The sequence below is a fragment of the Marmota marmota genome, unplaced genomic scaffold (assembly GCF_001458135.2).
Source record: "Marmota marmota marmota unplaced genomic scaffold, marMar, whole genome shotgun sequence".
In the NCBI taxonomy this organism is placed as follows: domain Eukaryota; kingdom Metazoa; phylum Chordata; class Mammalia; order Rodentia; family Sciuridae; genus Marmota; species Marmota marmota.
In genome coordinates, this window is record NW_026000019.1 from 22,180,187 (window position 1) to 22,251,514 (window position 71,328).

A 71,328-nucleotide genomic window follows, 5' to 3' on the forward strand; every position below is an offset into this window, starting at 1 on the left:
AGTGGGGGGTGCATGCAGCTATGGAGGGAAGAGCTCTCCAGGCTGGCAGGGCACAGCAGGTGCACAGGCCTGGGGCAGGCAGTGTCTGGTGCCCTCAAGACACAGTCAAGACGTCCACCGCAGCTGGTCTGTGGAGAAGCAGGGTAGACGACGAAGACAGGGAGAAGCAGGAAGCATCCAGACCCCGACCACCAAGACTCACCCTTTACTCAGTGGGAAATGAGGTCGGCGGAGCAGGGTGCGAGCAGGTACAGCGCAAGCTGACCAGGCTGCCATAGGCCAGTCTGGCTGTCGTGCTGCCAACGGACACAGGGAGACCAGTGGGGAGGCTCCTGGGGGAGAGGGTGGTGGGTTGGACCAGCACGGTGACAGTACGGAGAGCAGCCTCAAATGTCAGCTGTATTTCAGAGGCAGGGCTGACATGATCTGCTGACCGTTTGAGAGGAGCAAAGAGTGACAGCTTAGGATGTGGCCCTGCAAGAACAGTCCTGCTGTTAACTGGGGGACATGGAGGAGTAACTGGCTTGGGGAGAATACTGGGAGCTCGGTGCTGGACATGGTAAGCTTGATATGCTTAGCAGAGGACCAAATGGACACGTGAGGTGACAGATACACAGTTCAGGAGTTCAGAGGAAGCTTTAACCTGGAAATAGTCATTTGAGTCATCAGAATACACGTGGCATTAAAAACCACAGTGACGGGTGAAGCACAGAGGTGATAAGAGTGACAGAAAGAGGTCCAAGGAGGGACCTGGGGAAGTTCCAGAAACTGGGAAAAGATGGAGGAGGACAGCAAGGAAATGGAGCAGTCGGTGAAGAGGGTTCGAGAAGGGCTGGGAGAAGGTGTGGAGAGAGCCAGTGTAGACAGAGAAGGTCTGGGAGAAGGTGTGGACACAGCCAGTGTAGACAGAGAAGGTCTGGGAGAAGGTGTGGAGAGAGCCAGTGTAGACAGAGAAGGTCTGGGAGAAGGTGTGGACACAGCCAGTGTAGATAGAGAAGGTCTGGGAGGAGGTGTGGACATAGCCAGTGTAGACAGCAAAGGTCTAGAGAAGGTGTGCAGACAGCCAGTGTAGACAGAGAAGGTCTGGGAGAAGGTATGGACATAGCCAGTGTAGACAGCAAAGGTCTAGAGAAGGTGTGGAGAGAGCCAGTGTAGACAGAGAAGGTCTGGGAGAAGGTGTGGAGACAGCCAGTGTAGACAGAGAAGGCTGGGAGGAGGTGTGGAGAGAGCCAGTGTAGACAGTGAAGGTCGGGAGGAGGTGTGGAGACAGCCAGTGTAGACAGAGAAGGCTGGGAGGAGGTGTTGAGACAGCCAGTTAGACAGCAAAGGTCTGGGAGGAGGTGTGGAGACAGCCAGTGTAGACAGAGAAGGTCTGGGAGGAGGTGTGGAGACAGCCAGTGTAGACAGCGAAGGCTGGGAGGAGGTGTGGAGACAGCCAGTGTAGACAGCGAAGGCTGGGAGGAGGTGTGGAGAGAGCCAGTGTAGACAGAGAAGGCTGGGAGGAGGTGTGGAGAGAGCCAGTGTAGACAGCGAAGGCTGGGAGGAGGTGTGGAGACAGCCAGTGTAGACAGAGAAGGCTGGGAGGAGGTGTGGCTTCCCAGGAGCCACTGGGAAGTTTAACAATTAGGATAATGTCCAGTGTGTTGACCGTGTCCACTGCTGTCCTCCTAACAGTTTGAATCCACAAAGGCACGGCTCTCAGAAACTGACTCTCTGTGCTCCCAACTTTATGACTTCCCCCAGGGACTGACCATATTAGTCATTGGTTTGTGGTTACACAGTTCCTGGTATGAGTAAGGGGAAGAAATGATAACTAATATCTTAGTGTCCATAATAATCAGACTTTCCCAGTAAAAGTGCGATTTCATTAAAAGTGCTTTTTATAAGTAGAAATAAAACATAAATTAGCTACACTGCTGTTTTAACAATATAAAAATCCACTATTGATCTAAAATTGAAAGGAAACTCATCCCCAGGCTGAGTTCTCCCCGCCTCCTTCAGCTACTACGGATGAGCATCTGGTTTAACTCTGGGTATTTATTCGAAGGTCTCCTAAGAGTCCCGCGTCCATGGAGCGTAGTCCACTAAGGGGATGAGGGCACTGGCTTTGAGATGATTTAATAGATGCAGCTTCCCACAGAGCAGCCCCTGCCACCGACTGGAGCACTGTCCCCGCTGCCTGTTCCCTTATCAGTCCTGTGGTTTCCTGCCCGGCTGCAGCTTCACTTCATGATCAAGCGCCCTCGACCCTCCTTCCTGTGGCTTCAGCCCCTGCTGGAGCCAGGGTGATGAAGGCTGCTGGCAGGCCCTGCCCTTCCCCCTCCCCCCCCCAGCCCTGCGCCCGCCTCCCCTCTGCCTGCCACTGCGGAGGTAGCTGAAGCCCCCTGGTTGTCCCCGGAGGCTCTCCAGCTCCTTCCCGCGCCAGGTGCCTGCGCTGTGCCGGGAGCCAGTTTGAGGTCTTCAGGGTGTATATCATCCACCCTCCGGCATTTGATTTTCTTGTTAATAGTTAAGCATCTTGAAGAGAATAAAGAATAGCTTTAGACTGTTGTTGCCTCCAAGGGTCATTTGGTATTTGATGGGGAAAATCCTTTCTCTCTGTTTCTGTTACAGTATCTACCCACGCACACACACAGGTTTCCACGTGCTGGGTGCTGGAGCGCAGCAAGTCTAGCCTAAAATTGATGCCGGCTTTGGCTAAGCTCCTCCTCTGGTGTGCCAGCTCTGGCGAGCATTCGGCACAGAGTGTCTTGTTCTCTGGCTACTCCTGACCAAGGGAAGGACTGGCGAAGGTGAAGACGCCTGCCAAGCTGGGCAGCGGATGAGTGGTTAGGAACGCAAACCCTAGCACGGGGACTCCAGCACCCACACACCAGGCCACTCGGCCAGGAGAGTCATCTTGCAGGAAAACGCATAAGGCCAGTGCTCCCCCATGGTGCCACCAAGGCTCCAGAGGAGGTCTTGTGGGAAGAGAGCTACCGGACGGGGCACAACAGCTCCTCCAAGTGTCGGGGTTTATCTTAAAGACTGACGAGCATTGTGCATTCTGCTCTCATGTTATGGATATAGTGTGTCCACATTGCTTTAATATAAAATGGATATCTATTAGAGGGCACAAAAGACAAGTATTTATGAAACAGATGACACACAGTGTAACAATGTCAATTTTCTCCAAATTAATCTAGTATTCAAATTCCGATAGGAATCTCCCAAGAATTTTGGGAAGAAATTTTCTGAACTAATTTTTAAATGTGTTTGTCTCAAAGATATTCACTGATCACTCATGCAATTTCAGAAAATGAAAATATGGAAAATTTGCCCTATTAAATATTAAAATGAATGACAAAGCTGTAGTAATAAAAATGCCACTGTCCTGATTTAGGGAAGAACAAGAGAGCAACAGAAAGCTCAGAATCACAGAAAAAGGACATGGAGGGATAAGACGGTCGGACGGAAGGAGAATGAAAGAAAGGAAGGAGAATGTCTTTGTGACTGGAGTGGGGAAAGGGACTATAACATATAACCCCAAGAATGACTCATTTGAAAACTCTGAGGGGCAGCAGTGGTGAGCTCTGGCCTGGTGTTCAGCAGGCCCTGGCTCAGTCTCCAGCTCCACCAGAGAGAGAGTCTGATCTGATTCACTATTCCAGAGCTACAGAGAAACCACGCTCTGCCCCTCTCTCACTGCCCTGTTCCTTCCACCCAGTGTTTTTCATAAAGTGGCTTTTCACTTTCGAGAAACTTCTTGTCTACTCTTCTGATTGTTGTTCTTTAGGAAGATACTCAGGAAGTTCTGCTCGACCAGGCAGGTCAGAGCCATGTGTGCATGCTGCAGGCTCAGCCCCTGAATCGCGTCTGGCACAACAGGCAGGCATTGACTTGGGGGTTCTGAAAATCCTCCAGAGGCTCTTCAGGGCCCTGGGTCTCGTAGGTCCTGCTGTGTTCTACAGTCCCTTACTGTCCTTCTAGCTCTGCTGAACCTGCAACGGTAGCCCCAAAGGCGTCCACGAGACTGCTGTGAAGGGGAACGTCACAGTTTCCACCAGCCAGAAGCCCTGATTGAATTCCAGGGGGATTATTTTGACTGTGTCTCTTGAAGGCCCTTAGGATAGAATCAAATCCAAAGAGTTGAAAACGTGGGGAAGCAGATTTCCCCTTAACACTATAAATATCACCAGGCACAATGGCACACGCCTGTAATCCCAGCGACTCAGGAGGCTGAGGCAGGAGGATGGCAAGTTCCAGAAAGGCAGCCTCAACAACTTAGAGAGACCCCAACTCAGGATGAAAAATAAGAAGGACCAAGGAGGCAGCCCAACAGTAAGCACCCCAGGTTCAATTCCATGACTGATGGCCGACTTGAGCTGCGGAAAGCCTGTCTTCCAGGACGAGTCTGGGAGTGTGCAGGACGAGGAGCTGGGGGAGAGGAAGGTGGGCGCAGGGCCTCCCGGCTCCCTCCAGCCCTGTGCGCGCTCTTCCTTCATCCTGCCAGGAACCACCATGGCAGCGGCGGGAGACCGCGGTGGGCATGAACGCTGTCACCCGTCATTCTCTCCAAGTTTGAGGCACGACCCCAGAACTGCGAGGCAGCAGGTAAGTCAGCCCTACCAGGTGTAGAACCCAAAGACGTCGAGTCAGGGACATGGCCTGACTCCGTGTGCCCCCTGCCCACCCTTGCAGGAGGAGAGCCCAGGCGATCCATGCACACACCCGTAACCAAACGCACAGCCCAGTCTCGGGCCACAGAGGCTTGGCCATGCACGAATTCACAGGACAGTCTTGCTCTGGCTTGGCTCTGTGAGAGGGGCTCTGCCCCCGGCTTCCCCACCCCCCCCCCGTAAGGACCCATGAGAGTGGCCTTAGATTTAGGGGGAAGTACTGAGCGTGGGCATAACAAGCTCAGGAGTTCCTACAGTCCTGCCCCTGTGCCAACAGCACCTAGAGACGGCTGGAAGCTGGGTCCACTCACCTCCTCTCCCACCGGCTGGAGACCCTGACCCCATCCTTCCAGCCCCTACTCGCCCTACCTGCCTTCTCATCCCGTACCCAGTGTTCACTGAGGAGCCCCGAGAGGGTCTGAGCACCTCAGCCCGCCCATCTCCCCTCCCTACCCCACCACCTGCCCAGTCCCCTGGCTGGCAGCCTGGTGATGCTCACATGGGGGGACACACAGAGCCCAGTTTCAGGGGCATCCACACCCCTTACTCCTCCCAGGAACCTTGACAGGGAAGACAGAGGAGGTCATAACCAGGGTGGCAGGGGGCCAGGAGGTGCTGCTATCCAGGGGGGACAACCCCAGAGGAGTGGTCATCCAGGCCCAGGAGCCCTGCAACAAGGACAGCCACCGGGGTTCTCAGAAAGTCTCAAGAGAGGGGAACCCCGAGGCTGGGTTCAGGAAGAGCCCTCCCCTGGGCATGCGTCACCTTCCTGCTGAGCACCCTCTGAGACCAATGGCTGGCCTCCAGGGACATGGCACTCACAAGCACAGAGCTCTGCCCAGATGTTCAGCTGCCCCACCGCCTGGGGCTGGAGTAAAGCTGCTATCAAAGTGAAAGTGGCCCTTGTCACGCTCTCTGCTGCTGGGTGCCACATGAAAGTGCAAGTCAGCATCCACAGTGCCACACCTGACCCAGACGGAGAAACGGGGTAGAGCAGTCGGCTGGGTAGAGCAGCCTCAGCTACCTGGGGTTGTCCATCTTCAGAGGAAACACGCCCTCTCAGGTATGAGAGTCCCTTCTCAGCCGGCCCTCAGCTCCTCCAGACATCCTGTTCCTTGTTCCCTTTTATATGTACTTCCCCAGCCGTCTGCGTGCCTGGCACAAGACATCCTTGATCACACAAGGACGGAACCCACCATCGCAGCTGACTGGATGTGATGGGCACAGAGGAAGTGTGGTGAACTGGAGGGGACCGGGGAGGTGGCCTGCAGCGGGTGCTCAGCCCACACGGGCCGAGCCTCGGCCTCCTCACCCACCCCTGAGGACCCTGGAAGGCTCCGGATGTTCCTGACGCCAGGTCTGAAGCCCTCCCTGCAGCTCACAGAAACTTGGGCAGAGCACAGAGGCCTGGTGCTCAGCCTGGGTGAGGCCACTGGTCCGACTCCCCACCACGCTGGTTGTGGACCTTGTCCACTCACACAGGAGGAAGGGCCCTGGGGATCTGGTCATGGCTAATGCCCACTTACTGGCTCACACTTCAGCTGAGGAAAAGTAAACATGGTAACTGTGTCCCTCTTTATATATATTTTCTTTTAAAAGAAAATATTTGCAATTTAGTAAAGAGTACAGAGAATAAATACTCATATCCATGGGCTCCCTACTCAGAACAGAGCAAAGAATCCTGCAGGAGTCAGGGAGCAGGGAGGGACAACAGCCTGGGGCCCGCAGGCCCCTTCTAACTTCTCCATGCCCCCTCCACATACTGCCTCCAGGTACAGCCTGTGATGCGTGGCCTTTGGAGACACCATGCGTATTCAACCTCTGCAGGGAGATAGCATGGAAGGGAAGCAGGGCTGACCTAACTGCAGTCACTGCCACATCCACCAGTCCCTCCCAACAGCCAGATCACACTCCTCCTTTGGCCCCATGTCCTAGAGGCCCCTTGTCCCTCTGACACCCAGGTCCAGGTTAAAGCCTCGAACTCCACAGCCTTTGTCATTTTAAAACTCTCTCTTTGGCTTCTGCAAATTCCCAGAGACAGTCCCCAGGTCCGCTCCACCCCAGGGATGACACTGTCCCAAGTCCTTTCCATACAAGGGCTGACAAGACACTCAGCTCCTCTGATTTCAGGACAAACTCCATCCTGTGGAGAACTGGGAGGTCTCTGGGGCATCAGGGAGGAGGGGCCGGTGGCCCACAGTCTCGGAGGTCACTCCTGCGCCTTCTCTTGGGCACTTCTCCACCTCAGAGCCCAGGGCTCCACCACTGATCTCGGGAGAAGTCAGAGCCAGCCCTGAGGTGTCACCCGTCAACCCAGGCAATCTGTCAAGGCAAACAGCACTTATCTAGAGGCAATCTTCTTCGTCACGTTTGGGGCTGATTTGGAGACAAGTGTAGGGGTCAGTGGAAGTGTCCTTGCTGGACAGAGAGAAACACCACCTCTGGTTCACAGCTTCTTGGAATTGGCTTCCACTTTCTCCAGATGTTAACATGGAGATTTCCCGTATCATTTTTATGGAAATTAGGAAGGAGAATGCTTTTTTTAAAAAAAATTTAATATTTATTTAAGTTTTCCGCGGACACAACATCTTTTTGAAGACTATTTTAAGCAAATACTGAAATGGTTTCCAGGCCCCTGAATGTCCTGTCCCACCTCTCAGCATCATTCACCCACCCCCTACATGAAGGCCCCGCCCAGAGGGTGCCTGAAAGGTCATGGAAGAGAACAGGGGGCGTTGGGGACAGCTTGGTGGCATTTGCTAGGGGCCTGAAGGCTGGGACTGAGGAGATTAAAATAGAAGAGTTTGGGTGGGTGACAAGGAGCCTGCAGAGTGACAGTGGTGTCCTTGTTCTTTCCCCCGGGGCGACATCTACTCACACAGGCAAGTATTCGTCACACCCAGGGCTGGCTGCTGCGAAGCCACAGAGCCCTAGAGCAGCCCTGCTGCCCTCCTGCCTGGGGGGCCCCCCCCGAGGTGGGGAAGGAGGAGCCTCCCCCGGGGCCTGGCCACAGCAGGAGGAGGGAGCCCTCCTCGCTTTCCAGACACCCCCACAGATTCCCACTTTCCCCACTCCGAGAGCCCGGGGGTCACCACACCTGCTCTGCCCAAGGAACAGAAACCGAAACTGAGCCAGCACAGGAAGCCACAGCTCTGTGTGTTCCTGGGTCCACGCTGGCTGCTGGAGGGTTCTGAGCTAACTTCACAGCTGAGCCAGGTCTCCTGTGTGTTGAGATGAGGAGCCGATGGGGAGAGCAGGCGACAGTGGAGAAGTCTGGCTCCACACACTGCTGACGGCCCTCTTCCCGCTAGTGCCTTCCATCCGCTGGGTCCTCTGTGCACCCTGTGACTCGCTGTGGCACAAGGGGTCACTGGGAAAGGGGGTTGATGCTTGGTGCGTCACCAGCAGTAGCCTGGAACCGCTTTCTGAGTAGAAATAAGGCTATGAACTAGACGGGCAGCTCGGGGGAGAGAAGGAAGGGCCGTGGCCAGAACCGGGAGTGAGCCCTGAGTCCTGGAGCAGCACAGGGCGCCTGGCGCTGGCCCTCCCGGTCTCCCACCAGGGCCAGCAGACCAGTGGGGAGGACAAGCAGTCCAATAAGAGGGTCCGGTGCTGTGGCTGTCCCTTCTTCTGACTCTAAAACATAAATTTTTAAGGAATAATTGAGATCTCAAGAACCGGGTTCCAGCTTTGAAAGCTGCGGGGAGGAGGAAGGGGTGACAGGTGCCGGCTCACAGCCTTTTTCTGATTCTCAGCGTCTCCACCAGTCAGACAAAGGAAGGCGAAACAGAAGTTTTAAATTTTGATCGAAAGGATCTAAGAATTAATTTGAGTTTTGACTTGCAAATTTTTGAATTGTTGATCCATGTCAAATTTGGTCAATCCTTTCTCTACAATAAATTAAAACCTCAAAAATACTTTCAGGACTCTCCCAAACATTATTCAGACTTAAACTATTATTTCTAGCAATTGAAAGAAAGGACTTCCAAAATGTCACCGCTGCTTTTATGAGCAAGAGAAGCTGTTAATGATACATTAGCAATTAAGCCTCACAAAACAGACTAGCAATAGTTATACGTGCAGCCGCCAGGCCCCCAAAGTCTACATTCTAAGCCTCACTGTTAACTGCCCACTACCTGCTACATAAAGGCAAACAGGAGTCATAATGTTGCCACAAGAACCTTGAGAGTGTGTCTTCTTAGTTCCTGTCAGCCAGCTTTCCGCACCATGATGCTGTCCCTATTCCCCAGCAACAGCTTCCGACACCATTTTTAAAGACTTGGGAGACCATAGCAAGAGCAGCCAAGGTCTGGATGTCGATGGTCAGCGGCACAGGGTTAAGTCCCAGCTGTCCCTGTTGGAATCACTGCCAAATTCCCTGACCATCTTAACCTCCTAGGCCCGATTTCCCGATGGCAGATGACACTAGAACCCACTGCACAAGACGCTCAGACAGGGTGTAGGACAGCTGGGCCCTCTAGCATGGAGGAGTTGTGTGCCAGTGGACAGGGCAGCCTCCGTTTCCTCAGCCATGAAGTAAGGACTGGGAGGAGGTGAAGGAGTTCGCCGTGACTCCTGGATCCTAGGAGCCCAGCAGCAGGGGCTTCCCTCACACTGGGCTCCCCGCCAAAGGCTGTCCCACGGCTGATATCCCTCACACTGTGAGACAAAGACGTGGTTCCCAAGGACTGAGAAATCAGTGCACTGGGGGAGAGTGGACACCACCACTCTGGGCAGATCTCAGACCATTTCTGATTGAGATTCCCCCTCTGTAAAAAAGAAATAATAATCTCCACTGTATACCCCACTGTTCCATGGAAAGGAGTGAAACATCATTTTGTCTGTGGTCTTTGTGACTGACCACTGTGGACCAGCCATTGCTCGTTGCCATCTCTGTGAGTCTCCTCCTCGCACCCCATGCTCGCTGCACCGCCCATCATGGGCACTGTCCACCACTGTCTGCCAGCTGCTGTGAGGCTGGGGTCTGTGGCCACTCCCCACCCACCCACCAGTTACCTCAGCCCGTGGACACTTATTTCATTCACACACTCCTTCACCTAATGGTCACTAAAGCTGCCCAGGGTATGAGACACATCAGTGAAGGGGGACATAGGACCTGGCTTTTGTGGACAGATGAGTGTGGAATGGCGTCACCATAGCAGTAAGTCACCGGAAGGAAAATCTCAGCTGCTGACGGGTGGGGACCTCTGTATACTGAGTTATGAGAGGGGACATAACATCCAGAGGAAAGTCCCACTCGGTACACTGAAGCCTCCCCCACAAGGTCTGCAGGTTACTTGGTCTGTGGCTTGAGTCACTTTTCACGTGTGTGGTTCCTCCGTGACCTTGGCGTGATCAGACCTCCCAACAAATCATGACAGGCTGAGGCCAGCTCCCCCAGCCTCACCCTGCACCATACTCACAGTTCCTCCTGGCACCGCACAGCCTGCTGCAGGGGACAGTCACCAGCTCCCAGACAGTCCCGTCACACCCCAGACTGCTCCTGCTGCTCAGCCCACCCGCCCCAACTCTCCACACCCCACGGAGGTGAGACTGGCCCTTGGCCCTGGGCGTCCCTTCTCACCCCCACACTGCCCTGGTCCATTCCCAAGCTCGTGCAGATATCTGATGAGAAAGTGACCTTGCCTTCCCGTGCAGGGGACTGTCTGGACTGATTGAGGTGATGAGGTCCTAACCCCACCCAGCCCTCTCTCGTCGTAGATTTTGGACATCTGTCTCTTTCCTCACCAGCAGGATAGAGGGCAGGCCTGGGGACGGGGGCCCAGCAGGCCACATGAGGTCACATGGTGGCCCTGCTGTAGAGGTCAGCCCTCTCTCAGCCCTGCAGAGGCTACGTGGCCTACAGAGCTGCAAGCACTGTTCAGAGGAGTGCACCATTTACCCCTTTTCTGACCATAATAACCCTTGAGATTCGGACTTTCCCTGCCTGACTCAGGTTGGGAAGGACATTGGGCTATTTTAAGCTTTCAACTCAGTTTGTTCTCAGCTGGGTTCTGAGCAGTGCAAAAACTAATAATATTGTCCTCCAGAGACAAACTGAAACTTGGGGCTGAGTTTCTAGAAACTCTATAGAAATATCATGTAGCAGAAATGAGCATTTAAATCGTACTCACCCAAAACGATGTGAGCCTGCTTAGATCAAATAAAAAGTAGGAATAAAAATGTCGTGAAAACTTCAATATTGGGTAGCACATAATAATTCACGTATACGAGGTTAGAAAGTGTAGCAGATTCTCAGTAAGTTCCTACTGATTGGTGAAGATAAAAAGAAGTTTCTATGAAAAACAAAATACCAAAGCGGGAGCCATTCTCTGAGGAAGAGACCCAGGAGTCGTGGAGTTGCTGCAGAGTGGATTCCTGAGTAGTAGACAGTGGTCAGCAAAGCTGTGCATACTCCAGGCTGCTCCCCCCACAGGGTTGTACACACACGTGGACAGGGCTGACCTTCCTAGACACACTGACCGGGTGGAATAGCAACCGAACATGGAGAACAGTCTAGAAGCTAGACTTTGCAATGGCAGCAGAAGCTCAGAATTAGAGATAATCATGAAACATAAACTCCTTTGTGGAACTACAGAAATCTTAAGAAAGGCACATAAAATGGATTTTAAGTGAGTCAAACTCAAACCTTAAAAGGTAAGTGGTCATTGCAAACACCTGGGTTCTCTTTATGTTGTGGGCACACTGAGGCTCATAGCCGTGTGTTCTGGGGGCGACGACTGCCCCAAAGTGTGTCATTCTTTACCTGAGACCTTTCATCTCTCAAGGTCCCAGGAGCAGATGAGAACCGTGATGACCAGTTTGGGAGTGAATTCTGAGCCAGATGGACAAGAAAATCATGTGCTTACACCCTCTGAAGACATGATCTCCAAAGCCAGTGCACACAGGGGCTCTCTGACCTTGATGGTGTGCCCAGCAGATCCTATGACAGTCCTTAGTGGCATGGAACTGTGACACTGATTGGAATGTCCTCCATGGTCCACTCTGTCCTTCTTGGGGCTGCCCACTTGTAGCAATGCCACGCCTAGTTGCTGCAGTTGGAGGGAACTTAGAGGAGAGCATCAGGCTTTGCCTGGGGAGGGAGTCTGGGGCAGCACAAGTCAGTGCCACACGCTACCTTCCTCTCCAATGACCTTCTCTGTGCCCCAAAACACCACCCCAAACCACCCATCCCTTCAACATGTGTCACTGTGTGACCAGGACTTCCTTGGGTCCATTTGACCCTGGAGTGGAGCAACTCCTAATCATGAGTGACTCTCAGGCTCCTACTCAGTTACATGCTGTCTTATTTCTGCTTTACAGAAAATTATTCTACATCAACTAATTTTCATACAATCTAACACCCACAGACTGACTTATCGCCATGGACTAACTGCCGGAGCCTTTAAATGGAAAGAAGCCTTATAGATGCAGTGCTCCAAAGAGTGCGGCTTGGGAGTCAGTCAGATGTCTGGAATTCACTAGCACCTGGACTCCCTGGGAAAAGGGAGAGGTGGGCACCAGCAGGCACTGGCCGGGCCTCTGGCCTCCCTGTCTGGAAGAGGTGGCCACCGTGAGGCTGACTTCTGGGCTGAACTGGTGTTGCAGAACCACCTGCCGTGCAAGTGTGGAAGGCCAAGCGACAGCTCCTGGCTCCGCTGGCTCCACTCACTGGGACAAATGGGACTGAGGCGGCAGGAGAGGAGCAGCGAGCCCAGCCTCCCAGCCCCACCAGCAAGCCAAGGCTTCATCTGGATCAGAGTCCAGACAGCCACTTCCTTGAGCCAGAGATACTCCCACTCTCTCCTATATTTTGCAACAAGCGGGAGCCGATGATCCCAGGGCTTTGTAGCTAGACGGGAACATGGGGCCATCACCTCCATTCCCTCTGTTTTGCACATTACAGAACGAAGGCAAAGGTCTCTTAGATGAAGTGTCCAGGACCAGAGGCTAACGAAGGCAGATTCAGAACTGAGGCCCAGTCTGCGGACTCGAGTCCCCTGGCTGTGCCAGAGCCCCACACCGCAGCACCACAGGCAGAGCCCTGGGGCCACACTCTGCAAGAAACTGTTTCCGAGGAGCCTCCCTCAGGTGTCAGGGAAGCCCTGTGGCGTCACTATCATTTCAGGTAGCAACAGCCAGCTGACAATGTGAGTACCTTGTCGATGTGCTGGGTACTGTACATGGATTTTAACTGCATTACTTCGCTTAACCCTGTCCACGCAGCTACAGAGTGGGCAGAGGCAAGATTCAAGTCCAGACCACCTACCCTCATGACCCAGTACTTAGTCACTGTCATACTTAACAATAAACTAACCCAAAAAAGGTATGAAAACGGCTAACTGCCAGATAATTAACTTTTTCTTATCTCTGATTTGCTTTGTCCCCGGGGACCCTCAACATCTGAAACCCCAGCTCTCTAAACGGTCAGTCACCAAGGGAGAAAGTTCTCTACTTTCTTCTACCATTAGCCATCCTTCAGCCCAAGATTCTGGGGACATCTGGGAAATTCTAAACATATACAACCTCTGTCCCGGTGAGCTTCTGTGTGGCTCCTGCTTGGGATTTGGGGCACACCGAGGAGCTGGATGAAATTAGCATCTTCTCTCCTCCCACTCTCTCCTATATTTTGCAACAAGAGCTTTGAGGACAGAGATGTGAGCAATCCTAACTGTTCTCTTAGTGTAAGCAGGAGGGGGGGGCAGAACAAAAGGGAAGGGAGGGACCAACGAGGCCCATGTGGGCTCAGTGACAGGATGGGTCCAGACGAGGGGACGGTGGTGTGCAGGTCACTTTTTCTAAAGTTCATTGGTTTATTTGAGGGTCTGGTTTAGATACGATTATCAGAATGTCATATATTGTGAGGGTCCTTGGAGGATCTGTTTCGGGCACTAAGGGAAAGGCCTTGCTAGGTCTCCATCTTCAGATCTCCCATGTCTCAAAAGGAGCACTGCCTCGTGGCCCAGGAATGCTCTGCATTTCCCAAACACCCCCGTGTGTACTTACTAGTGCCAGAGCCGTCTCCAGGAGCCAGAAAGTCTGCTAGTCCACAGTCAGAGAGAAGATGGGGCTCCAGCTACTGAGATCAACTCCTTTCCAGAAGCAGATTTATTTAGGAGCAGGAGAAGGCCAGGGAGGGAGAATGAGGACACTGGGCTCTGAAGTGGGGACACAGGTGGAAGTGGGACATGGGACTCCACCACAAACTCAGCTCATGACTCAGGGCACCAGGATTCTCCCAGAGTGGGGGACAGGTAGAGGCGGGGTTGGCAGGAGTCGAGGTTGGTGGGAGGAAAGGTGGACATACAGTGCAAGTTACATGGGATTATTTTCATGTTGGGCACCCAAAATAAAGCACGTTCACTCCTTGCATTCCGCCAGGCTCTCACACAGCCCTAGGAGCAAGGTCCTTTAAGAGCTGCGTGAATGGTCTCATGGGATGAACCAGCAGGGCAGCCAGGCGAGGCTTAAATCCAGGCCACCCTCAGCTTCTCAGGCTAAGGGCCCGAGGCCACAGGGACTTCCTCTTGTAATTCACACAAAGGTGCTATGGGCTAGCAGCAGCAGTCTGGATTTTACTGCCAGAAAACTAGGACCCAGAGATGGTGATCCACTTGCCCAGAGTCACAGCAAGAGCTCAGTAGCAGAATCAGCACTCCAACCAGGCCCGTCTGGTCCCAAACTCACTTTTATTCCAGGCTGCCAGACTGTCTTGGTGTTGGGGAGAGGAAGTAAAGGAAAACCTCAGGACCAGTCACCAAGATAGACAGTAGAATGTTCTGGAAGCATGCTAATATACAAGAAGGAAGGCAGGCAGGAGAGCATACACACGCCCCTCCACAGTCATCTGTTAGACATCAGTCGTGCAGGGACCCAGCAAGAATCCAGGCCCCAGCACAGAAAGGAGGAAGGCATGAGGCCCTGCTCCCAAGGAGCTCCTGTTAGTACCTGGCAACCGCGGTCAAGCGGAAACTGCAAACCAAGCAGACCAAAGGGGTCCACCAGAGGTCCACAAGGGAGGGACACGGAAACCCCACACAGCCAGCCCAGAACTTGAACCTGGCCTTCAGGGTTAAGAAGTCTCCCTCAGTGGCAATTCTCTAGGTGGCAGGAAACCCCCAGAAGGTCGACTTTCAGCAAAGGCCCCCTGGAGCACCAGCCTCTGAGCAGCACAGGGCGTAGGATGGAAATGACCGCACCGCGCCTGGCTTGCTGGGAGAAAGCCATGTCACCGGCCCTGTCCACAGTCCCTGCCCAGTCCCGCTGCTGCAGAGCTGAAGGCACAGCAGAACAGACGGAGAAACAGTCCCAGACAGTGACACACTGCACTGAGGTGACAAGTCGGGCTTTCCAGACACGGCAGAGCACTTTCTTGAAAGTCTTAATTAAAAAAAAAAAAAAAAAAAAAAAACAGAAAAAGGCCTACTCTTCCCTAAAGTGACGTGGGTACACCGTGGCGTCATGCCGAGGAGTGACAGCCAGCTCCTCGCAGGGTGACATGGCAGAGGTCACTTCTGTGGGTGGCTCATCAGGAAGATCCCAGCCTGTCTGCACTCCCACTGCTGAGTGTGGGTCCCCAGGAGGACACTCTGAGCCCGCTCAGTGCCCTTCCCACCCCAGGGAGAAGAGGAAGGGGGCGTGGGCCGAGAGCCTGCATCTCCCGTCCTGGGGCACTGCACTGAGGAAGGGTCCCTGCACCTGTTCACAGGACAATGAACTGGCAATCTGTGTGTGCCTTGAGCGAGGTCACCCAAGCCTTGGAACAAAGCCAGGGATTAAACCTGTTGTGAAAGATGAAGTTCCTCTGCTTAAGCCAGGCAGTTTAGTGAGGTGGTGCAGGGCACAGACCTGGGCATCTGGCTGCCAGGGTTTGAAGACCAGACCTCTACTGAGAGGCCCTGGAAAGGCTGCACACGTCTCTTCACCTAGTTTCCTCACATGGACAGTGGGGTGACCGTGTGAGGGCTGTGTGGACATCCCACCTATAGAAGTGGCCCAGAGAAAGTGTTCCAGAACTAGGTGGAATCCCCAGGGCGGAAAGAAGAGAAAACATCATGACCCTTGCCTGTGAGTTGTGCTAGGGGGATTGAGGGAATTCCCACCTCTGCAGACAGTTGGCCAGAACAGCAGGTGGCCTGGTGACCCTTGAAGTTGGGCCTGGTATCTGAAGCACGGGTAGCCTTGTTGGGGACAGTGTCCTAAATTTGTGGGGTTTGTGCTAACTCTGAGGGGTTGATTTCACAATTATATTGCAACGTCATGGACCCACACTTTAAGAATGAAATACAATCATATATGAAAAAGACCTTATGAACTATGAAGGCTTCAATATTACTTATATAATAAAACAAGGCTATGGTCATGGTGGAGGACCAACGGGGACATTCTCATAGTTAACTTTCTAGCAATTCAGATGGATTTCTGTTGTTCCAACAATACTCTCTTCCTGAACCCCATGATGGTGAAATTTATTTTTTACTTCGACAAAATGTAACAGGAACATGAGATGCACAAGAGTCTGAGCTAGGTATGGGAAGAATGGGGACGTGGGAAGGAAGTCAAGATGAAGAGGAGATCATGCCTACCTTCCAGAAACACATCAGCCAGGGAGGAGACACGGTGGTAAACACAGAATCCGGGCAAGAGGGTGGGCAGCACAGAGGCTAAGCACAGAGGCCAGACCAGGGAGAGAGACCTTGGAAAGCCGCAGGGGAAGAGGACATTTGAAGCAGGCTGTGCATGGGGCTGAGGAGGGGAGGAAGAAAGGATGTTCACCCCCTGTAGGTAGACAGGATCGTGTGAACCACTCGGCACCATCAGACAGGGAGATTCCCCGGGATCTTACTCTTTCCCATTAAAGGCAACTTAGTTGAAAAGATTGAGAAACTCTGACCCTGATTTTAGAGATTAGCCAACAAGGACCTAGGGTTATGTGATATGTACCAGTTCACCCCAAAAACAAATGGGCAAACCAGAGAGGGGGCAGGGTTGGCCTGCTGCCTTGCCCACAGATACGATCTCGCCCACTTAAGCAGTAGTTTAGAATTCAAGTCAACACTACCTCAGTGGCCTGCTCTTCCTGTAGGAGAGAGGGTCCCTAGCTTCCCCCAGGGGACTTTTGCCCCAGGAGCAGCAATACAGGGAGCAGCAGCACATGTGTTGGCTCCGAGGTGTTGAGGACATTGCCTCCCGAGGAAGAGTCAAGCTCTGAGTGCAAACCAACTAGTCAGAACTGAGCCAAAGAGTGGCCTCATCAACACCAGCCAGCGGCAGAGCCTAGTGACGCACAAGGAGACGCAGAGGCTGCACACCATCAACTGAAAACAGCAACAGGCGCTTCAGAGGAAAACATGACAATGTCTTCCCCAAACAGCTGGTTCGTGTGACAGGTGCCATCAAACACCGCTTTCCCGCACGGCCAAGGAAGAAGGAGCTTCAGCCAATTGCTAAGAGACAGCCGAGTGCATCTGTGCATCCCCTGAAGCAGAGCCTCGAGTGGCTCTGCTCCTGTACCTGCCCCGTGGGTTGCACTTCCCTGAATTCTCAGGCCTGTGCCACCCTGGAGGCTCTTTGCTTCAGTCTGTGAAGGACTTTTGGAGATGAAGAGAACCCAGAGCTGACCTCCTTCACCAGCTCCTGCTTTACCAACATTAGACTCCCCAGACAAAAGGGAAGAGCTGCTCTGTTTTCAGTGAGGGACTGAGTTTTATTAACTATCAAAATCACGACTTTTTTGTAATTCCAGAAATAAAAGCCGAGTTACTGTTTATCCATGTGTCAGCTTCCCCTCACTGTGACGCAGTCCTCCAGTGACCAACTTACAACGCGGAAGGTTCAGAGGCCTCCATCCCGGGTGCTTGGGCTCCAGGAACACAGAACATACGGCAGAAGCTCGTGACAGCAAAGGCTCGCTCACCTTGTGGCAGCTGGGAAGCCAAGGGAGAGGAGACGGGCAGGGATCCCAGCTCCAGGGCAGGGCCCAGGGACCGAGCTTCCTCCCACCAGGTCCACCTCTGGAAGGTTCCACCACCTCCCAGTAACATCACAGGCTCTTAACCAGCCTTCAATCACGGCCTCTGGGGCATCCAGACCTAAAGAGTAGCAGCCCAACTGCAAAGTCAGGGAAGGCTCAGGTCTGGAGCCCACTTTAAAGTGCAGTGGCCTGGCCTCAGAACGCAGGCGCTGAGCTACCCCTTCTTTTAGGAAAGGGCCTTGTGATGAGTCAGAAACCTGGTGTGGCTGGGCATATTCTTTTGAAACCAAGCCCTTGTCCTGAGGGACAGTGTGGTGGGCAGCAAGCACGGGATGTGGCCCTGTGGAGCCCACTGTGCCAGCACTGGCCTGAGGCGCAGCAAGCGAAGGCCCGGGCAAGCTCGGGCGCCCTGCCTGTGGCACTGCGGTGGCCAGGCTCGGCCCAGGTGGGTGCCTGCTCCACACAGCACCACAGCCCAACCCCCAGCATTCAGGACCTGACAACCTCGACCTCCAGGGAAGGAGGGCATGTCTTGGTGTCACTTGATGGAAGCGGTCAGCGACAGCCTCTCCAGGCCGAGAGCTTACCCAGACGCAGGGAGGGGCAGGCCCCAGGTGACCTCACCTCCAGGTGGACTGCACACCCTGCAAAGAGACCCACGACCTTTTTTCTAACAACGTCCCGAATGCGGGCACTGGGTACCTAGCTACGGCACAGTGTAAGGACTCGACGAATACTTGCACATCTGAGAGATGGTGTTAAAAAGCAGCTAACTCAGCTTCTCAGTATCATGCCCACCAAATTCCAACAGTTCTGATCTCTTTGGTCTTGTATTTCTCTAGTGAAACAGACAGGATGAAGGTCACACACGGAGACACTTCAGGCCTATTCCCTGTCTGCAAACCTGAGCAGAGATAGGTGGGGATCACATGGAGCAGACCCTAAGAAACACATCAGGGGAGGGGACCACAGCAGGAGTCATATTCTGCCCCATCAGAACTGAGATCCAGAATTAATTACACTAAGTGGAGGCTTACGTGGATAATCAACTTGCTCAAGGTTGGGTCACGGGTTTGCCGAGAAATGGAAACAGTTCTAGGGTCTGACCCCAGTGGAGTACTCTTGTTGCAGCACAGTAGTGTTTCTGGAAGAAACTGCTGCTTTATTAAAAAAAAAAAAAAAATAGTAACCAAAAGAAGTATTCTCCTGATTTGGTTCTGTGACTACCCCGGCCCGTTGGCAACGCTGCCCTGCTGCCGGCCTTGCTCTCCAGCCCCTGCCTGTGTCCACAGGCGTAAGGCACTCACTTCTTCTGAGAGCAGCAGTGATTTCCCTGTTGAACTTTCCAGCTGGTCAGTAAACTCACGAAATTAAGCAATTTCCTTAATTGAACACAAAGGCATACATGGTGGTACAGTTAGATTACTGCCTAACAGATTTTAACAGAGAATGATTTATATTCAATACATGGCCAATAAAATCATAAAGAAAATATAGCTACTGGAAAAGTTAACTAAATGTTCTTTCTGGATTCATTATTACTTTAATGCCTCTGAAACCACCTTTCTCAGAGACATCAAAAAGGGAAAGTTGGGCTTAAACAACTTTGTCTTAGCCACGACCCTAAAGATGGAATCTGTTTTTGAAAAACACAAGCAAAAAGAATAAGTGCAGGCTTTTAAAGGCAAGTTGTATGTTATTTTCCATCCTTTTCAAGCCAATTGTTAAAGCGTGGGAATTTGGTGCAGAATGAGAAAGTGTGTGAGGAAAACCTTCGCGAGCTCCTGACCCTTGCTGCAAAGCCAAGCAGGAGCTGGGGGAGGAGATAAACCCCATCCCCGTCCCCGTCCCCGTCCCCTACGGATAGGAAAAGCATGTTGGCGCCAGGGAGGACGTTGGCTTCTTCCATCAACGTTGAATTTCCCTGGAAACTGTGGTGAGCCGTTCTAATTAGACCGTGGCCGCCATTAGAAGATGGCGCCGGCTTCCACTGTGGCCTGTGATAAACAACTCCTAATATGGAGAATTGGCACGCAATCCCTTACCACCCTATGAGAAAGGTCCACGTGGCAGCTTAAGATTGGTATGCTGGAGGCTTTATTAGGCTGTGCTTGGGCGCTCGGCGACGGGTCACTAGAAGATGATACATGAATCAAGGCCTGAATAAACTGCTGAAGGAAGAATCCTGTGTCGTGTTTTCCCTTGCCGGCGAGGGGTCGCGGCAGGAAACCACAGAAACTGAAGTGGTTTAGAGCAGGCCTTCGGCAAGCAGGGCGGTGCCCCAGGCTGCTCTCGCCCGCACTGCGCCAAGAGAGACGCCAGCCGGCGGCAGAAAGCCTGTGCGGGAAGGTCCTTGTAGAAACGCTGCTCCCTGCTCCCGTCCACACACAGAGGAAGGCCCTGTGCTGAGAGTCCTTAGAGAACTGCTTCAATGACAGAGACAATATGTAATTAACCCATTATTGTCAGCACTCTAAGAACTTGAAAATACTTTTTTTTTCTTAAAATTATTACCTGTGTTGTCCTTAATTTCTTAAATGATGCAACAGTTACAAAACTATAATTCCTGCTCCAAAGACCTCAAATTTCTATTACTACTTTTTAAAAATCTCTCCTTCCTCATCTTAATATACACACTAAGAAGATAAAAAGAAAGATTATGCAAGCTAGTCGACTTCATTCTATCAAGACAAGTGTTCAGATGGAGAACTTTCTCACATTCCATTAGATCAAGGAAAGAAAATAATTAGCATATAAAATACCAGAAAGCATCCACTCTGGTGCTGTAATAAAAAAACAGTAATGACATTTTCCCTCCACGTTTAGAACATTCTTGACCTCATTTGGATAATTTAACACCAAAGTAACTTCAACCTTTTTGGCCCCAAACCTAAATTTTCCATAATCCCTAGCCAAGGGATTTCTGATTTTTCAACACTAAATATAGAAATTAAATTTATGCTACCATTTGGCTTATTTTTCAATTTGTCATTTGTACTAAATTTTAAAAACCACTCTAAATACTTCTTAATGTTTTATGAGTAACACTGAGTGCCTAAAAGTCTTGTCTCTGGTGTTTATGCAGCTGACCTGGCCTATATTTTAGAAGGATTCTAGCACAGCTTACCAGGAGCATTCTTCCAATAGCCATCTTGAGTGCTGATTTAGACCTTTCTGCTTCCTTTGGTTTCATAATGAAAGTTCATTTTCAGGATAATTTGGTTGCCAAGGGAATGGAGGAACATTAAGGAGAAGAAATCATCTCTGCAAAGCCCCTTCATCCTTCCCTTTCACAGAATTCTTTCTCCGTAAGCACGCGGTAGAGATCAGTGAGACTTTGAAAGATGAATGAAGGTAACAACAAAAGATGTGTTTGGAGGGTGAATCTGGGATTCTGCTGGGTTAATAGAAAAAAAGCAAAAAACAAAGATACGTGGCCCCATGGTGAGTCTCATGCTGTTTACACTGAACACAGGGCTGTGTCCTGTTTGCTTTGCCGTTTTTAAAGGAAGAGAAAGGTAACCAGCCCTCCCTAAGGGGAAACCCTCCACTGAAACAGGGGAGAGCAGGCTGTCTGCCCCGGTATCCATGAACAGCCAAGGCCCCGGGGTTGAGCAGAAATTGGGAGGGAGGCTGCAGCCGGCACTGGGAGGACCAAGGAACAGCTGGCACCTGCCCTCCCTCCCGCAGCACAGTGAGCCTGCAGGGGGCCTTGCCACGCTTGAAAGCCTGAGGACGGCGTTCCCAGAGGTACGGCAGGGAGCTGGGCACTGGAAGCTTGGAAATGCGGAGGGAGCTTCAGATTCAGGTCTGTCTGGGCAGAGCCCTGATCACTCCACTAAGCATCATGAACTGGGAAGAGTCTCTCCAATGTGTGAATTATCTACCATCATCGTTCTGTGTTTAGATTCTACTAAGCTATTTGAAAAGATAATTATAAGAATTAGGTAGAGCCGAGGGAACCACTTGACTTTGAGGACTCGAGGACTTCCAAATGGCCCCTCTAAAGAATCTGAATGGACTGACGGAGCACAGGCAGCCACGTGTCCGGAGCCACCTCAGCAGCAGAGAGAGCCACAGGTCTTCCCGGGGATGCCAACTACAAGGTGCTGCCTGGGGGTGGGCACAGGGAAAGAGCTGGTCAACATCCGTGAGCATCATGAGAACCTGGTGAGATGTCCTAGTTCCAAGGGACACCAAGGGCTTTTCATAGAAAATGTCAAATCAATGGAGAAAAACTGCAAAGAGGCAGAAAAGGAGACCACAGAAGAGAAACCAAACTAGGTTTGCAGGGTGATGGCCCATCCCCCAGGTCTGACCCCAGACTGGCCACCACGGCCTGGCAGAGGAACCTGGGGGCTCCAGGCCAGGCATCCGTGCGGCCAAGTCCCCCAGACAGCGGGGCATTGCTGGAGAGACTGGTGTGAGTCCAGGAGAAAACCTAAGCTCCATGGGTAGGGACGGCAGCCAAGCCTGCACCTTCACTCCCATGACAAACAAGTCAGGTGCACAGGTGACAACAGGGGTCGGGTTAAAACCAGGGGAAGGCGGACAAGCCCATGGCTCTTCAGACCAGAGGATCTGGAACATCTTTTGATCCTGAAGACAGCATGATCTTCAAGTCGGAAACACGGTCTGCCCTGAAGTCCTGCTCTGCCACACTGCGGGTGCTGTGCTGCGGAGAGAGCGGCGGTGACAAGAAGCAGTCGGTGGTCAGGACTTGGGCATTGTTCTGGGCACAAGGAACACACTAGTACACAGGCACCAACCCCTGGCCCTCCCAGAGCTTACATCCGGGCGGGGAGAGGCAGATGACAGGGAATAAACACACACGGCTTGCCACAGGTGGAGGAGGGATGCGGTGGAGGAACAGAGAGGGGCTGGAGGTCCAGGGAAGTCGCGCTTTCACACAGGGCGGACCCTGGCCAGCTGCTGTGGGAGCGCACACCTGGGGTAAGAGTGCGGTGTGGAGATTCCTGGAGAAGGACTGGTGGGGAGCGGAGTCGGGGCGACAGCCGTGCCACAGTGCAGGTCCTCATGCTTGAGCAGCGTGACCCAGCTGAGGGCAGGGAAGAGCCACTCGGGGCAGAGAGAGGACACAGGAAGGTGGGAGCAGGGATCGGGCGGCGCGGGTGGCCAGGAAGGGCCTTGCAGGCTGGGTTTGGAGACGGAGTGACGCATTCCCACTATAAAGACTGCTGCTGGGTCGATAAAAAGCCCTGGGGGGGGTCACAGGAGGCCTAAGGAGGGGGGGAAGAGGGGAGCGGAGGGCTGGATCCACACAGGCCAGCTCCACCATCCAGGCTAGAGGCCCAAATGGCCAGGATGAAGTGGTCCAATTCTGGAATTTGAAATGGACTTCCCATTGGATTGAATGTGCAGGGTCAGGGAGAAAGAGGTGGCCCCAACATTTCTTGGTCTGCCACTGCGAGGAGAGAGCAGCCAGGAACAGAGGGATCGTTTGGTATCTGACGTGGGAACAGGCACAGCGTGGAAACAGAGTCTGTCCCCTGTCACCTCTGCAGAAAGGACACTGACAGCTCTTTGGAGGTGGGTCTGGGTACACGGATGATCCAGGACATTCCCCCCATGATGGGACGTGTGTGGTTTCTAGCACAGCCTCTCCTGAAATAAGGTCAGTAATTAAAAGGATTAGCTATAACATCAACTACCCGAATACAAACCTGCGTTTGCCGCCTGCCAAATCCATGGTCTTGTGCACGTCACTTAACCTCTCTGTTTCCTTGCCTGTGAAGGCGGTCACTACTTACCTGAGTAGATTTATTTAGTATGAAGTCTAAATGAGACAGTGCGGGCAGAGGGTTCAGCAGAGAGCTTGGCAGGAAGCAAAGTCAGGAATACTCGGGTTGTCATCAGAAGATGTGGTGGCCGAAACATTTATAGTGCTGTCATTACTGTGGCTCCCTATCCAAGGGTGATTAAGAAACAAATCAAGAACTGGGAGTGTAAGGAAGACCTAACGTTGTTTCTTTCTGTGCCTGTATTTCATTGAATACAACACCAGCCAGGTCTGCCCATGTTATCACCAATGACTCATCTCTTCTAACGGCTGAATAGCACCTCCCTTGTACGTGGAGTCCACAGAAGTAGAGAGCAGAAGCCTGGTCACCAGGGCCTAAGGGGGGTGGGAAGAGGGGAGGCAGAGGGGTTGATCCACAGCCAGAGTCTCAGGGAGGCAGGAGGAGTGAATTCTGGTGTTCTACGCACAGGAGAGTGAATATAGGCAATAATAACTACTATATATTTTGAAATAGAAGAACCTTGAAAGTTTCACCACAGAGAGATGACCAACCTTTGAGGTAATGAATATGTTAATTATTCTGATTTGACCACCATACAATGTATGCATGTATCAAAAATCACATGGTAGGCCATAAGTATTTATAATTATTAGTCAATTAAAAATAAAACATTTTAAAAGTTGAGAATATAGGACATCATCTACATAAGTCAACGCTGACAGTCACAGTGCTTTTGAACTGAGCCTTGAGCCCATCTCCAGAGGGCTTATAAGACACTCCTTTAGGATCACAAGGTGGTCTAGAACATGTAAGTTACGCTTAAGGAAATAAACTGAAGACAAAACCACAAGGCAACCCATAACCTCAAAAAGACATAAAGCTATTATGCAGAAGATAAAGTTATAAAGAGGTGAAGGAAGAGGACTTGAACTCACAGCTGGCAGATGCATAAAGAGAGTCAAGGACTTGGGGTTGCTAAGCCCATACCCTCTTGCTCACTCTGGGTTTGTTGGGGGACAACACAGTTAGTTCAAACAGAAAAGCTGGGGTCCCAGGATTGTTGGCCTGGCTAGCACACATATGCCTATGCCCTGGGGACCTGAGGTCCTGGGTGCTAAGAAGATTCCAGAAGCATGTTGGAGGAGCAGAACGTAGACCTGGGTTGGAAGAAGTCCAGGCATGTGACTTGTGGGGAGAGGGAGAGCGCTTCATGGTGTCTGTGGCTGGGAATCGGGCTCTGTGCTGACTGTTGGGGCACGATGAACAAGAGGAACATGGCCCCCTCCTCACCTAACACATCACCCATGGAGGGGGACACAGACAAATGGCAAGGCAAGTGCCATCACCAAGAAGAAAACTCAGGACCAGCAAAGTTGATGTGGAGACTTCTACTAAGAGAGGTCAGAGAAAGAGCTGGGGGCTCCAGTAGACCACAAGATGAGCAGCCAGGGCCAGACCGGGAAGCCGGGAGGCAAGGAGAGGGGGCAGATAGCAGGGCCTGGGCCCAGTCCTGGGGAGCAGGGACCCTTTCTGGAGACAGCTACAGCAAAGCTGGGATCTGAACACACCAGGGTTTTCTTCCAGACCTCTTTGGGGGATATCCATACCGACTAACAGGTTTCACTGGCCCTCGACAACTGATGCCAAAGACCACAGAGATTAGAAAATAAGCTGCAGCCCAGTGGGGCCGTGTAGGAGTAAAGCCAAGGGCTTGATTTCCAGAGCTGCACAGGCCAGGACTTGGCAGTCCATCAGCTCCCCCAGCACCATCTCAGGAACATCACAGCTGCAATGCAGAACTTAGGGAAGGCTGCAGAAATGTATATACAATGTATCACTTATATATTGAATATACCAGGAAATGTGCCAGTAGCAGATAATAAATTCAGTAAAACAGTATGAAAAGATGCATTGCAGTCATTCTGAACTCAATGAAATTTTCAGAATTAAAAAAAAAAAACAAGATGGGTAATTGACTGCCCCAGGGATGATGTGTAGCTCTGATGTTGACAGAATGTCTGGAGACGGCAGCACCGCAGTTCTCTAACTTTCACTGAAATGGAGGACTTTTACACTCAGGGGTTTAGCCACATTTCTTGGCAGCAAATAGAATTTCCCCAAACATGTGTTTGCTCTGAAACCTTATCCTGGATTATTTCTTCCCCCAGGCAAGCAGATCAATTGGAGCAAAACAGGAAGCAATTGTTTGTTATCTGACATCTCAAATTACTTCTGGTTAATAATAAATTTTCCCCCATTTATATTCATGATAGCTTTGATACTCTACATGTGTAAAGAAGAAATGTCATTAATTCACCATGATGTTCACGCCCGTCGGGGTTTGGACCTGCAGTAAACCCCATTAGCCAACTCCTGAGACACTGCTCGCTCAGCTAATGGAGCATGGCCACTGACTGGGAGATGGTCCACGCATCCCTCAGAGTTGCCCAAAAGTCCTGTAGGACACGAATATTCTGTGAGATACCAGCAACACTCCACCAGAAAAGGAGGAGAGGGAGAGGGAGAAGAAAAAACAAAAGAAGAAAAGAAGTTCCGACTGGGGACATTTCCAAGCTCAGATAAATTCATGAAGCACTTTTTAACCACAGAACCTCTTGAGCACAGTGATGTGCACTGTGAGTCTTCAAGAAGTAAATTATTCTGCATTTTAACCTTATATTGCCAAGAGCATTCTCCCTGAAGACCCCTAATGGGGTCATTGCACTTCATGAAGCCAACGTCAGGAAATGCTGTTCTAGGCTATTTCTTATGCCAGGAGCAGTGGGTCCTTCTATTTCTCACAGTTCACGGAACACAGTTTACTGTGCTGTAATTATATGCTTACATGAGCTCTCTCCTATTCTGTCTGATTTCTATTATCCATCACCAGTGCCTTTTGGAGTACCTGGCAAGAAGGAGGTTATCAATACATACAGTCGGCATGTAATAAATACTTGTGGGACTAATAAATAAACACTTTGTACCTTACATTAAATGAATTTTGGAGAGAGCCTCTGTGAACCCTTGTCTCCTCATCTGTGGGACAGAGGGGTTTGTCTAGTAATCTGTCAGGACCCTTACAGCTCTGATCTTGGGATTCTGTGACCTCACAGGGACACAGAATCATCATGCAGAAGAGGCTCGTTCTACAGAATTACAAGAGGACTATTGAAGAGATTAGTAATCAGAATTAATTTTCCAGAGTTAAAGAACTCACCCTATTAATGTCTCCTCAACATCATTATGTAGTATTAATTAGTTCTTTCGCATTTTCTTCTAAAAAATAAAATGTGCAAGTGTGCTGGGTCACCCGTGGCTATGCTTTCTCTCCTGCTGAGCCTTCATTTCTTGCTATAAAATGTGTGCTGCCTTGGCAGTCAAGCTCCGGAGCTCTTCTCAGGGGGAGTTGGTGTCTCTGCTGACAAGTGGGCTGGAGAACTTATTAAGAAACATGACTGTTTATTCACAGTAACTTTCTGCTAGAAATGGTCGACTCAATAGCTTTCCTGCTTTTTCCCCATAAAATGTTTCTCTTCAAGCCACTCAAGTATCTCATGAAACGGGTCAATCTTACTTTTCATGATTACATCATCTTTGAGGACTCATTTTTTAAAACAAAACAATCTCTGAAGATTTGGATCTAGAAAAAATAAATCGCTTGTCTCCCCTCTACACCCTACCACACAACACAGGAGACTCTGCACCCCTAAAAAGTGTCAGCACTCCCACCCCCTGCAAGCAATCAGGTACCCCATAATCCAGTGTTGGCACCTTCTACCTGAAGAGTCAGATCCCACAGGTGAGGGGCTCAGATCCCACAGTTAGGGGCACTGCCCCACCTTGAGACATCACTCCCAAGCCACGGGTGATTTCTGCCTGTGCTTCTGACCCACCAGTTACAAATCAGAGTTCCCATGACACCCTCGCCTCAATCACAGGCTCAGACTACTCACAGAACTCACGCAGGAAAGCACACAATCACTGCTTGGTCATAAAGGATATTACAAAGTGCGGAGAATTGATAGGGAGCTTCCGCACTCTCCCCAGCACAGCGCCCCTGGGAACCCCCCCCAGGCTCAGCCATCCAGAGCGCTGCCCGGCCTGCCCTGGTTTTCCACGGGGCTGCATTTACAGGAATGATTGCTGAGCACTGGAGGAGCCGGCTCGCCGGCCTGTTAATGCATATTCTTCTTGGCCTCTCAGAGCTGCAGTCTTCCCTCCAGGGATGGTTAAAGCAAAGTTTAGAGATAAAACTGTTCCCCACTCTGTTGGCAAACACCCTGGACCTTGTCCTCCTCTGGAAATGGGGACTACATAAGATCGCAGGCTTCTTCAGCCAGGAAAAGTGGTAGTTCTTACTCATGGGTCATGCTCCCAGGGCTACGGCAGACCCCGGGGGGCTCGACCTCACCTTCTTCTTTCTGGCTTCTTATCTTGTGGATTCAAACCAATCCACAAACCAACTGAGCGTAAGAGCAGGGTTTATTGAAAGATAGAAACAAAACTCTTACAGTCCACAAGGGTACCAAATAGCAGGTTTTCTCCCTCAAGTGTGCTTTAGGGGTTTATGTAGCACTTGGATCACTGCTATTAGTCCAAACATGCTAATTAGGGTTTGGAAACTGCTAACCTTATTGGTCCAAATTTATGCTAATTAGGGTTTAGAAACATATTAACGCTATTGGTCAATGCTGAGTCCCAACTTTCATTCAAGTCTGCCCCATTTCCATTGTCTCCTGGCAGGTCCAGAAGTGGCAGGGTGAGGTCCCAGGGGCTGCCAGGAGCAGGCTTCTGCAGCAGGCGTGGGCACAGTGCCCAGGCAAGGGCACCTCCACGAGGCTCCTGCTGCACTTGCTGCTGGTCCTCTGGCCCACCCTGGCAGCCACTCCGCTGCAGGCCGCTGTGCAGCTTGGCAGCTGGGGAGCGTGTCACCCGGATCTTATGGATGGAGGCAAAGCCACAGTCACCCTGCAGCTCACACCGGTTCTCTAGTCATGGGTCCATGCCTTGGACTGAGGCAGTGTCTGGGCCTGCAGCTGCTCTGTCCCTTGGCCTGTCCCCTGGCTTCTCCCATGGTCCCTGGGCCACATGTGGTTATGAAGGGCTTCGGTTTCTGAAGGACACTCATGCCGTGGGTGTTGGGGAGGTAGGAGCCGAATGGCTTCAGTGTCTGAGGGCTGCTGTACCACTCACAGTGACATCAATTATCTCTGTCACAGACACTGGGCAACGAACCATCCCCAAAACAACAGCCACTTGTCCTTGTTCTCCAGTCTGTCGCTGAATGGGTGGCTCTGGCCTTGGAAGGGCTCATTTGGGTCTGAGAACAGCTGAGGGCACGGAAGGCTCTGACCACTGTGGCTGGGGACCAGCCGGGTGTCATTTGGCTCTCGGCAGGTCTCCCATTGGCTCTTATCCCTGTGGTCCCATTCTGCAGCAAGCAAGCCTGGTCTCATTCTCCCACCAAGCAGAGGTCCAGGAGAGCAAGAGCGGGAGGTCCCAGCCCAGAATGGGCACACTGTCACTTGTACCATATTCTAATGGCCAAAGCATGTCTCAGGGCTAGGGCTAGCTCCGATTTTAAAAACGTAAAAGGTGAGAAACAGGAACCACCTCTCCAAGGCAGAAGTGGCAAGGGTACCTTGCATGACTGTGCACAAGTTTGGTTATTTTTATTTTTTTAAGTTTGCTATCTTGTATTGCAGTAAGATACACATAGCATAGTTTTCTGTTTGGTTATTTTAAAGCATATTGTTCAGTGGCATTAAAGGGTTATAATTTAGTTCAATGGTCATATCCAAATGAAGTCAAGCTCTTGTCCCCAAGCTGTGCAGCGGAGCTCCAGCGTGTGGAACCTGACATGCCGGTAGGGGCCTGAGGCTGCAAGCCAGACAGCAAAGGCCTGTCACCCTGTGGTGGCCTGTTCCGGTCTGGTGCGAACCCCTGCTCCACACAGCACTGCAGCTCAGAACCGCCCACGCTGAGCATTCACCCTTCCCAACTTCAACCTCTAGAGAAGCTGGGATTGCAGGAGGGAGGTGGGAAAACAGACGTGGGGCAGACCAGAATGGACGGGCGGACTGACTCAGGGTTAACCAGCCTACATTTGGACCAATAGCGTTGGTTCTTTTTCAAACCCTGATTAGCATAAATGTGGACCAATAGTGCTGACCCAAGTGCTATATAAACCCCAGCCCAGCACATCTCAGCGGCAGTCTGCCATGGGGGTCTTTTGTTGGAAATGGGAGGCTGGTGGTTTTTATTCTTCATGCTTGAATCACGTTCTCTTTCCACATTTTGCTTTTCACTGAACACAATGGAAGTCTGTGGAGAGCTGTGGATGTTGTGACCATGGGGATGTTGTGACCGTGAGAGCCGCAGCAGGCTATAGGGCTCTGACCTGGAAGACCACGGGACAGAGAGCTGCCAGGCTGTGGAGCCGCGGTGCTGCAGCCCCCAGAGTCAAAACGGTATCACAGACGGCAGGGACATGGCCACAACACACTCCTGCCACGCGGACGCTGAGAGTGGCAAGGCTCTGAGCTGCCACAGTGCCCTGCGACCTGCCCCTGAGAGCCACACCAGTCGCTACGGTAGCGAAGAAGTGGGCTGTGATTCCCACTGTGATTAGCCGCCCCTAGAACAGCTTTTCTTGGACGTAGAGGCCTGAAATCTGTGACACCCCACACACACCAGCAGAGGAAGACCATCAGTTTTGTCTCAAGCTCCAGTTCCACAACTAAGTCTTTTTTACTTTCTGATGTAAGGCATTAGACGATAGCTTCACACTTCTCTCCCCAGCCCCTGAAAACCACCAATCCGCTGCGTGTATGCGGAGTCATAAACAGGGTTCTTTGTGGGCCCAGTGTTCTCATGTTCCATCCATGCTGTAGCGTGTGGGAAGGTTGTTCCTTCCTCAGGCTGAGTGCTGTTCCGCCCTGTCCTGACACGTGTGTGCACCCACACTGTGCATCACACATGGTACGCACTTACAGTTCTGTCATGGGCACTTGTGTTGCTTTCACCTGTGAGCTGTGAGTTGTGCTGACGAGAACCTGGGTAGGTGAGTCAGTTCTTTTAGGTATCTACCCAGAAGCAGCATTGTGGGGTCACATGATCCTTGTTCATTTTCTGAGGAAGTAGCAAACCGTGTCCACAGGAGTCGCCTCACTTTGCATTCCCACCAACAGTGCACCAGAGTCCGGTTTTGTTTGTTTGTTTGTTTTGAGAGAGACAATTTTTTTTTAATTTTTTTTTTTTTTAGTTCTCGGCGGACACAACATCTCTGTTTGTATGTGGTGCTGAGGATCGAACCCGGGCCGCACGCACGCCAGGCGAGCGCACTACCGCTTGAGCCACATCCCCAGCCCAAGTCCAGTTTTTTTTTTAGCATTTATTTTCTTTTTTCTTCTGGTGCTAGAGATGGAACCCAGGGCCACTTGATTTCTCTATTACTGGTGTTGAGCATGTGTTTAGGGACACTTGTCTGTCCTAGGAGAAATGTGTCCTTTGCCCATTTTTGGATTGAGTGGCTTGGTTCTGGCTGCTGGGTTCACCTGGGCTCACTGTTGCTCTCTGTGTGCTGAAGGGAGCGGGCTCCACATCCAGAAGTCAGCGAAGGGGCCTTGCAGCCTGGGCTCTGTGGCCACATCTTCCTTTCTCGCTCTGAGGATCTCTTCTGTCCACAGGAAGGTCTTGGCGCTGAACAGGGGAACTCATCCTACTCCAGGTCTCACAGGGAGGCCAGGCGGTGGCAGGACCACACTCCACCCGAAACACAGTCCTGGGAATGAAAAGGATGAGATTGAAACTGGGATTTCAGATACTCAGCGGCCTTCGATGTCGGTCAGAGGTGGACGGTGCTCCTTGAGTTGGGTGCTCTGGTCTGGGCAAGAGCTGCACCTCTCGCGGTATCTTGGATTCGACCATAAGGGACTCTTCTGGAGGGATCAGTTCATTTCTCGTGGCAGGTGGAATCTATGAAAATCCCGTTGTTGATTCAGTCCACATTCACCCTAAGCCTGAGCTGTGTTGGTGGGAAGAATTTTATCTGCCAGTTCATCGTCCCGTGGCCTTTGGATACACCATAATTGCTGTGAACACTCGGCAGTGAGGCCTTTTGATCCTGAGGTAGGAAAGCTTGTGGCCAAAACTGAGAGTTCAGTTCAATAAACAGTGTAGCAGCTGCACAGGAGACGCTCGGGGAACTGGAAATAAGGGCGGATACGTGTGACGTGTCAATTGACCTCTGTTTAGCACCGCTCCGTTCCGCTCAGAGCAATGTAGTGTAATCCTGCCACACACAGGTGCTGGGGACACTGAGCTGAGCAAACCCAGCTCTCTCCCATGTGGAGAGAGGCAGGCACGTGCTGGTGAACATGCAACACCACTCTGGGATGGGTGGACCCATTGCATGATGGGCACTGTGCTGGTGAGGTCGGGGCAGACCAGGGAGGCCCATCCACGGAGCAGCTGGGCTGGGTCTTGGAGGGTGAGGTTCGTCTCAGCCTCTAGCCGTCCACCCTCTGGGTGGATGCTTTAGCTTGAACCAACCATCCTGTTGGCCATGAATTTCAACCTTTGTGGGAGGTAGGGGTGGTTCCCAAAGAGCAAAGGCTTGCCATGGCCAAGGAGTGGGACTTCCCATGGGACCTCTGAGCAGGGAATGCGCGCATACAGGAGGAGTATAGGAGGTATAAATGGATTGAGGTACGGGACAACACTGATGGAAGAGCCCCCACAAGGGTTTACTGCGGGAGCCCATGAGCTCGCTAACATGGAGCCTTTAATGAGAGCCTGCCCTGTGCACAGGAAGTCTGAACCCCAAAGGCCAGTGGAACTTGCTGAAAGGCGTTCCTGGAATGAGAACCCCCTGCCAGACCCTCTCCACAGATGTCTGCTAACGTCTCCCAGTCACTGGGCAGTTGCTCTAGCCTCATGCCGTGGGGATCTGGGATTGTCCCAGTGTTCCTGAGCTGCTGGGGAGCATCGACAAAGCGTGGCTTTGGGCCTAGGTGAGTCAGGTTCTCAGGTGAAGGAGGCACTTCCACAGGCTGCGAGGCCTATTAGCATGGGGGGCAGGGTCAGTTTAGTATGCACCACTCCAGCGTTCCAGGGGGGAGACTGCCCAGGTCCCCTGGCCCCAGGCTGGATCTATGTTGGCGAAGCAAAGACCAAGGACGAGATAGGGAGCCTATCAGTGGGTCTGAAGGCAGCACGGGAGAGTCTGAGAAGCGGTTACCAGGGCTGGCAGTTGGACTGAGAGGAAGAGATGTGAATCCAAGGTGACTGATAACCCAAAAATGAGCTTGGCCACTGTAGCTTTAATTCCTAAGTCTGTGTGAGTTACTTTTAATGTGACCTTCATGGTGGACAACATCACAGTCAGCCATTTCCTTTGGAAATGCTAGAAGTTGACTCTGGTAATAAGACATTTTCTCCCTGCTTTTCTGCCCCTCCCTTGGGATTCCGTATGATTTCTAAGGGAAGGACACCTTCAGACAACCATCCCGGGGTGGGCCATGTAAACTGTGCCTCCTATTTCTAGATTTTCTTGACATGAAGTGGAATAAATGGCAAGGGTCTCTATGTGCACAACCCTGAGGTCACTGCAAGACCCCTGAAGTAACTACATTAGTTGGCATGCATCACCCCTTCTGCCCGCCGTGCTGTCACAGGACAAAGGCCAGCTCACATGGCTCAGCACATGCTCCTACACCTCAGTGTAAGTCAACAGTCAGTGAAAGCAGCCTTGGGGGAGAATAGGAAAACCACAGAATCAGTGAAACTGGAGTTTTGAAGTGGAACTTAGTTCACTGCTTCTGCTGGCAGGTGGGGTCTCCGCAATCTGCAGGTCTCTGCAGCCAAAACTTCAACACTCTCCAGTGTTGCCGCAGATCCCAGCAGCTCTCTGTCGGTTCCTTCTTCCTGGCTTCTCATCTTGTGGACTTGAAGAAGGAGGTCCACAGAGCGGCAGGAGTGGGCAAGAGCACAGGACTCGTGGGAGAACAAACCGGACTCCTTGCACTACAGCAGAAAGCCTACATCAGGTGTTCTCCTGCCAAGTGAGCCTGTCCAGGGGCTGATGCAGCACCTGGCTCACTTCTGTTGGTCCAACCTTATGTGAACTAGGGTGTGAAAAAGTAGCAATGCTGTTGGTTCAAGCTTATGCTAATTAGGGCTCAGAAAAGTACTGACGCTGTTGGTCAACTCTTGTGTCGACTCCCATTCAGGTCTGCCCCACTTCCATTTCCTTTGGGCCAGTCAGGAAGCAGGAGGGCACTGGTCTGTCTGTACTCACAGGTTCCTCCACTGCGTGGGGTGGGTTTCTGCAGCAGGCGACTGTATCATGCCCAGTCCTAGTCACCAAAGGGTGACAGGTGGGTGCTTTGGCTCACAGCACTTCAGGACAGCCAGGGTCCACAGGCCGAAGGCCATGCTTGCCACAGGTGCTCCAACCCACGGGCCCCACTCTGCCGCTCCACTGCTGCTTCTGGGCAGGGACCAGTAGGCAGCTGTGCAGCTTGTCAGTCAGGGGACCGTGTCAATGGGACAGAACCCCTCTGGGTTGAAGAGGGTGTTGGGCCTAACATCAGGCCAGAGGTGAGAGAATTTCTAAAACAGAAAGGCAGAGGAGGGTGAGGGTTCCTAGGGCCTGCCTTGGGAACAGAGCTTATCAGCCAGGAACTGGGGAAGAGAACTCCAACAAGAGGATCATTGTATCGTACATCAGAGAGATGCTCATCTAACTGAATCCGACTGTGCTAGAGCTAGAGCTCTGATCTGCAAAACATAAAGTAATCACATGAGTCTGATGCACCTAGACAACACAGCCCCCAGAGGGCTCACCACAGCTAAGATTTCCTCTTATTGCTTGCATTAGAACATCTCCTGTAAGGGCCAAGCCTCTATGTAAACACCCTTGGCATTTTCCATGTCCCCCATGGGAAGAAACAGGTTGGACACACCCTGCCCAGTTTCACAAGGTGAGAATAAAGTTATAGAAGCAAAGTCATCATTTTCCAGGTTATCTAAGTTTCCACTCTGTTCGTGGTTTGGGAATAAAAGAGGCCTGGCTTCCCAACAGACTGGAGAGACTGTTCTCTCCAATTCAGTTCCATTCAATCCAGTACAAGACATTGAATATCTGGCGTCTCCAAGCACTTCAGCATGCAATGGGTGGCCCAGAAGCATTAAGTTGCAAAGAGCTGAGTGTAAATTGACCTTCCTTACAAAGCACAGTGCCTCCTGCTCCTCAGAAAAACTTATGTCTATATGAAAAGAGAATAAAATTGCAAAGATGCATGTTATTCATTGATTTATTTTATCAATATATGAGGGAATAAATGTAGCTATATTCCACTCTTAGGATGGTCCTTAGCATTTAGGAAGAGGGATGAAGAGACCAAATGTCCCTATAGGCATATTGCACCAATCTACTTTCTCAAAATACTTCCTAAAAGAATTTACGTTTCTAAGGAAAATGCCAGCTTAATGGCTGAAAGGTGATCCCGGGATACCTCGACAACCAACACTGTATCTCTTACACTGAAAGCTTTGTTAGAACTGAGCAGGTGGTGCTCTCTCTGGGAGCCAGGGCTGGTGGGCAGGTCCTGGTAAGTACACACTAGGCAACTAGTCGAAGCCGCTCCCACTGTGGGGAGCACTCTGAATGACCCACGCCTTCCATCCTGAAGCAAGAGGCTCTGACCAGTCACTACATCTCGTGATGACTTGGGTGTTGTCCCCGCCCAGGAAGTAGAAGGTGTGTCTTCAGGAGCTGTGCTCACCTGTTCCTTTGTGATATTACCCCTTTTTCCTGTTTGGGATAGAATGTTCCATGGAAACGCCCTTGTGTGTCCCCTTCTCTTGCTCTGCCCTTGGGCGTGGCCTTCCTGGATGTCAGTCCACCTGCTGAAAGCAGACGTCACAAGCTGGACTCAGCCCCGTAAAACCTGACCCCTTGCCCCATTTAAATGGCTTCTCCTCAACAAAAGGGTTCGGTGCTCTCTCTCTCCCTCTCTCTCCCCCTCCTTCCCTCTCTCTCTGTCTCCATGGACCCCTACGGTCAGAGGAGCCATCACAGGACCCAAAGAAAAAGGTCTCTCTGTCTCTTGTGTGGTTATTTCGTGCAGCCCAGTTCCCCTGGAGTGGCCTGGGGATTTTAGTCAGGAGGAACACCCACCTGCAGACAGGAATGCCGCCGCCCTGTGTGCCCAACGCCCCTGTGGCCGTGCCTTCACTCTCACAAGAAAGCAAGCACCATCAGCAAACAGTCCCGCCAGCTCTCGGAACGGGTCACCTCGTGGGCACTTCAGTCTTTCAACCTAGGAGGGAAAACTCAGGAAGAGAAACAGAGCGGCCACCCACCCGGGGCTAGGTGGTCTTATTCTTGAGAATAACAAACCACAAGGTGCCCTACGTGCTTTGCTGTTGACAAAACAGCTTCCCATTTTCTCAGTGTGTGTCTGTGAGAGAAAGAACTGGAGATTGGACCCAGGGGTGCTCCACTACTGAGCCCCTTCATTATAGGTTTGCAGGTCAGTGAAATGGGGACAGCATCGGATCAGGGAGCAAAACCTGCTGTCTGTCTGGTTCAAGGGAGGGAATGTGATACCTCGTGTTTCTATGAAGCTTATTATGAGACAAATGAAAAGACCCTGAATCACGTATACTAGTGTCCCTGTTTGACAGACAAGATCATGGAGCCCTCAAAGTAATTCACCCAATGTAATAAACCTGGCAGGTGAGGATGCAAAGAAAAAGGGGAAAAAAAAACAGAAGAGAAATAATAGGTATATTCGACCTTTCCAGCAGTTGATGATTTTAGTATCTGTCCTGAGTAAGCTTATTGGTTTTGTCTCATTTGCTTTTAGGAAAGAGAAAAAATAAAGAGAATGGGGGAAAAGAAAAAATGATTATAAATTACGAGGGAGGAAGGATGGGGTTGGGGACATCCGGATTTAGGAAATGAGTTCCATCTAACAAGCCCGGCCACCCACTTTACATGCCAGGGGCTGAGGTTTGTGCCAGGGAATACTGAGAAGGTGGTTGCTCTCCGAGAAGTGGCAGAAGCAATTCCACGGGGAGGTTGGAGGAGAGGGGGAGGCCAGCAGGCCAGCAGGGACGAGGAGTGAGGACAAGGGGACAGAGGCCCCTGAGCCAGCGGAGCTTGCAGGCCTCACCAGGCAGGGCCAGTAGGAAGAGGGGTGCAGAGGAGGGGCGGCAGGTGGACACGAACCTGGACACGCTCGCTCATCCACTCGCTTAGAACCCCTGCACGTGGCCGGGGAGGGCCTGGGCACAAACTGGCTAGAAAATGCAGTTGGACCAACAGACTGATCATGCCCCTTGTCCGCCCCCTCCTCTCTCCAGAGTCACAACGAGCAGCTGTCACTTCTGTCCCTGCAAAATTCATAGCTTCTCAACATGTAAGTCGGAGCACACAGGCCTCGTCAAGTTCAAGTCGCCCAGCCCTACTCTCAGGAAAAGCCAAAGGGTGGCGGTGGCCTCCAAGGCTCCTCCCAGCCTGGTGACCCTCCTGAGCCCCTCCCACTAACAGTCCCCTGACCTTGTTTCCTGCTGCCTCAGCCTGACCTGGTATGACCCCCGTGACCCCCTTGTTCTGCTCAAGTGCTCCAAGCACCCTCCTGCCTGGGATGCTTGAGCACCCTAACCGTGGCCTGCACCCCTCTTCTCCCCTGTGCTCAGTCCAGTCCTCCAGGTCTCCTCTCAAGGTCACCTTCTCAGAGGCACCTCCCGCCACCCCTGCTCCCCTGGACTCCCCACAGGGATGCTCTGTCCTGTTTTGGCTTGCCCCACTCGCCACCACCTGACGTGCTCTATTTCCCCTCATTTTCGGCATGCCCCACCCCTGCTCTGAGGCTCGCACGACGGCCTGGATCTTCTGTCCATTTTGCTCACTGTGTCCCTAATGCGTGGAAGGTCTTGGTCCCACATTAGACATTGGGTTGATTTTATGAATGAATGAAGAGGGTAGATTGCTGATGTCCTCTAGATGCCTCGCACCTTCTCTCTGGACTCAACCTCTCAACTAGTGAATAAATACATATAAATAATATATATAGTACACCTTGAACGCATGCAATCTTTATTCTTCAAACTTTTTCTTTATTATTTAGGTACCATTTTACAGAACAGATGGTGGGGGAGATTAAAGCCAATCCAGTTAAGAAATGAGGGGAGCAGTGGCCCTCTGAGGGTAAGAAACTGCCCTCCCTGGCCCCAGGCTTTGGTGTGACCATCACTTGATGTGAAGAGGCTGAGACAGATTCAGGAGGTGGTCAGAACTGCAGCCTGATTTGGTGACTTATCAGAGGGCAATGGCAGGCAAGACAGAGACCCTGGCAACACAGGGGTCCCTCCTGACATCACACAGGAAGGGAGGAAGATCTGGGGTTAAACACAGTGAATTGAGTTTGAGGGTTTGTGAGTTCTCCAGGAGGGACTCTCCCACAGATAGTGGGATACAATGGGGTCCAAGGTCTGGAGAAAATTGGGGACTTGAATATTGAACCTGCCAGTTCCCTCTAGAAAGTGGAGTGTGAATGAAAAAAACATCATTGGAAAAATCCTCAAGCACTGTCATCAGCTCATGGGGCTCAGACTCCAAGTGGGAGTCCCAAACAGTTCTGGGCTCGCTTTGTCTTAGGGAACAGCCTTACTTCAAAGCCAGACAAGATCTGGGGCCAGACTTAACTCTGCTGTTGAATTGATTGCAAAGCCCTGAGTCAGGCGGGCAAGCTTGAATCTGTTCTTGTTCACATGGTGCCTGTGTTGTTCCAAGCCTCCCAGGCTGGTCCTGTTTGTCCTGTGAGCCTGGCCTATATGAAACCTGCTGACAGCCTTGAAATTAGGATTGTTTCTGGGTCCTTTCAAAATGGATGCCCTGGGGATATATTTTGGTTTAAAACAAATTATTTTCATCAACATGCACTGCAAAAGGGAATCCCCATTTATTTCAAGGCTCTCAGCCCCAAATTCACATTTTCTACTTTTACCTTACATGGGTTATATACGTACATGTCTCCCTCTCCTCTGTTCTGGAAGGACACCAGCCTAGAGCGCAGCCCGGCACCTGGCATAAAAGATACACCATGATCAGCCACTTTGAAATTGGCCAACATGTGAACAGCAGTCCCTGTAGTGGGGGAGTGGGAAACATTGTGGCTTCCGTGTTGAAAGGCATTTTACCTACAGCATGAGTGGTAAATAACAGGAATCCAATCCACTCCAACCTGTGTTGTGTATCATTGTTAGGATGTGTGACTCAAGAATGAGTGGATTATTGGGGTGTTTACCCGATTTCCCTGGAGCTGCAGAGTTTTTATTAAATGACAGTTGGTACTTACAGCAGAGTCATCTAGGATCAGGAAACGAAATAAACTTCTAATTACTTTGATTTTCTTCTAAGAAGAGCACGCTAGGGAAAGGTCTTGGACCGTATGCTTCAGTGAGGTGTCGCATGTGCTTTGGGTGCTCACGGTCGACATCACCCTTGTCTCCCATCATCACAGACAATGACAGATTCCGGTCACCCTGTGAAATACTTGTCCCACCACGTGTTTCAGGTCGGAGACTCTCAGTACCGAGCTGAATTCACAAGCTCACGTGGATAACAAGACCGAGCACTTCTCAGACACGGTGGCCACGACTCCACACGGGTCTGGTGCTCACTTCTTTAATCTGTGCCACAACCCATGGGCAGGTGCACTGCGTCCCCCACTTGCAGATGAGAAGACTGGGGACAGAGGAGCTAGGTGGCTTGTCAGCTGTCTGGCTGCAAAGCCTGTGTTCTGGACCATTCCCACGCTGCGGGGTCTGGAGGGGGTCCAGAGTGACTCAGGCTCACCTCAGTGACACCACCGATCAGGCTGCCCTGAGGTCACAGCTTCTCCTCCCTCCTCCCAGCCAAGAGATACCATCTCAGACTGGCCTCTTGCTGGATCTAAAGGCACTTTTGACACCTGCCTGTCTGGGATTTAGTAAGCTCCCGAGTCCCCTTTGGAATAAAAATGCACTATTTGAGTAATTAATACCTTGAGGAGGAAGCCCCTCAGCTTAATGCCAGACTAGGACACAAATAGATTGTTAAAATACCGAGCTCCTCCCATTGAGTTGCCCAGAAAGTAGGTTCCAATTGCCATCACTGGTGAGGGGTCCCCTTCTCAACGTGAGACCTTCTGGTGGCAGTTCATCATGGAGGAGACTCCAGCTTGGGAAAGGAGGAATTGAAATTTGGGCCAAATCAGTTTTATAGAAGAGAAATGAAAACCTTCCTTTCCCTAGCTCACTTGACCTATCCCGCAGAAAGCAGGAATGACAGGCCATGAACCTCTCTCCTCTTTGGCGAACTTACCACTAGGATTCCTCTGTCCTGAGGAGCTTCTCATCCTTCAGGAAAGGAGGCGAACTGGAAGGCGCTCCATTCACTCCTCACAGGTGGAATTCGGAGCATCTGAACACGAGGCTCCCTACTGTTCCATTGCAAGAGGCCAGTCAATAATCAGGGTCAGCCAGGTCATCTGCTACTCTGCAGCCACCATCCCAGCCCCCCAGCTTCCACCCCAGGTCAGGAGCTGCTGACGAGCAGGGTCCCTGTCAGCAGGGTCAAGCCGTCGCTGTCCCTCCCACCTTCCCTAATTTCCAGTTAGACACCACCTCCTTCCAGCCACTTCTGCTCCTTGGAGTAAGATGATCTCTTAGGAAACTCCCGACCTGTAAAGCTAAGAAGCTGAGGAGGGCCCAAGCCCAACCCAGAGCAGAGGGTGCTCTGTACCCTGCCAACATCCTCCTGAAGCATTAATCCAACCATCAAAAAATGCAGATCTACTTCACCGACAATTCTTTGCTTTATTCACAAAATACGTTCAAGCACGTACTACCACATGGCCAGTGAGTGCCAGGGCTGAGGACTTGGTGTTAATGGTTAGACAGCTCCTCTCCCAGGCCAGCTTCCCCTCCCCCTCGCCTGAAAGCTACCATCATTACTGTCCGTTCTGAAAGAGGAGCTGGGATTAGGTGTCTCCAAAGGCTCCTCTGCACCATTAAATCTTGGACCTGGAACAAAACAGGAAATGCGTTGGCCAGGTGCACGGACACAGCTGTAGGATGTGGCTCTGATTAATGACAGTTCTGTGTATCGGATATGTGTGAGCTCATTCTCCCTCAGAAAGTTGATCCCTTGTGCTTCTCTTAAGTAGGTAGGATCAGGTTCACCCGACAGGTTTCCTTTCAGAACATGCTGTTCTTTCAGACTTGGCCAGGGGCGGCTCACATTCTGGACGTTCTTCTCATGACTGGCGTGTGTTGGGGATGCTGTTAGACTTTCATCTTCTCTCCATTAGTAAAGGCTTCAGCAGATCCAAGTCACAAATAAGGGTGACCTCAATGGATTAGGAAGCCCATATTTTCTGTAGGTGGTTTAAGAGAAATGGAATCTGCATCATTGACCTTCCCTAAGACAACAGAACTGAGAGGTTTCAGGGCTGAAGGTAGACCAAGAAAAACCATGGTACATGGCATGTATGTCACCTCCACACAGAGCTAGTCCCAAGCAAATTCCTAAAGCTGGGAGAGCTGGCACTGGAGACCTGATCCTCAGTTTCTCTTTTCTAAACTTCCTCCTGCTCAGATGACTAGACAAGAGGAAGAGGATCAGGGGAGTGGGGACAGGATGGCGAGGGAAGGTCGTGGGAGTGGGTATGATCAAAGTATGTTATTCACATGTACAGACATGCCACATGAAAGCCATTTTCCTGTGTGATTAAAATGCACCAATAAAAATAAAAATAATTTTAAACAAAATAAAATTCCTCCCGCTCTCAGTCACTCCACCACTGCCTAGATTTCATGGGATGAAATTGGGTTCCAACCATACAACAAAATCCTATGCAGCCACTAAAACTCACATTGAAGAAAAATATTTAGCAACATGCAAAGATGCCCAAGCACTTCCCCAGGCCCCCAATTCTCAACCACAGTGAAAAATTTGCCAAATATTTTGCCCTGGTCACTGTTTCCTGAGCATGTAAAACCACACCACTTCCTGCCCCAAGTCAAGGCTCATCAGACTTAGTTCCAAGAACTGGCTCATAAAGAATGAAGCAGACTGTTTCCTGTGCACTCAACCAGCAGCAAGGACATGGACAGTAATAACTCACTCCTCTGGTGAGCAGTGAAACGGGGATTTCCCCAGCCTCAAAACCCAAGCACTTGCTGGAGGTTAAGTATCTGCTGGGAGGTGCCTGTCAGTTGATATGACTTTGGAGCAAGATGTAAACCCCCGGCCCATCGCTTTGTGACAGGAGGACCTTGAACATGTAACTTATCTCCCTAAGGCTCAGTTTTCTGCATTGGTAAAACAGGACCACAGGAGTACGTACCTCACAGGCTCAGTTGAAAGAGTAAATGAATGGTCTGTAAAGAACTGAGCACAGGGCTGGGGCTGTAGCTCAGTGGCAGAGAACTTGTCTGGCATGGGTGAGGCACTGGGTTGGATCCTTAGCACCACATAAAAATGGAACAGATAAAATAAAGGCATGCTGCCCGTCTACAACTACAAAAACAAGATTTTATATATATATATATAAAAGAACTGAGTATAGTTCTTAGTAATCAGTAGGTTCTTGATGAACTTCAGCTATTATTCCAACTGCTCTATCTCAGATTTATCCTCCAGTCTATGCCTAAGAAAAAAGTTAGGGGTGGTGTCACGAGAACAGGAGTGGGAGAGTCTCATCCTCAGGACTAAGAGAAGATCACAGGTTCTATTGGGATGAACAGATTCTAGTCAGTCTTAAAAGGAAACCAGGAGTTAAGGGCCATCTTTGTATGGTCCTCCTAGTTATTTCTGCCCCAGCCTTTCCCCCCATGAAAATCTGCAGGAAAGGTTGTCACTTCCCTGTGGGACGCAGTAGGGAAGCGGGTCCTGGGGACTCCTACTTGCTCTGAGAAGGGTCTTCTTTAGGTATAAAGATAGAGGGAGGCAGGGAATGGAAATGGCCCAGAGGAAGAGAGAAAAGCCAGCCCACACCACCATGTTGTGGCCATGGCAGTAAGATTAGGGCAGTTGGAGACGCAGGGCTGGCCTGCAAGGCGGCCTAGGGGACACTTGGCAGGACCTGGTGGGGTCCACAGGCCTTTCCTGTGGGGAAGCCATGGCTCCCTTGGACTTGGTGCGTGTCCTGTTCATCTGAGCTTTACCAAAAAGGCAAATTTAATTCAAGGAAATGAAAATATTTCAAGAGCCCTCGAGAGCCATGAGGCAATGTGGATGAATTGCTTTGAAGGAAAATGCCGTCTGGGCTCTGACTCGTGCACCCACTGCGAGTGGCCAGAGAGCTCAGCTGCCTCCCAGGGCTTTCAGCCCACCTTTTCCATAAAGTCCTGTAGATATAGATATAGAGAGAGATAGAGATATAGAGATAGAGAGAGATATATAGAGAGATATAGATATAGAGAGAGATATAGCTATAGATATAGAGATAGAGATAGAGATATAGATATAGATATAGAGAGATATAGATATAGATATAGAGAGAGATATAGATATAGATATATAGAGAGATATAGATATAGATATAGATATAGAGAGAGATATATAGAGAGATATAGATATAGATATAGAGAGAGATATAGATATAGATAGAGATAGAGATAGAGATATAGAGAGAGATATAGATATAGAGAGAGATATAGATATAGAGAGAGATATAGATATAGATATATAGAGAGATATAGATATAGAGAGAGATATAGATATAGATATAGAGAGAGATATAGATATAGATATAGATAGAGATATAGATATAGAGAGAGATATAGATATAGATATAGATAGAGAGATATAGATATAGAGAGAGATATAGATATAGATATAGAGAGAGATATAGATATAGATAGAGAGAGAGATATAGATATAGAGAGAGATATAGATAGAGATAGAGATAGAGATACATATATATATAGAGAGAGAGAGAGAGATCTTTTAGTTGTTGATAGACCTTTATTTTATTTATTTATATGTGGTGCTGAGAATCAAATCTCACATATGCCAGGCAAGTGCGCTACGGCTGAGCCCCAATCCCTACTTTTTTTTAACATTTTTTGTATTTTTAGGTGTAGATGGACACAACACAATGCCTTTATTTCTATGTGGTGCTGAGGATCGAACCCGGGTCCCGCCCATGCTAGGCGAGCGCTCTACCGCTGAGCCACAATCCCAGCCCCCAATCCCTATTCTTGATGTCAGACTTCTTTGGGTCATAAAGATAAGACATTGGTTCATCATGATCAAATTATGTGTTTGTTCCAAAAATGGACACAATTTCCCACTCCCAGTTCTGCAAAGCCTCCACAAGGGCCAGCTGAGCCCCCGCACCGGCTCTCACGCAGAGTGACCTGGGGAAATGAGTCAGGTAAGAGCCGAGGTCTGGGGAAGAGGGTGAGTGACAGGCTGCACACCCCCAGGCCTGCTCATTTACTGAACATACAACAAATGTCAATGGCGTGTCCAACACGTGCCAAAGAAGACGTCAAGGAAAACGGCCCAGGCCCCCACCCAGGAAACCCGAGTCCACTGAGAGGGGACGGCGACCCAAGGGTAATGACAGTACAGTGCTGCCATCGTCAGAGCAGGAAGTGACCAGGCAGGAGGAGAGCTCTGTGGGGTTGGGAGGAGGCTCTAGGCAGGAAGGCAGAGCCACACGTGGCTGAGGCCACGCCTGCCTCGAGGCCTGGAGACCTCTGCAGCCTCCAGCCTTCTTTACCTCCTCTATTCTCCACCAAGCCTGAGGCCAGCCACAGACCAGCAGCTCCCTGTCCTGCTCCACAGAGCTCGTGGACCCCTCACCAAGCCGCAGTGGAGCAGGATGCAGAGTCTTGGCCACGATTCTCAGAAGTTCTGCATCACCAACAGACCAGACAGGACACACACGCCTCCCTCCTCCTGACCACAACCTCCCTTCCATGCTGTAGCCCTCCCTGAGCCTCGGCCTCCCTACCAGGTGGGAGCCCTTCCCCTGGCTCAGGCTCCCCTTGGTCCACGTTTACAGGTCCCCCCATCAGCCAGTTACCTGCTCTAGTATTTTCCTATCCTAAAACTCCTCTGGAAGGTGGAGATTTCTGTAGTCCCCAGTCAGAAGCTGCAGTTGAAGCCTCAGTGGACCAGCCAAACCTTGCTGAACAAAGGTACCTAGACACCTCCTTGTGGCCGCATCTGCCTCGGGGAGGCACTGAATGCCCCCAAGTAGATGGGAGAGGGCAAGTGGAAAGCAGAGCCCTGTTTCCCGAACCTTTCCAGGCAGTGACATCCCGGTGACCTGGCAAGGACAGGTATGTTGCAGTAAATGCCATGTGTCCAAAGAGACCGTCCACGGGCAGAGAACAAGCCTCATGCTGACAGGCGGGCTATGGAAGTGGAATCAAGAGCTGCTTCTGTGTATTTCAAAGTCTCTCCAGGGATTTGAGGAGAAGAACGTCAATAGTAAGTAAAGGGGAAATCTTGCAAATCAGGAAGTGGGCAAAATGCCCCATCCTGGTGCTGGCTGGCGAGCTCCCACAGGGCCACTCTGTGTGAAGTCATCAGTGAGCGTGTGGCCAGGTGCAGCGGCTGCCCGGGCCTTGGCACAGCCCGAGCCGGGTCCTCCCCCACGCTGGCTCTCTGCCCTCCCCTGGCCCCAGCAGTCCCTCGGCTGTCCTGGGAACCCCACAGAGCAGCTTCGCAGCACACCCCTCAAGGGGGAGAAGAGCCCCCAGAGCCAGAGAGTCCACTCCTGGCTCCAGCCCTGGGGTGGACGGGTTGGGAGCAGCGGGAGGAGGGTGTCCAGCCTCAAGTCACGGCCAAGACCACTCAGGTAGAAATCAGGCTTGAAAAGATGGATGGATGGTTGCTTGTTTGTGTTGAATGTCGACCTTTTCCAGCCAGACAGGCGGGCTGCAGGCTTGGCCTACTCGCAGAGTCCAGCCCAGAGAGACCTGCAGAAAGGTGGTCAGAGGGAAGTCGCCCTGGGTGGCTGGCTCACCTTCAATTCCCCCACCACATTTGGTCTCTTCCCCGGGAAGACGCCTCGACAAGGGCAGGCAGAGGCACCTTCCGAGAGTTGGAGGGTAAGAAGGAGAGATGGTCACTAGAGAGCAGGGCCAAGGGCACTCACAGCACTATGGAACCCGCCGTCGGCTGTCACTGACACCCCCCAGTGAGGACGCAGGTGCTCCACTAACCAGCGTCCCCTGCACAAGACCCCGAGGCCCCCCTCACTGGACCATTTGGCTACCGCTTCCCACGATTCTCGGTAACTCTTCCATCATGGTCCTTGCTCAAATCACAACAGCTGCCAATTTATTTACCCTTCCCTGACATTTTATATTCCCATCTTGACACCTTGTCTTGACACTGTATCTTTAAGGTAATATTCCTGGTTGCGAAGCCCTGAGTTGTGATTTTTCTATTTTGTTGGTATAAAAATCATCTCATGAATACATCTTTGTTTTTTGAACACTAGGTAATTCAAAGACAGATCCAACACCCCCAAAGAATTTTCTGCTAGTAATTATGTATATCAATCACTGTCTTCAAACTTTTTGATAATTTCCCCATGAGTGAAACACTTGGAGTATCTGCCCAGAAATACGTTTACTTACAACTTTAACACATAAATCACTGTCCGTTCATACAGCAAATATCGCTACAGTTCAGTTTCTTTCTTATCGTAGATGCAAACAGGAGAAGCTGAAATCGTGATGTTTTACTCCTAAACCAGCCTGGATTACCTTCCAGGAGGGATGCCTGCACCCGCCTTCAGAGGCTGTAATGTGAGAAGGGTCCCACGGTGAGGCCATCGTCATCCCCAAAGCAGAGCAACATTGCTCCCACTCAGTGGGACCCTTCCCCAGTCACCATGAGCCTGAGGTCCTCCTAGCTGATGTCACAGAGCTCTTCAGCTAAATCAAATGGGATGCCAGGCGTGTGTGACCTCCAGTCCTCTCCTGGCTGCTAATGTGAGCCCCTCCCTCTCCCAGCATGAGCTGTTGTAACTACAGCAAGTTGACTTGTGGTCTACCCGGATCCCTTGGCTCGCCCCCTGGTGGGAATGCAAATGGGCAGTGGAATGGTCAAGTTCATGGGAGAAGAGCAGTGTCCACAGCCCAGTGTCAGTGTTTAAACCACGGCCAGGGACAGGACAGCTATCACATGTCAGACCACCCACGGAGCCGGCTCTGCTGCCCCACCCATCCACATACTGACCAGGCCCGTCTCTTCATGAAAAGACAAGGTGGATGAAAGGCCTGTTTAGATCATAAAAGGAACGAGTAAGTTCCCAAGTACCTGTGATCTAGCCTCTTTCTATAAGTTAGAGATGCCAGGAAAAAAAATAGACATGCCCTACATGCTTTTAAGTAGCACTCTTCCTGCTGGTTCTCAGTAAACACTAAATAAAAGATATTCTATAGCGGTCCACCCAGCTGCTCTGACTTAACACTTCTCAAGTGCAGGGCGTGGAAGAGAACACAAGCAAACAGAGCAAGGCAAGACGCAGAGAGCACGCTGCCAGGCAGGGCCTCTGGCAGCAGCCCTGTGCCTACGCCGCTCCCCTGGAAACCACGTCTTCCACAGGCCTGTATGGGCCATGCTCACCACTCAGTGAAGACCACCCACACCCCCTGGGCTGGAGATGGGGAGAACAACTGAACTGGGCCTGGCCGAGCTCTACAAGATTGGCCAGCCCAGACCTGCCCTCGAAGGGGTTCACCACCGGTGAGGGGGAAAACTTATGGGGGAGGAGACCCTTCCCTGGCTGGCTGCTCCCCACAGGCCTCTTGGGAGCCTGCTGAGGCAGGGCAGGAGCGCAGCGGCCAACAGCCTGGTGGAGCCATACAAACTGAGTCGCTCCAACATCACAGGGACCTCCCTGCACTCATTACTAGGTTATGAAAGAGCTGACACAAACCAAAGCCCCCTGTCTGAGCAGGGGCGGAGCCATGTCCCTAGGCACTCAGAGAATCAGACTGTGCAATCTCCATGGTAACCCCTTTCTCAGCTGGTAAAATAGCGTGGTTGAAAGCTTGAGAGCCGTAGGTATGCCCCAGACACTGCAGAGCGCGAAGGGATCCTGTGAAACCTGTCTTCAAGCCACACAGGAAGCAGGAACTCCACCGTGTCTTCAAGACCAAGGGAGAAACAGCGCCGGCAGCAGAGGACATACCGAGCCTCCATCCCATCCTGGGTCCACTTCTCACACCCGGGCCTGCTTAGCTCAGCCCTCAGCCTTCACAGAAAGCAACGTTAAACACTCCAAAAGTATTTACTAAACACTGTTTGTCACTGTCCTGGGTCCTGGGAACACAGACATGAACAAAGCGGATGAGGCCCCTGCCTCGGTGGCACTTATTGGGCATCTATACGATACAGGTATGATACAGTGGCAGATGTCAAGTACTCCAGGGAATCCTAGGGAGGGTGGCTGGCTGTGGTGACTCGTGCCTGGGGGACAGGCTGCCACACCCTGAAGAGACCTCTTTTGGGGATGGCAGTCTGAGGCTGAGGGGTGACCTAGCCCACCCAGAACTCTGTGGTGATTCACATCGAGTGGGATCAAGGCCCAGAGGTCTGGGCTTGGAGGAGTTGGGAGTCTTGAGGGAGCACCCAGAGTTGTGGGCCCTTCTCCCGCTGACCCAGTGAATGCTGCAGGATGGTGGTCTTTTCCAGAGCACATGGGGCCTGCAGTCCTTCTTCAAGCCTGGAAAAAGATACTGAAGCTAGAAAGAACCACCAGTCTCCTCCAAACAACAAAGGAATGAGTAGACTATGACAATTTTCACTACCATCTGTCTTAGGATTATTTTCACAATTTCATAACAAGTTGCCCACTGAAGCACAGGTTTTCCTTAGTCCAAGGAATTCTGTACTTTTGTTCTGTTCCGGCACCGCCAGAGATTTGCTCTGCAAAGCAACCAAGCTGTCCTGGGCCCAATGCGCCATCTAGTGGTCAGTGCTGGAATCACATAACCCCTACCACCTTCACACAGCTGTCCCTCGGTACCCTCTGGGTCAGTTCAAAGACACCCCCTGCTGCAGATACCAAAATCCACAGATGCCCAAGTCCTTATGTAAGACAGCACAGTATTTGCACAAAACCCGCACACCTCGCCTCATTCTTTAAATCATCTCTCAACTATTTATGACACCTAATACGATGTAAACACTAGGTAAAAAGTTGTTTGACCAGAAAAAAATGGGTTTTTCTGCATGTTCAATGCAGTGAAGAACCGTGGACACCGAGAACCAACAGAGGTTGCCCCTACTGTCTCTTTATCATCTACTTATTTCTCAGAGATGCAACAAAAATGCTTCCTCTCTCGATACCCACCTTTTGCCATTAACTCCCTCTTCTGCGCTCAATTTCTCCTCAGTTCTCTTGGAAAAACTTAGAATTTCACACAGAAAAGTCCCACTTAAGACCCAGAGTCCTTTCAATGGCAGCTGTGCCTCACTGACCTCATCTCCTACCCAGACCCTGAGCCACCCACTCCCTCCCTGGCCTTCTGTGGCTCCTTGAATGTGCCCAGGGCTGCTGACACTGCCCTCTGCCCAGAGCATCCTTCCACCCCCATCTCTGCATCCATAGGTCCTTCCTTCCTTGAGGAGGCAGCCCCTTTAAAGAGAGCTGTTATTGCCATTGTATCCAAATTCTAATGGCTTATTTCAGTTTTTCTCTTCAAAGCACTCATCACTATCTGATATTTTTATTAGTTTATTGTGGGAATACCTCCATAAGAAAGAAGAGTTCTCAAAAGCAGAAACCTCGTCTGTCTCCTGATATATCGAAGCACAAGGATCCAAGCCTGGCACGTAACAGGGATTCTCTCCATCCTCCCCTGCCCCCAAAATGGAAAATCCATTTTCGTAGTCAATATGCATCGGATCAATACCTTTGAAACAGCAATAACAAGAAAAGGGAAACCTGTTGACTTTCAAGTGAAAATCAGGCTCAACAAAGAGCCAGTAAAGCTCTAAAAATTGTTGAGAATCCTCTTTGAAATTTTCATGTACAACTATCCTACTTTTTAATTAAATACATTTTCCTCAAAGACTAACATTTAAAATGAACATGGTTTATGTAATTTCATTCTTGTTTTGTTTAATCTTTGCCATTGTACCATTACAATCTTCAATCATTGATTTCAAATATACTCTACGTAGCTTCGTTTTGAGTTATACTTTGGCTAGGAACCTAATTGCCGGTAAGTAAACTATTTCCAAGTGAAAATGGTTTTTCTGAGTTCTAAACAACCCACTTGCAAAAGACATTTTGAATTATAACCCTTCTGCAAACTAGAGACATTTTTTAGACTGCTCTTAAAAGCTTTAAAAACCCCAGTTAATTTTGCTGTGAACTTTTCCTCTAGACAGCAAAGGATAAAATAAGACACCAAGAGCAAAATCAGCAAGGAGGGGCATACATGGCCCAAATAAGCCCTTAGTTCCATGCAAAACGGGTTTCAGAGATACCTACTGATCAGACACTCTGGACAGGGGTGCCTACGGAGGCAAGCCATTCCCATCCTTAGGGACTAAACAGAAAGGCTGTCAGATGCTCAGGCTTCTGCAACGAGGAATTCCATGAGGCATATCGAATCGGACATGCAGCTCAGGATGACCTTGCTGCCAGCCCCGTCACAAAATGCAGGGGCAGGGATTCAACCTGCCGGTGTGTGATGCACCAATTGTTCTGGTTTAAGATAGTCTCCTTTCCACTGTGAAAGTCTGGGCAGGTTACACTCAGTCCTTCTCCTCTTGTCTTCTCAGAGACGCACCAAGATGGGGTCTGCTGTATGGGGGAGATCACAGTGGTGAATGGAGGGGCCTCGGATCTGCGTGTTCACGTCTCATGAGCCCCTCATGGGTGGCTCTTGTCCACCCTATCAGCTCTTCCTTCCAAGGCCCACAGCCAACGTCTGCAGTGAGCCAGATTCAGAGTCTGCCTCTCTGCCTTGCCCAGAGCCTGGAGGCCCCTGATGACCTGGCCCCACACCAGCTCTGCTCGGCCTTTGTGGTCTGCAGTTTGGGATCTGTGATGTCCATATGATCCCTAGTGGCCAAGAAGACCTATGTACAGCCTGCACCAGAGGGTCGTTACCAAGCCACCTGCTTTTCACTCAGGCAACAGGGTGAGAGAATTTCTGGGTTCCTCTCATTCCATCTGGGAGCAGGGGAAGACCTCTGGAAGCTACACTTGGGGTCTTCTCCAACTGCACCTCCAGTTTACTGTGCTCTAATATGTCTCACCTATATGAAGCAGGGATCATCCTCCCAGATCCCAAAAGGAAAATGGGAAAATGCACAGGCTTCCCCTCCGTCTGTCTGCAGGAATGGTGACACAGGACTCCTGCCTCCACATTTCCCTCTCCTCAGAGTTCCTTAGGACCCCAAGGGTTCAGAAGGAGCCTCCCTGCAGCCAACCTTCCTTCTGGGGCCACAAAACTTCATGCTCCAGTGAACTGCAGAAAGCTGTGTCCCTGTAGCCCATGGAGAACCCGTGACCTCTGTCTTAGCTTTTTTGCCCTGTAACTAAAAGACCCGACCAGCACAATTGTAGAGGAGGAAACGTTCATTTAGGGCCTCACAGTTTCAGAGGGCTCCGTCCATAGACAGCAGGCTCCATTCCTTGGGGCTCGAGGTGAGGCAGGAAATCTTGGTGGAAGAGTGTGGCAGAGGGAAGCAGCTCACACGGTGATCGGGAAACAGAGCAACTCCACTCACCTGACACAAATGTATACCCCAAACCACGCCCCCAATGCCCACCTCCAGCCGCATGCCCCTGCCTCCAGTTACCACTCAGTTAATCACATCAGGGATTAACTCACTGATTAGCTTGTCCCAACCATTTCTCCTCTGAACCTTCCTGCGCTGTCTCACAGGTGAGCTTTTGGGGGACACCTCACATCCAAACCATAACAACCTCATTCAACTTTAATGACACTAAAGGGGCTAGAGAAGTCTTGCAAACTCCTCTCTCATTCATAAAGCCTGTTTTTCAAAACTATGGGACATTTTAAAAAATAAATAAAAGATTTTTTAAAAATGCTTTCTACCTGGATGTCAAAAGCTGCATTCCCGTTATGAAAACCCTAACCCTCCTGGGGCGAGTCAGCGCCTCTAGCAACGCGGTGGAGACACCTCAGGGAATGCATGGGACCTGCTTTGACAGATTTCAAAACTCAGCCCCCACCCAGGGCTGTCGCGTGCTTCCCTGACCACCTCCTTGTGCAGGCTCCAGGCAGCACAATGGGCTTGTTGCCCGTGAGAAGCTGCCCGGCTGGTGCGGCCCCTGTCCCGGGAGGAGGGAGTGGGGTGAGGCAGAGGGGCAGGCCCCTGGCAGAAGAGCTGAGATGCTGATCAGCTCTGCCCTGGACTGCAGAGCTGGCTCTGTCTGAGGGACAAGGAAAGTGGGACGGTCCAGGGGAGGAGGGAAGCCCAGGCAAACGAGCATCCCATGCCAAAGCACGGAGACTTCCATGTCTGTCATGTCCGGAGGACTCCACACAGGCCATGCGACTCAGCACGGGGAGAGGCTGGACACAGGGTTGGACAGCAAAGGTCAGAACCTGACTCGTGGCACGGTCAGGAGGGCCAGGATGGCCGTGTGCGTAAGGAGCATCCTCTGGCTTCAGGGTGCAAGGTGGGAGGCTGGAGAGCAGAGGTGTGACTAGCTAACAGTGACAACACGGCTAATGCTGACTGTGTGTGTGATGTCCAAGTGTGTCTCACCCTCACCACTCCCTGGGAGGCAGGCGCCATCAGAGTCCTCCTCTTTTAGAAGGATCTCGAGGCGAAGACAAGCTCAGGAGTCTTCCTAAGGTCCATGACAGGACCAGGCAAGGCAGAGTCTGACTCCAGAGCCCAGGCTCCTGTAGTGGTCCAAGGAAGGTCCATGACGCTGGGATTTTGCTAATGGCACCAAGGATTGTGCTGGGCAGAATAATGCCCCCTCAGCAAAGACGTCCACCTCCTAATCCCCAGAAGCTGTGACGGTGTAGTTTTGTGGCAAAGAGAAGCTAAGATCTCAAATGGAACCCTTCAACTACCTGAAAATAGGGAGATCACGCTGGACTCTCTGGTGGGCCCAGTGAAATCCCAAAGGTCCCTGAAAGTGGAAGGAGGCAGAATGAAAGATCAGAGGAAGAAATCGATGAGAAAAGCAGAGCCAGGGAGCAGTGACATTGCTGGCTTGGGGACTGAGGAAGGGGCCGGGAGCCAAGGCACACGGTGGCCTTTAGAAGGTGGAAAAGGCAAAGGCAGGACTCTCTCCCCAAGGGCCCAGAAGGAGACGTAGCCTGCCACGCCCTTGACCGTGAGCCAGTGAGGCTGGGGTCAACATTGTGGCCCACAGAACACAGGACGGTACGTTTGTGTCATCTTCAGCCCCTGTGGTCAGTTATTGTTCAGTCAGAGAAAACCAGTTTAGAAATCACCAGTTCAAAGCACAGGATTTGGAGATCCCGTAGACGACGGGGGCCCTGCTAGCAGATGGCAGTGGTGCCAGCATGAGGTAAAAGAAGTGGATTCAAAGAGCCTCTAAAGACGCCCTCAGTTCTCCCAATCTAAAGTCCTGGAGCTGAACCGCGGAGCTGATCCCATGGAGCACGGCTGACCCACCGTGGACTCCTGGCCTTTCTGCCTTTTTATTTGACTTCCCTCCGTCTGTCTGTCTCTTGCATCAGGAACCTTGCCGGAACTTCTTGGCATTTTGTTCTTCTCCTTTTTCTCGTTCCACGACTACCACGTTCAGCGCTTCAGTGAGCGAAAGAAGGTCCCCTTCTCCCTCCCTCCTCTGCGGCAGCTTCCCTCCTGTGTGCGCGCCAGGAGGAGCCGACTGGGGTGCAGACAGGCCTCCAGGGCTCCTGCTCCTGGGAGAGGAGCCCTAAGGGTGAAGGGTGGCAGGACCGGAGAGGAGCCGAGGGAGGAGGGCTGCAGGGAGACAGCAGTTCTGCAGAGGAAGCCCTCTCCCCGCACACCTCCCCTAGCCTTGGCCTTCCAATCCTGCACCCAGTGAGCAGGCTGATTAAAAGTCAGGGTTCAGAGTTATGGACTTCACTGAGACGGAAGCCAATGGAAGAAATAGAGACGGGCAGAAAAGGCAAAGGAAAGAACCCGGATCAGAGTCCCTCCCACTTTACCCCCAGGCCCATTTTTCTTCCAGGCCCGTCATTTCCAAATTCCTGAGAAATCCATAAATCTTAAAGTGGCCTCAAGTCCGCTCTTCTATAAAGATGACCCTGCATTGATTAACTGGTTGCACTATTAGCTCTACGTTATATTTTTATACTCAATTAAACAAAGGAGATGTTTTTTTAAAAACCTGTAATAGGGGCACATTTCAAACGTTACCTATTAGCCAGGCAGAGGAGACAATGTCCACCCAAAGACCCTCAGAAGGACCAGACCATGTAAACATCCTGTGAGCACCACGCTGGCGCCCCCCCCCCCCCCCCCCCCCCCCCCCCCCCCCCCCCCCCCCCCCCCCCCCCCNTAAACCATCCTGCTGACGCACCACGCTGCGCCCCCCCCCCCGCCACCCCCATTCCTGAGCCTTCCCACGCCCGCCCCTCACAGAGTTTCTTGAAAAGGAGAGCCCAAGCCCGGGGCCCGGACACACCCTGGAAGGCCCCACAGGAGCTGCTCCTCCTCTGAGCTCTGCCGCCTGCTTGCTCATAAACCTCAGCAGCGCTTGCTTCCTAACACACTCTGGAATTCTCTGCCAAGGTGAACATCTTCCTAGACCTGTCCAGGAGGACCTCCTCAGAACCCCATCCTGTGACAAGATGACTCTGGTCAGCTGGGGAAATTGCGACTTCCTGATAGTTGAATTTACTTTTGGAGGAAAGGGAGGATTTCATTTAACAGCAACAGACATCAGTGTAAAGACACATTCTGGGGAGGAAAGTTCTGTCAGTTCTTCAGTTTGGCTGTACATTGCTTTTCCTATGTACAGAATGACCGCCATCCATTCCAAAAGTATTTATTGAACCAGGTGTTCTAGCAAGTAGCAACATCAAGGACGCAGTCCCTGATCTGTTAGGATTTATAATGTGTTTGGAAAAACAAGACGTACAGCCTTGAAACACCATAATAATAGCCACAAGATTTTTTTTAGTAATTTTCATTCATGATTTCATCTATGGTTAGATTCCAAAAGGCAGGGCTGGGGCTGGGGCTGTAGCTCAGGGGCAGAGCACTTGCCTGACACATGTGAGGCACTGGGTTTGATCCTTAGCACTGCATAGTAATAGATAAATAAAATAAAGGCATTGTGTTCAAACACAACTACAAAAAATACTTTTTAAAAATTTCCAAAAGGCGGGAAAACAAGCAAGTCGGCAGAATTTCAGGGGTGGGAGATGGCAGGAGGTCAGACACGGTTGTGGAAGGCTGTATGGAGGAGGGGATATCTCAGCCGGGCCATGAAGAGAAGGGCCACAGAACTGAGAAAGACTTTGAATGTTTGCAAAACCAGAGGAGCAGAATCCTCGCGGGAGGCTGGGAGGACAGTGGACAGTCCAGTGTGGCCAAAGGGAAGACTAAGAGAGGATGGTGCCGGATTGTGAAGACTCCCGGCTTCATAAAGGGCACTTGCTGGGAGCTTCAGAAGCCGCAGGAACGTGTGCATCCTCCTCAAGAGTCAAGCATCAGCAATTTTCTCGGAGCTTTGGAAAGAAGATTAAGTCTTTTAACTGGTTTTGAATGTTATTTTCATAGAAATGCAAATATTGGCATATTGTTATGCAAAGGACACACTTGCATGAATTTCTAAGATAAAAATACTTCAAAGAATGTTGTCACTTGCAACCAGGACCTCAGCCCCTGAATGGTCTTCTCAGGGGACTCCCTCCTCTCTGCCAAAGCCAGTCCACTGATAAGCTCAGTGGAGTGTATTCCTGTTGTTTCCAGGCTCCCTGCTCCCTGCTGCCTGCCCCGCACCCCGCCCCCAGGTTCTTATCTTGTCTCAGTCAGGTTACTGCCTCGTCATTTCTCCTCCCTCCCTTTCTCCTGCACCACATCCAAGGTCATCTCTGTAAAAGGAAAATGGAAGGACACTACTGCCTTGCTAAACCCCTCCAGCCTCCCCTCCCCTGTGCTCCAGCGCCACCCCACCCACCCCTGCACACATCCAAGGACCTGGATGGCCCGGGTACATCCTTCTGCACACAGTTCTTGTCTGTCTGACCACCTCATCCTTTGAGAAAACATTTCTTGCGAACATTGTCCCAACAATGCTCTTCATACTATGCAGTTCTTGAACTGAAACCTGAATCAGTTGTCTCAAGGAACTACCTTTTCTTCTATTGCTGGGAAAACTGTTCATGGTCCACATTCTTCAGCCCGGGTTTCTTGAGGATCATCAGAAATCTGCAAACATCTTGTGGTATGTAAATATTTCTAAAACAAGAGAGATTGAACACCATTTTCTTAGATCTTTGTCTTCCACATATCTAATCCTAAAGCACAAATTGCTGAAGATGGATCAAGAAACGTACATTATTGGCTCACTGTGATGAGTTGGGCGTCCTTTAGGTACTAAGGATAAGCATGTGAAGGAGACAGAACCTGCTCTGTAGAAGCGACGGTCTTGTCCGTGTCTCCATTCCCAGGGTCATTTCCTAACTAACTACTGGGGAGTGGAAATCTCACTCTCGGTTGCAGCAGGAAATGAGCCTGGCAGAGCCCCCAGAGAGAGAGCTTCTGGGCAAAGCTAACCACACGGAGAGATTCTGCATCACTGGCCCACAAGGGAAGCTGGTTTCTGATGGAATCATGAGCTAGCAGGCCGTCGGCTTCCCCTTCGTATTCTGCAGCGACCTATTTCACAGGGTCCTTTGGGAGAGGACAGGTGCAGCGGGGTCACTGTGCCCACGTGAGCTGGTCCACTTCTTCTTCTGGATAGAGACCCTTGAATAGCAGAAACAGAACCCGATACAGTAAGGCCACAGTGCTCCCTTTAGCTTGGGCCAGGCAGCGTGGTGGACGTCAGCTGTGCCTGGTCACCCTGATCAGCTCAGTGTCTTCCCTCTTCCCCCGGTCAACCACCCACCCACCTCTTTAATAACGCTGGCCGGGGAGAACTGTGCCAGCCCTGTTTCTCTCAGTTCTTCTTGGCTGTCGTTAAAACCTCCTGCTCTGCAGTGACCAGAACCAGCTGGGCCTCTGGCTCAGATTCGGTCCTCAAGGTCCACGACTCACTCACTGCCTCTCACAATCCAATAGGAGTTTGCCCAAGACGACGTCTTCCCCAGTCTCCTTCATCCTGTCTTCTCACAATTTTTAAGCTTCTAAAATCTGCATTTTATCTCAGCCGACTGGATAAAGCTTATAGGGTCCTTGACATGGATCCAAAAATGTTAGCAACTATGGGCAAAACCCAAGTGGAATCAGCTAGTGTCGATCTCTGTGTAGCTAAACAGAGAAGGGAAGGCGGTGTGCAGCCCAGATCCGTGCCCCTGTCAGCGCCTGGAGAGTGCAGGGAGCACGGGGTTGGTCAGAGCTGGCACATGTCCCCCAGGAAGCATCCGCCCCGCAGTCAAGAGGCAGAGGCCCTTCCTCAGTCTCAAGGGAGGCGAGACCTTGTTCTCATGCTGCCTGAGATTGTCACCCATCCTTGAAGCCAGAGGAGCCCAGGAGGTTCTGACACCCAACATGAATGTCTTCCAGCAGCCCCAAACGAGAACAAAAGACCTCCTGAGCCCTGGTCAGTGTATCAGCTGGCAAAAAGGCCCTCGGACTTCTTAACCCCGACGTTGACTCACCGAGGACAGAACAAGATGGCCCTGGGCCCTCCTGATCCTTGGAATTCCCCTCTTTCCTCTCCTATTTTACTAAAAGCTCCTATGTTGATTAATTGGTCATATAAATACAACCAAATTCCCAAAGAGGAAAAATAGGTTTAATTCTCTTCCCCAGCAACCAGAGCTGCTCCAGGAACAGCATGGCCTGAGACACAGGGGTCATCTGCCCCCTCTGCCACCCCAGCTCCCACTTGCTGGCCCGACAGGTGCTCAGCTTGGCCTCTGACCTCCTCAGGAAGCCCCTCCAGGCTCTGGATTCCCTTAACCTCGAGCAGAGCTATGTACTTCTGCTGACCAAGACTGGATGAAGGGGTTAATTCTGGACTCACAAATGCTTCTTGGGAACATGATTTTGCCTGAGCAGGCATCACCCTGCATTGCTCCCCCTCCCCCGCCATGGGGGGAAACTGCTGTGCGTTCTGCCTCCTGCACAGCAGAGCACCTGGTGGTGAAGAGCTGACCTGGGTTCAGAGCCTGGCTCTCTGACTGACAGCAGAGTAAAATCAAAGTTAGAGGCCTGTCTTATGTAGACTGTTCCTGTGACATCCCATACACTAGCGCAGAGAGCCGTGCCCAGCACAGAGTGCGTCTGTGCCAGCCACCTAAAAACCCAGGTGAGCAAGCCCATCTTTTATTTCTCGTTTCCGCCTTATCACCTGAGCAGACAGAGGAGCTGGGAACTCGACAGATGTGTGATACGTACATACTGACCAAGCAGCTTCTCCAAATAGGCTGCACCCTTCAGGGCTGATTAAAAAAAAAATTCCTCCCAAGAATTCTCATGGAATGGCCTACTTGCCGCTGCTGTCTGGACCAGGCTTGGAGCACCAGCCCTTGCTCTCCTCGGCATCACTGTCCCTTTAAAAGAGCCCACGCGCGGCCCTGCAAAGCAGCATGGCAGCAGGATGACTCAGCACCGCCTGCAGCTGCTGCTCTCCCCAGTCCTGGCCAGGGTCCACTGGGGTGGCAGCCAGGCCCTGCGAGGACCCCACAGCCTCCCCGCAGCCTCCGCAGCCTGATGCTGATGCGTGTGCAGAAGAGCTGCTTCGCCTCAGCTGCCCTTCAGCCTGGGCCAGGCCTGTCACTGCAGCCTGGGCAGGGAATCAGGGCACGCTCCTCCCGACTGTCCTTCTGGACACCGGGGCAGAGTAAATGCAAAGCTGCGCCCCTCAGTGTGAAGAGCGTCCCCTTGATGACTGACCCTGACGTGGGGTGGCAGGATGGGAGCGCGGGGAGCCCTCCGTGAGTCCCGTGGTGTTAAATGGGAATCATAGGCTCCGACCATTTTCTGTGAGACAATGACCTCCTTGAGCAAACTACATGGAGTTCCAGTGACACCCCCAGCCCCTGGCCTGCATGCAGTGGGTGCTCAAGCAGCGTTTGATGGCTGATGGTTGATGAACAGCCAAAGTCTTTAGGCAGGGGTGTAACCCTGACCACCTCCTCCCCTCAGCCAGGTCTCCTCTGCCTTCACCTCTAGGTCTCCAGGGCCCTGGGTCCTGGGCAGGGAGGAGGAGCTGGCTGGAATTTGGTGTTGAAGATCTCCCCGAAGCCAGAAGAGGCAGGCTGTGAAGAGGGGCACGCTGCGTCCTACCAGCTGGACGAAGGTCGCGGGCACCTGTACCACCCGATGCTCTGGAGGGAAGTGCCAGTTCCCAGTAGGGTGAAGTGGCCTGACCTTTTCAGTGGCTGTGGTCACTCCGAGCCTCTGTGACTGAAACCAAAGGGGTTCCGTGGGCTTGTTCTGTTCTGCTCTAGTCCACTTTTTCTCCCCAGCTCTCTCTTTGGTCACTGCTGCAGCCCAGGCCTAGCCGAAGGCTCCTGGCGCGTTCAGGTGAGGGGACAGTTCCAGACCAACATCACCTCTTATTCTCTATTCTCAGGCAGTCCTGGCCTGATATTTTGCCCTGGTCACTTTGGACGCTTGCAGGCTGCAGAGATCATCCTGCAGGCCCCCTGTGAGGAGCCGACGGCAGCCTGCTCCAGGAGAGAGAGCGCCACCTGCTGTCCTGAACACTCCCGGCCCGCGCAGCCCTGGCTTTGAAACCTGCAGGGATGTTTTTCCTAAGCTGCTCTGTGCTTGAGGGTCAGAGCTCGACGGGGAGCAGAGACTGACGTGGGCACCTGTAAAATGGGTACCAACTCCACCTGTGAGGCTGTGAGCCCGTGGCGCCCAGGAAACCCTGGTGGGACCCTCGTGGCCCACCCTCCTCCTTCCATACTGTTGGGTTTTCAGAACAGGAAAGGGCCTGAAGGGGCTTGAGGTTCCGCTGAGGAGCTGAAGGGAGAGACAGGACCCAGGTGGCACAGAGGCCCAGGCACCCCACAAGCACTTCCCCCAGGGGGAGCAAAGGCAGATGGGATTGGGGCATTTCAGCTCTTTCCCTCTCTGCCTGCAGCAGAAATTTTGTAGCAAAATTTTCTTCTCGGTTGCTTTGTGATCTCCACGCTGGTCCTGGTGACGGTCCTCTCTTTGAGCATGCTTTGTAGTGTAGCCATTGACTGAAAAGCCCAGGTCCCCTGGAAGGAGGCCCAGGACCTGCCTGATACCCGCAGCCGTCCGGAGGGCTGCCTGCCAGCGAGCCCATGGGGGCTTGGCCCCTCGCCTCGCAGTCTCCCACCAACCTCAGAAATCACATCCACTGCCCTGGCCCTGAAGCTGTCACCCACCAGCCTCCTGGGGTCCTATTCCAGGAGACCAACATCACCTCTTATTCTCTAATGCTGCTCCTCCTCCCCCCACCAAAATTACATCAGCTCTTACTGTTCTAAGGTTTTATTTCTGACCTTACCAATAATAAATGGATGAGATAGCAAATAACCATGATTTTTCAGTTGACAGTTTCCTGAGATTTCTCTGAGTGGTCATTCCCTGAAACAGGATAAAAAGGATCCCTCTGTGAACAGAGACCCAGCTTTGCCCCCCGACGAAGGCCCCGGGAGCAGAGCTTACAGGAGCAAACGCAGCATTCAGGATTCACAGAACCTCTCTTTTCTCATCTGCAAAACGGGCACAACAAGGTGTTCCTCACAGGAAAGTCCTCATCTAATTGAGGATGGAATGAGACAATAGGTACAGTGAAATGCGTGGGCGGAGGCTGGCGGTCACCATGACATTCACCATGCCACCAGCTGCCTGGACCCCAGGCTGGTCTTGCTTGTCACTTGGTCCCCAGTATTGTCCATGGAAAAACTCAGATCCACCATCTGTGGTTCGTTAATTATTTAGTAAGTGCTGTCATAAACAGGCTGTTGGTGACCAGAGAATATAAAACACAAAACCCTCAAGAAATTGAGAGGGGCCCAAAAAACAGACCATGAGTGACACTCTGGGGAAAGTGCCAGGAAGTGCCACAAGGAAGATAAGATGCGTGGAAGACTCGGGGTAGGGGCGGGGTGGAGAAAGGAAAAGTCCCGAGATCTCATCGTTTTACTGCAAAAACAGGTGGACACAGGACGAAACCTGGACTTCCATTGTGCTCTCAGGTCCCAGCCAGTGCGCTTCGTCCACAGGCCTCTGGGCCACTCCCCTCACCGGAGAGCAGGGCCAGTGCTGCTGTCCGGCTGGAGCCAGCCCCACCCAGGCTCTCCTGCAGGCCCCAGGCTGAGGCTCTGGCCCTCCGCCCACCGACCTGCGCGGTCACTAGGGTCATAAAGCCAGGAAGTGGCCGTGCTTTTCTGGGCGGCTCCTGCTGGGCTGTCTGCAGGGGCACTGCCCCGTCCCTGGTGCGGAGGGCCCTGGGGAGGCCATGCCTGCTGAAACGGCCGTCCCGCCCACAGCGCCTGCCTTCACAGTCCACCGCTTTTCTTCTGACAGACAAGCCAAGGCAGCAGGCTGGCCGTGGGCGTCTGCTGGCCGCACGTTTGGCAGGGAAGGCGAGTCTCGGGGACGGTCCACCTGGCTCTCGTGCCTGCCCACCGCGGACCGAGGCGGCAAACCTGCCTGGCAGCTGGCCGTGAGCAGGGCTGGGAGGGTCCTGGAGAGAGGCAGCTGCTGGGAGGGGGGCCTGAGCCTCCTCCCACGACACCCGGCAGGACCCATGCTCCCCGCAACAGGCCGGGAGAGCACTGGCCGAGTGCTGAGCGGCCAGCTGGGCACCTTGAGGAGCCCTGCACTGAGGCTTCCCAGCAGGCCCTCAGCGCCGCAGTGAGCAAGCCGGGCCCGGGTGTCGCCAGAGCAGTGACAACCGTACAACGGCTTCCGTGCAACTCACAAGCGGCCCAGGACGGCCATCGCTGAGGTGCGGAAGCAGCCCCTGGTCAGGAAAACGCATTTCACCAGGAACCACATTTTTTTTTCTACCTTTGACTGTTCCTATAAAAGGACGGCCCACTTAGGCTGGTCTCTAAAGGTCCCAGGGGTCTTTTCCAGGTCCTGTAGGCCCCACCACACTCAGCGTCTCTCTGGGGGGGCATCCCAGTGACCCTGGGGTCAGCTGGGCCTCCCCTCTGTGTGCTCCCTGTGCAGCCTGTTGTCAGCTAGAGGTGGGTTCCAACTGTGAAGGTCATGGCTGCAGAACCGTGGTTCTGAAGCCTTGCTGGATACCTCAGCTACCCTGAGTGTGTGTCAGGATTGGAGATGCCCATCCTGCTCCACTGAACAGGGCGCTGTGCTGGGGGGTAGTTCCCATAAGGCCCAGGCATTTCCCACCCACCCTGGAATCCAAGAGCTGCTACTCAGAATGTGATCAGCGGAGCAGCAGCATGACACCTAGAGATGGCTATGGCCTCTCAGGCCCACCCCAGACCCACTGAATCTTGCTCGAGCCAGATCTCAGGCGATGGTCTGCACACTCAAGTTTGAGAACAAAGGCTAGGACCTGGGAATCCAAGGTCAGCCAGTAACAGAATGCCCCCTTTATCAGGGTCAGTGACTCCATGCCTGGTCTGCTGGGCAGCAGAACCCAGAGCCATGCAGCAGGACCCTCCATCCAACTTCAAATCCCCCCTCTGTACCTGGCCCACAGTCACTGCCCGCAGGGGTCCTGGGGTGGTGAAGGGCACACACCCCTGTACCAGACTGATGTCAGGGCCAAACCTCAGCCCTGCCACTTCCCAGCAGGGCAGCCAACAGAAAGCCACCCAACCCTCCAACTCCTAGTTTCTGTGTCTGTAAAGTGGAGGATTCTGAAGGGTCCCCCGGGGTCCTTGAAATGCTCCCTATAGCTCATGACCTTCTCATCCATCTCAACACACGGGAAGTTGCAGCTGGAAGTGACCTTAGATCACCTGATCCAAACCCCTTTCCTGCTCTCCCCAGTTTATGCATGGAGACCCCAGCCAGCCAGGTAACCCCGGAAGGCCAGTGCCCCGAGGAGAACCCAGAGCTCTAGGGCTGAGTCTCTGTGCCTCGCACCGTAGTCGGGGTAGGGGGTCACTCGTAGGTTGGTGGCCCAGGAACTCATTCCAAGAGAGAGATTTGCATGCCGCCAGGGTAATGGGCGTGCTCTCAGAAATAACACGGTCGTGGGGTGAGAGGGGCAAGACTGGGAAAAGTGAGAAGTTGACCCTTACAGGAAGCGAGGGCCAAGATGTCCCAAAGCAAGGCAAAGCAGCCGGCCTTCTAACTCCACCTTCTAACTCACTGACTGTGGCTCTGCCAGGCCCCCTTCATGGGAGAGTAACCCTGAGAAAGGGACTCAGATGTGGGTCACCAGCCGCTGGGACAGGCGCCCCGGCCCTACACGGAGATCTGAGCAGACACAGCACCTGGCACGACGCGCCTTTTGCCCCAGCCAGGTCACCCGCTTCACAGGTAAGGTGGCCCCTTCCGGGAGCAACTTCGTCATTCTGGTGCTTTCTTCACCTGGGGAACTTCCAGAAGATGAACTCCTAACTGTGTCTGACCTGTGCCATCAACTGACACTCACCGTCGCCCTCCCCTACTGTCTGCTCTAGATTCCTTTGCCAAATACCTGCTGGCCCAGGTGCCTGGTGGGACCTGGACCCACCCCAGCCCTGAGGACACTGGGCCCCAACCACGCCTCCCTCTGGACTTATCTGCCCTGATCCACTCACCTCTGATTGGGCAGGAAATTCCAAGAGCTGCCCCAGAGTAGCCCCTGAAGCCAGCCATGTTCCTTCTGCCCCTTTTACATAGCAAAGTGCTACTTGCTCCTGGTGCCAGGGTCACTGGCTACCAGCATGATGACCCCCTTCCTCCCGTTGCTCTCTTAGTACAAAAGAAAGAAGGAAAAAGCAGATGGCCATGGCAGTTCAGAGTCTGATGAAACGTCCACCTCTGGGACCATCCTCTGAACCCAGCAGGGAGTCCCTGCCGGCACAGGGAGGGCTGGCGAGCAGGGCTACTGCCACTTTCACCCCGTGGCGCTGGGATCCCTGAATTCCACTCAGGGGATGGGGTCCCCTGCTGGGGTGGCTCCTGTTGTGTGGACCTCATGGGTCACCCCGAACCTGCCCCGTGGCTGCTCTAAGTCACATGCCCATTGCTCAGACATCAGGATGGCTGAAGACAGGCGGAGGCATGCTGTCTGCGTGGTCACCCAGAGCCTCTGTGGAGGGCTGCTCTCAGGGGAACGGACACTCAACACAGAGACTCAGCCCTTGGCCCTCGTCCCCAAGGCCATCCGTGTCCTCCCCAGCACCTTACTTCTTTACCTCTCTTTTCTTTCGGGCTCCTGACCGACCACCCAAGCTACTTCACTCCTCGGGAGCCGTATATATCTCTGATCTGCTTCTTCCTCTACAGAATGGAAACTAAGTCTATTGCCCGAAGTTCCACCTGTTGAGAGACTCCCCTGTCATGGCTCTCTTCCAGGGCCACCCCCAGTGGAGTTTTAGATCACACAGTTCGTTTTGAAGTTTGCATCTGTGTAGACCAGCTGCTGTGGCCTGGATGTGTCCCCAAGGGAGCTCAAACTCCCAGTGTTGGGAGGTGGTGGGATCTTCAGGCAGTGAAGCCTAGTGTAAGGGAATTAGGTCATTGGGGGTACTGTCCTACGAAGGGATTAATGTTGTTCAGAAGGGACCCCAGTTAGCTCCCATGAGAATGGCTGTTAGAGAAAACTGGCCCTCCTTGCTCTCTGGTGTCTTGTCTTACCACGTGATCTCTCTGTCTCACACACTACTGCCATGAAGTTATCCACCATGATGTCATACAACCAGAGAGCCCTTGCAAGAGCCAGCACCATGTTGTCTGAAATGTCAGCCTACCAAACTGTGAGCTCAATAAACTTCTTTGCTTTATAAGATGCCCTGCCTAAGGAATATTGTTATAGCCATGGAAAACAGACCAACACACTAGCCCATCTATGAGCCATGCTTGGCCTTTGCCTCCTCCATAAGCTGGCCATAAGAGAGCCTTCACTGCAGTCAGGGTGTCTGTTGAAGGAAAGAAAACAACAGTGGTGACCCAAGGGTCTGAGCTGCTTGTGGCCTCCTTGTGATCTCCAGCCCTGCTGGAACTTGATGAGCCATTTGCACCATACAGATAGAATTCAGCTCAGGGTGGGCAACTCCCACCAGCCACAGGCTGTTCCTGAAGAGGACTCAGCTTGAGTTACCAGCAGCCAGCGGGGCAGCCGGGGAACTGAGTACTTTGACCCTAAAGGAGGAATCTGAAAGGGCCCTCCAGGCTGCACTCTGAATAGGCCCTGTCCAGTAAGAGCCCATGGTGAAGCCAGGCACCCTGGAATCTCAGCACCTGGGAGGCCAGGTAGAAAAATCGCTTGCGCTCAGGAGTTTCAGACCAGCCCGGGCAACACAGGGAGGTCCAGTCTCAAGGAAAAAGAGATATATAATGTGAGCCACACATGTAATCTAAAATTCTCCAGTAACCACATGACAAACACTAAAAAGAAACAGGTAAAATCAATATTAATACTGTATCTATTTAGCTCAGTAGACCCAAGACATCAACTCGGCGTGTGGTCGATGCTTCTCAACCATGGAGATATCTTCCATTGTTGGGGTTTGTCTGTTGGTTGGTTTTCCAGGCTGAGTCTTTGAGATCCCATGGGTGTTCCGTTTCAAGCACATCTCAGTCTGCACAAGCCACTTTGCAAGTGTTCAAGAGCCACTGTTCTGGAAACCACGGCTCTAGGCAGAACCCAGGCCTGGGAGGGTCCCCGCCTTGACAGGGCCCCAAGACACCCCTGCACCACAGCTTCACAGGTGCCGCCACTGCTTGCTGAGAAGGTTCAATTTGAAAGGAAAAGGAAAGAGCAATGGTGGGCAGATGCTCGACTCCCTCTGCGTCTACCCTGTAATTTCATGCTAAATCCAGCTTTGGTTTCTGTGGCAACCAAAGGAACCAGCTCTCCCCAGCTCAGCTCATCGCCCCTGTCGGTGGCTAAATGCCAGAGCCTGCAATGCACTCCGCATCCCAAATGCCTCGGCTCTGAGGCTCCCAGAAGCCCTGGATTCTGAGCTCGATCCACAGGCACCAGGATGGAGTGTGGGAGCTTCTCACCCCAGAAAATGCAGGAAAGGTGGGATTAAGGAGGCTCCACTTGTGGAGATCTTTAGAAGTGGGACAGATCCTCACTGGCCTGGGGAGACTCACCAGGGCTTGGTGGAGCAATCGGGAGCCGTAGACTTGAAGCAGCCGCTGCCAACCCAGGAAGCCTGTGGAGACTGACTGTCCCCGGGGCAGTCAGGAGCTGGGCTGCTTTGGTTCCCTTCCCTTGAGCAAGCGGCAAGCTTGGGATTTGGGAGCCACAGACTGAAATCCTAGCGCCAGCGCTGCAGGAGACCTGGGAGGAGCGTCCTTGTCTCCAGGCCCAGAGACACAGAACCATCCTTCAAACCCTGGGCTATCCCGGCCAAAGCCCCCCAGGACTGGAGCAAGTGGTCCAGGGACCTAAAGGGCATCTGCCTCTCCCTGTTCAGCGTGGTGAGGTGCAGAACAGGACCCTGGCTCCAGGCACCTCTCCAGCCTGGCCTGGGCCCGGTCCCCACACTCCCTGGCCCCCACTGCGGCTGGCTCAGGCCTCCTGGAGGCCACAGCTTTCCCTCCCACCCACCCCTGCCTGCCTGGCCCCTGCCCGCCCTTCAGTTCTCAGCCCAGGGGCCCTTCTCCGGGTTCCCCAGCCAGGTGAGGTCTGGATGCGTGAGCACGCTCCATCCCTGGACACACTCTGCCATCACCGCAGACCCACCTGTGTGGGCATGACTGCTCGAGTGGCCGCCAGCTCTCCCAGTGAACACTGACCTCTCAGGAGCAGAAATAATTCCCGATTTTGCTCAGCCTTTTATCCCAATGCCTGCCACAGTGCTTGACAGAAAGTAAAACTCTCAATAAATATTTGTGCATGAATAAATAAATAAATGAATCTCAAGTGACAGCTCCTGACAAATGGCAGTGTTTCCACAGAACTCTCTGTTGAAAGACCTCTAAAGCCCAGGGACTGTGCTCAGCTCAGAGAAGGCCCTAATTATGGCAGCACAGCCCTGGGATAGGAGCAGCAGCCTGGGTCCTCAGTACTGCCCTCTGTACCCCAGGGTCAGGCTTTCTTAGACTCTAGGCAGCTTCCTTGGATTGGCTCAGTACAGGATTGAAATCCTCAAGGCTGGGGGTCCTCTGAGCACGCGCGCTATCAAGTTCTGAAGCAGAAGTCTCTTCTCTTCAGGGACCTCCAAGGAGATCAGGGTGACAGCACCCAACATTTACAGAATATGCTACCAACATCTGCAGCCAGGTTGCTGAGGCCACAGGTCCCCAGACGAACAGGACAGGGCCAACCCAGCCAAGAGCAGAAGACAGGCCAGCCCAGGGCATGGCCCAGGGACAGATCCAACATGGCAGCCCACACAGACCTGTGTCTGCTCCAACTGCTGAACCGGAATCACACGTCATTTGGCTCAGGACTGGTGAAGGGGAAACCAGGGACCTAAGGACAGTGGCTGTTCATGACAGGGAGCATTTAGCCATGCCCCTTCTTCCTTCCTTTTCTTACAGTCCCTTTGGCCACCCCAAGTGGCTCAGTCTTGGGCTTCTGTGCTGCCCTGTGAATGCCAGCCACGTGGAGAGAGGACGTGCCATCAGCAGTGCCACGTGGGGACGATGGCTGCAGCGCCAGCCACTGCCTGGGGCTGTGCAGCGCCCACCCCACTCTGAGCGAGGCCCCAGGCCTCTCCCTCCCCTCTCTCAGCCACTCCTCTGGCTCGGGCTCTCCTGAGGCCAGCAGCGTTGTGAGGGCAGTTCTCTGGCTTCACCGACAAATGAGCCCTTTCATACTGTGACAGCCACGCGGCATGCGGTCTGCTGTCAGTGGGAATTTTAAATGCACACAATTTTTAAAAATAAACCATGGCATGCTGCCTGTCAAACATGGCCTGGCCTGGGAACCACCCTTTACAAGCTCTCTCACCCTGGGACTTCATCCACCCCCTCCAACCCCCGGGAAGTCGATGGCAAATCAGCCCAGGTTTCAGGTCTGGGAAGCATTGGAACGTGGACCTGGGATCTCAATGCCGCGTGAACCTGCCCTTGTTGGTTCTCCACCGCCCCATCTCGCGGTAGTGGTCCTTCCAGGACGAAGCGCATCAGTCCAGAGACCTCAGCAGAAGAGGGTGGCAACACCGCCAGGCAGCTGCACCCTCAGACACAAGGAGGAGACCCAGAGCAGGCTGGGGGGTGCTTTATCAGCTCTTCCATGTTGACCAGCTGCCTGACCTGAGCGCAAGTCTCCAAGCTGGTCAACAGGCTTCTCAGCTCAGGCTGGACACTCCCAACTTCCACTCGTGAGGCTGAGGTTTGCCAATCTCTCATTTCTACCAGGGTACTAGGTGCTTGCTCCAAACTCATGTCAAAGTTATAGGGAAAACGCTCCAGACCTGGCACATTCTGCAAAAGGCTGCACAGTGTAGCAGAGGCTGGTTGGGCTTTGAAGTCAGAAGGGCCTGGGTCTGAATTCTGGCTGTCTTCATGCTCCTTCCGCTATAAGCTAGCAACAGTACTTTCCCTTGTCCAATGACAGTGAAGGTCAATGTGGTGCAAGACCTAGAACGCGCCCGGCACAAAAGAAAGATAAAAACAATCATAAATACTAACTTTTCTTGCCCTTACCAGTTCTTCTAAGTTCACTTAATTCAGATGAGACTGCGTCTTCAGCTGCTTTGGGAGGTACAGAATCCCGAGGTCAGAACGTCAGTCTGCTTGGCTCCGCGGCACAGACGGTGTCTGGAGGGCGTCTGGAGCTGCGCACATTTCCGAGCTTCAGAACCCGGGGTCTGTTGTGTGTCAGGGTCGCTGTTGCATGCAATTAGAAGGCCTGCAAGGGCCCTGAGCTAAATAGCTCTGCACACTTGCTAACAGACCCTCAGGGTGCTGGGCACAGGGTGGGGGTTCCATAGTCAGCTCGTTTTGCTGGACAGGGGCTCTGCCTTCCTCTGGTGAGGGCTGTGAAGGGTCCTCAGCTGGCCAGTTTTCACCTGTCCCAGTGACCCCCACCTGGCAGACTGTTAGGCAAGCTACCAGTGCCACATGGGTTGGTCAGCCCTTCATTACAACTCACTCCCATTCTGCAGGTGCAAGGCCTGACACATGGCCCCAAGAGAAGAGGACCACCACTAACCGCGCTCCTCTGTAGAGCAAAGACACTACTTGTGCCCCTTTCATTGACCCTTCACAGCTGTGTTAGGAGGTATCACTATTTTCCAGACAAGGACAGTGAAGCCTTAGGCAGGTTAAGCAGCTCCGCCAAGGTCACAGATCTAAGAGGCAGAGCCAGGAGATGGGGTGACTCACACCAAGGGAAAAGGGTTTGCCAACTCACACTGACTCCCCAGTGTTCAAGAGGAAGGAGGCCTGGACTCTACCACTAAATAAATAACTGAGTAAGCCAACACGGCAGCTGGGCCCACTCCAGCCCAGCGAGCCCCTGCAGGACGCCCAGGGCCCTCGCGGGGGCAGCGGAGCGGACAGGCCCTCTGCTCCCCAGGGCACCTCAGTGCTCCAGGCTCTTTGCTGCTACCCGCTCCTGGCCTGCAGAGCTCGGGGCTGCCAGGCTCCTCCCTGCAGGCAGGAAGGATTGGCTGCTGGAGGGTGCCCTCCCCTGCACCTGTCCGGATGCAGGGCTCCCAGGCCGCCTCTCACCACTCACGTTCCGGCGGCTCTTTCCCACGCTGGGTCTTTCCACGTGGCCCTTCCCTCTCGGTTTTCTGCGCAGTAGGGTGTTTCCTGCTCTTACTCCCAAACTTTCTTCTTTGCCACCATGGAGCTGCTGGGCTCAGAGTTCAGGGGACAGGCCGCAGACGAGGCTGGGAAAGAGGTTTTCTGGGTGACTTGTCTTCAAGGGTCAATGTGCAGCGCAGGCATGAGGAAAACACCTGCCAAGGTCATTGTTTCTAAAAAGCTGTAGACAGGGGTGAGGACAGAGATGAGCGCCGGCCTCTCCTGAATCCGGCCTGTGGGCCGCAGCTGTGTTTTGACTGGCCCCTTTCCCCAGTGTCCTTCCCTCACTGCCCTTCTATGGACCCGTCCTTCCTTCTCTGATTCTGGTCCTGCATCCTCATCCAGAACCTCCCCGCAGCCTCCGCCCCCTGCAGCCCTGGTGAGCTGGCACCACTTGCCACTCCAACCCGCCTGCAGCTGCACTCGGAGCCCACAGGCCCCTGCGCCCACCTGCCTTGGAGCAGCCTCGGGACCTGACACGCTGTGCTTTGCCCTGGGCGCCCGCTCCACCCACTCTGCCTGGCAGACACCACCCGAGCCTGCCACCCAGTTTCCCCGTCACCTGTCCCGTGGACACTTCTAGCTCCAGCTGTGGCCCTCTCTGGCAACCTCACCCTCAACACACACACACACACTCACAGTCACACACACTATATCACATGCACATACACACCACAGTCACGTGCACTTACTCTCACACACACTGTCACTTGCACGCACTTGGTCATCCCCCTCACCGTCTCTGTGTCCAGGTCACTGTTTGTCTTGATGAGATTTCCCTGTATTGACAGAAATAATCAGCTTTTCTCTGTGCATCTGTTCACCCCCTAGCATCTGATAACATGGACCACACCTTGTTTATCTTTGTCTCCCACACAGGGATTTGGACATAAGAAGTGCCAATTAATAGTCATCAAATTGATCATCAGCATCAAAAACAAATACAAGCTGGGCACAGTGGCACACACCTGTAATCCCAGAGCCTCGGGAGGCTGAGAGAGGAGGACTGCGAGTTCAAAGCCTGCCTCAGCAACAGCAAAATGCTAAGCAACTCAGTGAGACCCTGTCTCTAAATAAAATACAAAATAGACCTGGGGATGCAGCTCAATGGTCGAGTACCCCTGAGTTCAATCCCCAGTACCTCAAAAAACAAATCCAAATGGTAAGTAAAAATCTGGACATCGCTTTTCCCCACAGCCGTTCTGTAATCACATGATTCCTCTAACTTCATCAAGGACTGAATGCAGTCCTGGTGGAGCTACGTTCCTCGGCTGTCCTGTGTGTGCACGAGTCCTTCCTGGCTGAGAGCTTCCTGGAACCCAAATTGCAAGTTCAGCTGGAATCAGGGCGTCTGATGAGAGGCAGCTGTCACTTCACCATTTCCATTTCCACAAACACTGCCCCAAAGTTCTGAACCGCTCATCAGAGAGAGCTGATTCGTGGGATCTAAAATAGAAACTCTGGATGTAGAACAGTTCTGCTGAGGAAAATAGACACAGAAAAGAGGGTGCTAGCTCTTCGGGGCCTTCCTTATGAGGCCAAGTCAGGCACGGAGCCTGGGGGACCCCGGGTGGCCGGAGGGATGAGGGGAGGGAGATGAGGGTCCAGACGGAGCCCACTCAGTCCTGAGTCCCTGCCGAAGCACACAGCTCTCGCCTGTTCGGAGACATTGTGTCCTGGGTCACAAGTGTTGGGATGGAAGCCCAAACCAAGCAGGCCTCAGGGACCAGAACTGTGAAACCCTGCCTAGGACCTGCAGAGCACTTTGTGACTTGGTCACCACAACCACTAGGTGACATGGGACACTGGACCCCTGGCCTGCAGCCTCCTGGGCACACTTCATTCCGGAGCCTTCCTCTCTCGTGTAGCAACCTCCCGACTGGCTGCCTCCAGTTGGCTGGTTTTGGTACCGGGATTGAATCCAAGGGTGCTGAACCA

General features: G+C 52.2%; 1 long non-coding RNA gene across 1 annotated transcript; it reads right to left on the bottom strand.

The window, feature by feature from the left end:
- Nucleotides 1-31,875: 31,875 nt before the first annotated feature.
- On the bottom strand, nt 31,876-40,056 carry LOC125618682. Its single transcript, XR_007350062.1, has 4 exons — nt 38,436-40,056; nt 35,578-35,719; nt 35,183-35,306; nt 31,876-34,175 (listed from the first exon to the last, which is right to left on the bottom strand). It is a non-coding gene; the product is annotated as an uncharacterized LOC125618682 (long non-coding RNA).
- Nucleotides 40,057-71,328: the final 31,272 nt, after the last annotated feature.